Below are 72,089 nucleotides of genomic sequence, written 5' to 3'. Positions count from 1 at the left end.
ATTGGGTTCTCCTCACATTTCATGACACATTTCTTCGTTTTTTGGTCCAAGTGATCCATTTCAAAAATACATTTTTGTATATACATTTTTTTGTTTTCCAATGAAAGAAATTGATATGTTGTCACAATAACATATGTTGATTTTTGTCAACTAAAGTAATTTCAGGCATTTAAGCATACACCTTGAGATCATTTTTTTCTTAAGATCATTAGAAACATTTCAGTCATGCATTTCCAAACTTTTGACTGGTGTTGTACAGTTATTTGTATTTTATTTTTTATTTCTTATAGGAAAATTATTTGCTTTCTTTGCTAGATCTTGTACTTAATATATAATACCATAAATCAGTCAATAAATCAATTCATGCGAGATCAACAGGGGTGACAAAGATGGCTCAGCCTTGCCTGACTCTTCGGCCCAGACCCAGTAAAGACTTTCCCTCTGGACTTCGCAGGCATTGTGCCCAGCGCTGGCGGTCCACCACACAGTAATTAATTCTGTGGCCACCAAGCAAGTTTTTGTTTAATGACTGGAACTTATATAATTACAATAGGGGTGCAAGACCTCGGCAAGGTCACTATCAGTTTCTCATGACATTGTGCTCTGCCAGTGTGGAGCCAACCTGTTCTCTTCTTTCCCATTTCTCCCTCTCTCTTTCGGTCTCTCTTACTTTTTTCCCCATCTCTATCTTTTCTTTCTGTACCGCAAGGGGAAGGTAAGAATATACAAACGCTCACTTATTAATTTCACCATTCTGGCTGGTTGAGCATAGAGTTCTCATCGATCCATACGCTTTGCAATGATTTTCCCAAAATTATGTCTCATTACCTCTTTCTTTGCGGGCGACATAGTGAATGGGTGTCTGTAAAAATTGCAACAAAGGGAGATCGATAAAACGTATGCCTCTTGGATGCGTAATGTAGTCACACACAGGAGAGCTGCTTTTCAAAACCATCACTCCATACCGCTGCTTTGTACCGGTTTTAGTAGAGTGAATCAGGGATCGTCTTGATGCATACGGAGTGGGCAATGTTGTTGTTTTGTTTTCTTATTTATTTGGGTGGAACGGCAGATTTGTGGCTGCGGTTGGACTTGCTTCCAAGGGAGAAAATGAACGCTTTCAGCATCGCTCGAGAGCTGGCATGTGGCAAGAACTCAGTGGGACTTTTTGTTGTCAGTTTAAGTGCCAAATGCATTTCTCTGCTCATCAGATCCACCGCACCTTCCCTACACTGAGACGAGACGTTTAGTGAGTGTCTTACATCATTCCACTCGAGATAAAAACAAAACTTAAGATACCTGTCAACTGTTGTTTCTTATGGCGTATTACTATGAAACAGGGAAAGATTTGTGTTTTGTTGGCTAATAATATAGACCTCAGAGTGAAAGCAGTAAAAATTACTTTTCTGTGCAAATTATTTTAATCGTGACCTCATAGAACCATTAATTTCTATTAGTAATAATCAATACACAAAGTTTCTTCAGTCTTCTTTTTAGTTTTATAACCAAAGTTCAGCTCTCTTGCTTCAGTCTTTGTCTCTTATTAAAAACAAAATGATTAAACGTGATTACGATTTTAAGACACCCGCTGTAATAAAATGTGAATTTGGAATATTTTTATAGCCAGACACCGTTTTCATACTTGATATGTTATACTGCAATGTGGATCACTCCCTTTGTACACCATTTGATAGGTTCTCTAGAGAACATTTTGTCTTCGATCTCATGGCTTGAAGAATAATTTTCTGGCTTCCTTTAATCGCGTTTATTGTCTCTGCTGAGCTGAGCCACAAAAAGACCTTCACTGAAACCACAACATTCTGGACACCTAATCAATAAAACTGTATTTGATGTCAAACATATGAATAAAACAATGGATTCTTTGAAAGTTATAGAGTTTAGCAGATGAGGGTTTCACTTTTAGCCTATTTTAAAGACATGCAGCCGCGGAAACAATTAAGAGACCATTTCAGAGACCCCTTTTCTCGTTTTAAAATTTACTATATACAGTATAGGAAGGCCTATGTGTTTAGGTAAAATTATTATTTTTTGTTTCATTCTGTGAACTACTAACAATATTTCTCCCAAATAAAAAAATATTGTTTCTATTTGCATTTAATTGCAGAAAACGAAAACCGGAGAAACAGGTCAAAATGACAGAAAAGATGCTCTGTATTTTTTCAGACCTCAAATACTGCAAAGAAAACAAGTTCAGATTGACGTTTAGGCAATGCAACAGTAATATTTGTACATTTAGGAAAAGTTCCAAAAAATGTATGTGATTACCTCGATTTTTATTACAGTTTTCATGCGTCTTGTCATAATGTCAGTCTTTGCCATTTGCTGTTGGATGACTTTATGACATTCCTGAGGTTTGATTTTGTTGAAACACTGGACTGGAATGGCCACAAATCTAGAAATGTTTGATTTGAAATAAAAATTTGGAGTGGTCTCTTAAGTTTTTAATAGTGCATGTATTTATTGGTTAAAATAAAGTGTTTTTTGACTCCTCAGTTTGGGGGATTCTGTCAAGATATTTGCAGTTTAAAAAATATATAAATTGGCGTTTATAGGCTTCTTTTTTAATATTCATATAATATACAGTAGTACTAGGAACTATTTAGACAATTGAGTGCATTTAAATATGTATGAATTTCATGGCATTAAAAAAGAAGTGTAATTAATACTTGGAGTGAGATTTGCTCATTTATACCTATATGAAATGCAAATGAGATTTGAGTGTTGTGACATTTAAACCTCATTTTAAATAACCCAGAATTAAATGTGCAATTATGTCTGTTATCTAAATGGCTGCTAATTGCATTCACATATTGACATAGCAACAGTAATTTCCAGAATTATTTATTAACACACATTGCAGTGTGTTGCAATACATTTCTGAACAAACTTCAAGCCATGACCTTTCGGCACATTTGACTAATAGCTTTGTTACTATGACTAAACTGTGCTAATATGATTAAACGCAGAGTAAAACAATGTTAAAATGACTAAAAATAATCCTTTTTGAGTCACCCACACAACAACCTTTTGTTTAAGTCAGATGTTAAAGCTCAAAAACATCACACTTCCAGGAAACCGTCGAAATCAGCATTCAATTCATTAATAACTTTCAACATGCTGTGTTGAAATCTTTTCTTTTTTTCCCCTTTTCTGGCAAATAGATGCCTCATACCTGCCTTATGCCTTACCTGTATAAATTAATCCTCATCTGCCCAACATAAAACATCTGCATAATCACTGTTATTTCTGCAACACAATATGTATCTTGATCTTGGGCAGCCTGTTTGACAAAGTCCCGATGAAAGAAAACAAGACAAAACAAAAACAAATTGTCAGATAAACCTCCCTCCTCTCGCCAACCCTAAAATTACTTGTTTGTGATGAGTTCCGTTTCTTCCAACAGAAACATCTACGTATTTTGCATGTTTTTGATTTCAATTTCACACAGGGGTTAAGGGGTGTTATGATCGCATCAGCGCCGACACAACAAAATCACCGTGTCTTTCTGTAAATGTGATTAAAGCATATTGAAATATTACATCTCTGGGTACAAATACGGAAGAGAGAGACAAGGTTATCCGATACTTGTGTTTTCTGGCTTCAAAAAACTTCTGGTTGTAATTTCAGACTTGGTGCTTGTTACATCATACCTCAATGGCATTGTGGGAAATGGAGCCCAGTGCTCCAGCTGTGCATAACAACATCAATACCGCTGCATGTTTGTGTAAGCTCTGATTGTAAAACAAGCAAACAAGATTTGTAACGTTTAATCAAACCCTGGTTGAGTGTGTGAATTGGTTATGTTGGCTGATTATGGCAATGCATCTACACACTAATTCCACATGGTCAATTAGAAACACAAAGACGTCAATATAACCTTAAGATCCCAGTAAAATTAAAAATTACAATGCCCATTTTTTTCATGAATTATTGCAGCGTTTATTGTAAATAGTTTATCAATGTGGGTCATTCTCTTTTTAAAAATCGTAATCTTTAGTTAAAATCTGAAAATGCACTTCCGTCCTGTAATGACTATCCATCTTAGATCACCTATGTTAGACGGCTTGGGCGGAGCATCTGTTAACTCCTCCCCTTCAACTGTCAGTATGCTGCCAGTTCCATTTCAAACTGCAACAGCTGTTTTTATACATCCAATCAAGTCGCACAGAAAGACGAAAGCCACGCCCACTATTTTTCTCATTCAAAATTCCATTTCACTCTGAAATGCGTCAAAATACAGAAGTTAAAACAATCGCAACTTCCGGTTCACAGGGACTTTAAACTGCATTGATCCATGCTCTAGCCGAGCAATTCACCGTACTTGCATCCAAATATGCCAACTTTTCTACTATAAGGAAGCCAAATGCGATACGTTCAATACGTCTAAGTGTACACAACTGTGCTACTTTGAGACACCTTGAACAGAAGTACTAAAGAATATATTTTAAGTATATTTAAACGTAATGTGTGAAAGTACATCACTTTAAGTAGGTCTACACATATGGAAATGGTATTTTACCCGGGTTATAAAGTTGAATGACAAACAATGGTTAATAGTTACATAAAACAAACAAAAAGTGCAAACAAATCACACGCTCACAGGATTATGGACAAAGATTTACCACAAAGATGTGATAAGACCTGTGTATTGAATAAAAACATAAATAAAAAGTGTAATGTAAGTAACAAAACTTAAGGCTGATAAGAGGAAGCTAGAACAAAACAGAGCTATAAACTACAAGTCCACATAATAAAAGTGCAAAGACTACAGGGCCATTCACCTCATAACGATAACTATAAAGATAACTGTAACTATAACTATATTTGCGTCCACACCAGAGGACGATAACAATAATGTTATATTTATTTTAAGCCTGCGTGCTCCAGTGTTCTGTCACTAAAATGAATGTAGATGACGTGCTGATGCTTTCGTTTTCATTCCTGAATGTCTTTTCTCCAAAATATGACAGCAAAGGCTGGATGCTCTGACTGAAGACTGTGCGCTCATGTCCGGGACGTAAAGCAAATATTTTGCCAGCTTGCTGACTCATAAGCGTTACATATGTAATATCCCGCCGTAAACACACCGCTTTCCGACCACTACAGTCTTTAATTCTGACATAAAAGCCGCCGTTGCGATCACCAATAGTCAAACATTATCTGCCAAAAACAGTCTGACAGTATGTTTTATCGTTCATCAGCTGGAAAAAAATTGTTCTGAAAGTGATCCCAACGATATCGTTCCCTGTATCTTTATTGTTACAGTTATGGTGTGAACCCCGCTATTCTCCTGAATTAAGAATGATTTTTAAAACGTTATTTTTGTAGTTATCGTTATAGTTATCGTTATAATGTGAACGGCCCCTAACAAAGGTGTTATCTGATCCACACTCCGGGAGCAGAAGGTGGCAGTAACGCTCCAATAAGATGGATGCCAACCGCGGTGAAAATGAAAAAGACATGTGACATGTATAGTTGATAAAATTGCGCTGCGTCCAAAATCGCATACTGTGACAGTACGTACTGAATTTGAATAAGTACCTACCCATCGGCCGATAAAACAGTATGTTCTATATAGTATGAGAGGGAGTAGTATGAATACATTTCGGACATACTGCATCCGCCATGTTTTATGGTCATGTGACCCGTTGACCTATGATGTATTAACAACAACATAAAAACATAATTTAGTCACGAGAAATTCATTTATTGGCACTTACATAAAAAACGGACGTCTGCCTTAAAGTTTTCCGCTATACAGTATTTATTTTCAATTAGCTTTTGAAATTTGACCGTTGCTCAGCTCCCGTGGCCTCATGGGATAGAGAAGTGTCACGACCAGGCGTGGTGGTGAAGAGAACCCAAGCGCAGGCAACGGCAGAGAAGGGGTTAACAGATATATTTATTAAACAAAACAGAAAACAGAACAAAAACACCCACAATGGGGAGAAAAACAGAACTAAGAAATATATATGTATAAAACAAAAGACTTCCCACGAGGGGGACAAAATGAAAACATGAACAATAAACTAAACTAAAGGACACGACCAGACATCTTAAATAGTACAAGGCACAAAACAGGACCACGGATGACAACACGAGCATGAACACAAACACCACGCAGTACACTCACATACATAGTACAATCCACGAGCACAAGACAAAGAAACAAGAGGGTATTTAAAGGGAAGACAAACGAGGGATAACGACACGGGGCAGGTGTGGGTAATCAAACACTTAGGGAAGGATAACGAGGAAACGAGATGGCGGGAACAGAGACGAGACACTGGAAAAACACATGAGAGGTAAAAACATAAACATCTCATGGCCTTCCCACATAAAACCCAAGGACTCTGCCCCGATCCCACCACACGACTAGAATTTCATAAACAAGACGGTGGAACCGTGACAGAGCCCCCCCCTTAATGAACACCTCCAGGTGTTCACCAAGGGGTGACTAACAAGACCTGACAGACTGGACCAAAGACAAAAACCAGACAAACATGGTGAACAAGACAAGGGGCAGACATGACAACAAGACCACAGGACTGGGGTGGGACAACAAAAACAACAAACATGGGAGGGGGGGTGGGGCAAAACAAGGGCCCATAGGGGGCAGTCCATGGGGGTGGGGAATAGTCCCAGTCCCCGGCTGCGCTCGAGGGCGCTGAGTCCTGGGGGACTTAGGATAAGTCCTGGGAGGGACAGTCTTTGACCCTGGGAGTCTCCCAGGGACCGGCTGGAAAGCCGGCTGGACAGGGCTTGACGCCGGCTGCAAGGCCGGCTGGACAGGGCTTGACACCGGCTGGTATTGTGCATAATTCTGATCATTTTGTGTCATTCTGATCATTTTGTGTCATTTTGTGCATATTGCACTTTTGGGCTCTGTTGTACACCCCACTTTAAGAAGTATTCATAGGAATGATATTACCATAGATGTGTTAATAATCAGACCAATAACTATTATACAAGTGAATATATGAAGATGATTTAATGATTTAATGACATAATCAGTATACTTAAGCATTGATTGAGTGTTGTTTGAACATATAAGTATATTTTTAATCATTTTAACCAAGTATAGACAGATTTCAGCAATATAAAATTCAGTGATGTCTTTGGATCTGTTTAAGGCCTGACCTAGATAAAGTTCAGAAGGTTGAACATGTTGTTCACTTTGTGGCCTGAAAACTGGTACCAACTGGAAAACTTATTTTTAAAAACCAAGTAAAGGTCGACATTCCACTATTAGATACAAACCTTGTTGCCTAGAAAATAATAGTGGCAGAGAGAATGATTGGATAATAAAAAATAAAAGGTAAAGGGAATTTCTGATTGGTTTAGGAAAGCACCTCCTTTCCTAAGTTTCACTATAACTACAGGCTGGAAAACACTGGTTTTCAGATGACTGGGGACATTCACTTTGTTTGGCCTGATCAAATAAAGTTAACTCCTTGACACCTGAACCTTCTTTGTCTGAGAGATTTTTTGAACTTCAAGATCGACTTTTACCACATCACTGGAAGGCCGGCTGGACAGGGCTTGACGCCGGCTGGAAGGCCGGCTGGACAGGGCTTGACGCCGGCTGGAAGGCCGGCTGGACAGGGCTTGACGCCGGCTGGAAGGCCGGCTGGACAGGGCTTGACGCCGGCTGGAAGGCCGGCTGGACAGGGCTTGACGCCGGCTGGAAGGCGGCTGGACAGGGCTTGACGCCGGCTGGAAGGCCGGCTGGGACAGGGCTGGACGCCGGCTGGAGCCGGCTGGCGCGGCTGGACGCCGGCTGGCGCCGGCTGGACGCCGGCTGGGCGCCGGCTGGACGCCGGCTGGCGCCGGCTGGATCGCCGGACTGGCGCCGGCTGGATCGCCGGACTGGACGCCGGCTGGATCACCGGACTGGACGCCGGCTGGATCACCGGACTGGACGCCGGCTGGATCACCGGACTGGACGCCGGCTGGATCACAGGACTGGACACAGGCTGGGGTGGAGTCCGCGCTGCCCGCCGCTGCCTCTTTTTCTTCAGCCGCGCCACCCGCCTGGAGGTCGGCTGAAGAAAAGAGGCAAAAGGCACGGCTGGCTCTGGCTGGGACTCTTCGGATGTGGACTCCCAGGATGCTCGCCTCCCCCACTTGCCACCGAGGCTGGCTGGTGGTGGAGAGGCTGCAGGAGGTGAGGAGGAGGACGGTGTGGAGTCCCCCAAGGTGAGAGTACCCACCACACGGTCCTCCGGGATGGATGCCAGACCGGGACGAGAGGAGATTGGACTATTGCTGGGAGAGGAGTCTTTGCCACACTCCTCTCGAAGCTGCAACCGTTCCACTAATTGTGGGAACGGCTGGTAAACCAACTCCTCCCGCTCCAGAAAAGATGGTGGGTCGTCCATCCCGGCCATGAGGTAGGCACTCACCAGTACCTCGGGGATGGATGCCTTCCTGGCCTCGACCTCCCGAGCATAGTCCTGTAAGGACCGATGGCACTGGGCCGGGAACGGGCCACCTCCGGCGTGTGACTGGGAGGCTAATGCCTCCCACCATACCGGATTGCCGGTACACGGCCACCGGCTGGTTGGGAGCCTGTCCATGGGGCTACCTGCTGGGTTCAGTATTGGCTGTTGGATTCTGTCGACGGATGTGGGGAAGAACCCAAGCGCAGGCAACGGCAGGAAGGGGTTAACAGATATATTTATTAAAAACAAAACAGAAGAAAAACACCCACGAGGGGGGAAAAAACAGAACTAAGAAAATAAATGTATAAACAAAAGACTTCCCATTAAACAAAACAGAAAACAGAACAAAAACACCCACAATGGGGGGAAAAACAGAACTAAGAAATATATATGTATAAAACAAAAGACTTCCCACGAGGGGGACAAAATGAAAACATGAACAATAAACTAAACTAAAGGACACGACCAGACATCTTAAATAATACAAGGCACAAAACAGGACCACGGATGACAACACGAGCATGAACACAAACACCACGCAGTACACTCACATACATAGTACAATCCACGAGCACAAGACAAAGAAACAAGAGGGTATTTAAAGGGAAGACAAACGAGGGATAACGACACGGGGCAGGTGTGGGTAATCAAACACTTAGGGAAGGATAACGAGGAAACGAGATGGCGGGAACAGAGACGAGACACTGGAAAAACACATGAGAGGTAAAAACATAAACATCTCATGGCCTTCCCACATAAAACCCAAGGACTCTGCCCCGATCCCACCACACGACTAGAATTTCATAAACAAGACGGTGGAACCGTGACAGAGAAGTGTCCATCCGATCCACACTCACGAATCTTGGCGGAAGTAGTAGACCATCCGGGTATTTCTCGCCTATACTGTTTTTTGCATACTGAGGTTTCGTACATACTATTCATGACTCATACTCATTTTCGCCTACTATATACTATGGAAGTAGTCGATTTCGGACACAGCAATGGTTTCACCATTTATTTACCCTAAAAGGAACATTCACACAAACTTGTATTTATTAATTCATTGTTGCATCGTACGCTTATAATGAATCAACACTTAACATCAGGGATTCCCAGGGATTCTTCTTCATCTGGTGAGGCTTGTCGTTGTTTTTGCTGAATGCATTCTACTGTTTTCAATGGGTTGTGTAATGAGAGAACAAACTGCATCTTCTTCACTTTCTTCCTCCTTATTTCTTTTTAACTGCTATATTAAAGCACATGGAATGTACAAAGTATAATACAACTTTCAGGCCTTAGCAGATGTTTTTAAGGCTGACTAGCTTTTGGGCATCTTAACAACTACTTGTGTCAATTTTGGCAAGTGTTTACAATTTATTATGTTATTTCAATTTTCTACATTTTTAGAATACGAGTGTCTGTGGGCCCTTCGTCTCATAATAATCCTGTCAAGTTAAATAATGAATCAAAATATTGTTATAGTTTGTCATCAGTATGGATACTTTAACCCACCACACCTCTGTGATGCAACTCTGATGTGATATTATTTGGAGGTTTGTCGAGCATATTATCTAAAAGCTACACTCTCAATCACAATGAATTGTGGAGGAGAATCATAGTCAGTAAATTAAATCATTATTCTGTACGCTGTGTTCAGAATCCTCATTAACTCCGTCTTATTAAATTGTTGAATGCAAATTTTGTCGAAGCAAATGACTGTACAATTTTAACTTAGCGTGGCATTCCGAATCCTAATGCTCCTCTCTGTAGAAAGCATTTTTTGCCAATGTGTGACAGGCTGTGCCCTCGAGCAGATGAGCTTTGCTAATGAACTACTAATGTGATCAGGATTGAGAAGCACATAATGAGACCTGGCTGCATGCTATTCAAGCCACAACAAAATACACAAAATAGGCATTTTACTGCCTAACAGGGCTCGTTCCACATCCCCTAAAGCTCTTATTATCTAAAAGTTGTGGCTGACCCCTTCAGTGATAAAGATTTGATTTGCCCATTATTTCACAACTCAGTCTGGCAGAGTTAATGAGATTACATCTGTCGTTAGAAACATCCGATTTTTAAACTCAATATTAAAATTAAACCCTCTTTTTTAAACGTAAGTACTTCATTTTATTACGCTTTTGAAGGCTTAGTGGGGAGACACATTTCTTCCCTGGAGAAGTGTTTTAAAACAAACTTGTTCGAGCGCTTTGGCTTGCCATTTCTGATATGAACACTATGTGCTATCAATTTTAATGATGTCATTGTATACAAAGGCAAAAAATGCAAGCGTGACTTTTCACTGCATTTATTCACGCTACTCTGACCTGCTTTGAGTGTGATCACTTGTATATTCATGATATCCACTGATATTATTATTGTGCTGAACGCAGTCATGCCTACACTAAGAGGTTTGAGTACGTTGCAGAATTATATTTTATATATACTGTATGGATATGTTGTTCTCTTAGAATAGTTTATATATATATATACACTCACCTAAAGGATTATTAGGAACACCATACTAATACGGTGTTTGACCCCCTTTCGCCTTCAGAACTGCCTTAATTCTACGTGGCATTGATTCAACAAGGTGCTGAAAGCATTCTTTAGAAATGTTGGCCCATATTGATAGGATAGCATCTTGCAGTTGATGGAGATTTGTGGGATGCACATCCAGGGCACGAAGCTCCCGTTCCACCACATCCCAAAGATGTTCTATCGGGTTGAGATCTGGTGACTGTGGGGGCCATTCTAGTACAGTGAACTCATTGTCATGTTCAAGAAACCAATTTGAAATGATTCGAGCTTTGTGACATGGTGCATTATCCTGCTGGAAGTAGCCATTAGAGGATGGGTACATGGTGGTCATAAAGGGATGGACATGGTCAGAAACAATGCTCAGGTAGGCCGTGGCATTTAAACGATGCCCAATTGGCACTAAGGGGCCTAAAGTGTGCCAAGAAAACATCCCCCACACCATTACACCACCACCACCAGCCTGCACAGTGGTAACAAGGCATGATGGATCCATGTTCTCATTCTGTTTACGCCAAATTCTGACTCTACCATTTGAATGTCTCAACAGAAATCGAGACTCATCAGACCAGGCAACATTTTTCCAGTCTTCAACTGTCCAATTTTGGTGAGCTCGTGCAAATTGTAGCCTCTTTTTCCTATTTGTAGTGGAGATGAGTGGTACCCGGTGGGGTCTTCTGCTGTTGTAGCCCATCTGCCTCAAGGTTGTGCGTGTTGTGGCTTCACAAATGCTTTGCTGCATACCTCGGTTGTAACGAGTGGTTATTTCAGTCAAAGTTGCTCTTCTATCAGCTTGAATCAGTCGGCCCATTCTCCTCTGACCTCTAGCATCAACAAGGCATTTTCGCCCACAGGACTGCCGCATACTGGATGTTTTTCCCTTTTCACACCATTCTTTGTAAACCCTAGAAATGGTTGTGCGTGAAAATCCCAGTAACTGAGCAGATTGTGAAATACTCAGACCGGCCCGTCTGGCACCAACAACCATGCCACGCTCAAAATTGCTTAAATCACCTTTCTTTCCCATTCTGACATTCAGTTTGGAGTTCAGGAGATTGTCTTGACCAGGACCACACCCCTAAATGCATTGAAGCAACTGCCATGTGATTGGTTGATTAGATAATTGCATTAATGAGAAATTGAACAGGTGTTCCTAATAATCCTTTAGGTGAGTGTATATATATCAGTATATTATATTATATTTCTATTTTAAATTCTGAAAAACTTCAACATCCTCAGCTGGTAGTTTGATTGAAATTCATTTTATTCAAGATTGAAATGATCCTAATCCTAAAAAACATAATCAGCCAATGTAATGTTGATTATTTTGGATATTGAATTCGTGGTCATTTTAATACATTTTTATGCTTACTTTGAAACCCCTCTTACAAAGAAGTGAGTTTTGTTTTTCTATCATTTTAAAGCTAATCAGCAGTGAAATATTTCTTGAACTGCAGAGGTCTGTCTGTGAAGTACAATGCAAATATTTGTGTCCAATATTATTATAATATACATTTATGCATTTGGCAGGCGCTTTTATCCAAGTGATTTTTTCATTCTGTTTTTTTATCAGTACGTGGGTTCCATGGGGATCAAACCCATGTACCAAATGTAAAAGTATTATTAAAATAAAGGTTAAAGATTCAAATGGGCCTTAGAAAGACAAAAAGTCTGCCATTTCATTTTAGAAATGTTTTAAATGTTATTTCTGCTATCAAACACAATGCCAGTTTTATGTATGGAAAGATAATGTATGTGTGTATTGGATAGTATTGTAAATAATACATTATATTAAAGAACAAAATTATTTTAACAGTACAGAAATAAGTAATGTCACTAAATAAGGAAAAAATAATTATCCTTTATTTAAAACAAACATATTCATCCTAACCTATCTTTCACATTTCTCTCTCCCTCTCTCTCCAGCTCACGGCACTGTTTGACTTTTCAGGGCTTCCCTTCCCTCATTTGAGTGTTCAGCAAAGTGACATGGAATTTGATTGGTCCTTGGGGACAGGAAATGCTTCTTTGAATTCTTATCTTTTGTCCTCAGTAGTGCTTAAAACGAGCTCAGGTTTTTTTTCCCTCCATCTTATCTGAAAAATGTTCTGTGGCTCTGGAACTAGAGGCGCACTTGTAAGTCACGTTGAATACAAATCCACTTTATCCTTTGAAGAAAACCTGCAGCATTCCCAGACTTATAAATGCCTGAATCAAGTATTCTCAGCGCTAAGAGAAGTACGTTCTAAAAGAAAACATGGCAAAATCTGAGCCCAAAAGATCATTTTAACCTGACAAATCAAAAACCTTTGTCTCTGATGTTCAGGCAATCTAAAACAATGTTGTGGGCAACTTTGTGCCCAAACCTGGCATTTAAAGGGACAATGCTTATTGTTTTATTTTAATATTTTCCTTAAGATCTTTTTAGCTGCTTTTTTTGACCAAAAACAGTAAAAGTCAGTTGTGAGTTAAGTCTCCTGTGTGCTAGTTCTTCGGTGTCTATAAAAATCGCAACGGTGCTTTTAATAATGTTCTGCCCCCAAGATGCAATACATCAAATTTCCTGGTTTGACAATATGGAATATTGCCATACAATGACATTATGGGCATTATAGATGCCTTATGTTGTAAATCTGTGATATTTCGCACAAGCAGTAACAGTAAAGTTAATATCCATATGGCATTTTGCCATAATAGATCAAAAAGTAAATGTATCACTTTAACAAATGTTCCTTTTTACCCAGGGGCCAAAAAGTTATGTTGATAACTAAATACACAACCGATGGATTCACCATGAAAACCATTTTATTGTCATAAAATTAGGTTGTAAATAAATAAATAAAAACATCTTTTGATACATAAAGAGAAAATGTCCTGAAACCATGAAACCATAAAATGAAGCTTCCATTATACTTGTGTAGGCTCTCTGTAGTATTATCAGGTAAATAGGATAAGAAGCAGACAGCATCAGTTACATGGCGATGGATGCAAAGCATCTCTGTGGCAGAACTCACGATAAGCGCATTCAAAAGGTCAAAGTAAAGTTTAGCGATCAATCAAGGAAATCTGGCATTTAGGCAACTTAATTCTCCATATTGTTTATCGCCATGGATAAAGGAATAGCTGCAGATTCAATTGTTCACTTTGACTCCAGATAAATAAAAACCAGCTTTCAGGGTAATCTCATATTCAACCGGGATTTGGATTGGGTTTAGGAAACAGGTGCGTGCATTACTCATTTGTGAGCCGGGATCGGGTGACTTGAAATGCGTTCAGATGTGCATTTCAAACATCTGTGAAGCTTGTTCTAATCAATGCATTGTTAAGACAGTGAAAATTGAATCCAGTTGAAATGTTATTTATTTTTCTGCCTTGTTGTAATGAAAAACAAAACTGACAAGTTAAAAGGGTCAGGAGGGGTAGAAATAACACTCTGTAATCAATAGATGTTGGAATGTGAGGAAGGAACTCTGATGCAGGGTATGTTTTGAACAGCATACTTGTGTTTCTGCAGTTGTTATATTTGGCAAATCTGAGCTCATTCTGTGGCTTTGGTGAGATCTATTTTGAAGCACTTGTGGAGGTACATGTGCAATTTCTGGGTCTTTTTTTCAGGAGAAATATCTGAGATGCAAGAGGGTTTTCATTTGCACTCCATTTAATCTCATTGCAATGAAATATCTTTTTTGTTACTTGTTACTTTCTTTTCGTTCTGTGCAGAGTTATTATAGTTTTGCTTTATTAATTTTAGTAATATTTAAATTAGCGTTTATGTTAATTTTAGCTACATTTTTGCCATTTCGTTATATGCTTTTGTCATTATTTTATTTGTTTATTCTTGTTGCTATATGATTCATTTATTTTATTTTTGGTTTTATAATTTTTTGTTTACACATTTAGTTTTATTATAAATTTGATCATTTTTGTGATCTTATTTCAGTTTATTTCTGAGGCAACATTTCAAATTGATCAAAATGTTATTTTGACATAAACAGTCTTACAACTAGTTTCTTAAAATAGTATTTTTGTCTTAGTTTTCCATTACAAATATCTAAAAATTCTTAAAAGAAGCAAAGTTATTTTAAAGCTCGAGTTGTGAAAAGAAAAAAACTGGGTAAGAAAATAAAAGTTTATTGAATTAAGTTGAATCTTGAATTGATTTAGTTTTCTTACCACATTGGCAGATTGTTTTCTTGCTTTAGATTGCTAATAAATTATATATATGCATTTACACACATAAACACACACACACACACACATAGCAAAAATAGGTTTATTGTACGCACGCACAATTGAACTTTGGCATACGTATTAATCGATGTTGCAACAACGCGTGTTATTTATGCACAATTGATGAGAATGCGTTGATATATGAAACAATATTTTATATTTTAGGTCATTTTGTTTCTCAAGTAAAATTATCTTGATGTATCTTGAAGAACTTTTAGATATTTGTGCCGTGAAAATAAGATGAAAATACTGAGAAATTCATATCTGCACTTGACTTTAACATTCATTTCTAACTGCATACTTTTTCATATTGTGTAAAAAACAGGAAGAACTTTTTCCTAAACACAGCATCCATCTACTGACCTAACTAGTGTTCTTGGTCACAACAGGACATTAATGAGTTGTGCAATGCTTTGTTTGACTGTGTGAGGAAATCGTCTTTCTTCTCAGGGCCTGCTGGAGAAAATAATTAGAGGGTGAGATTGGAAACAGGCTCATCCCGTCGCCGTCCACAGCGTGCAGCTAGACAGAGGTGGTGTAGGGTTGCCATGTCCCCCCTCTCTCTCTCTCTTAGGTAAGTGCTTGTGAAAAATGAACGTTGTCAGCGATTGCCGTTATTGTCTCATGGAAGAGAGCAGGGGGCAACTCTTGGACATTTTGGATGTTTGGCTCCGCTCTGTCCTAACTTTGGCTGGTTAATATCCCACTCCGGCATCAGAGAGGCAGTCTGGCTGGAACTCCCACATGTCAGAATGTAATTTGAACTAGTGTTGCAGCCTCTTTCATTCTTGTTTCTGGGAATCATTTTCCAGAGAGAACAGAAGGTCAAAAGGGGACACGCGTGGCTATCGGCAATACACATTTTGTATCCGGGGATCAATAATTTAGTCTGTAGTCCTGGAGGAAATTGCTGTCTTCATCAAAGCTTCTGCATGCTCTCGTATGCAAACAGCCGGAAGGATCTGTAGTTATTTACATCAAACAAGTTCCACTGACTCAGCAAAGTGAAGTATGATGAAATTCTTATAACAAACAACCATTGTTGTGTTTCACGAAGGGCAGTGGTGTTATTTTAGTGTTATGGCTTTAATTGCACATTTATGGTTTGTTGATGTAATGAGAATAACAAGTGAAGTGAGACGCTTGGTAACCATAGTTATTTTACTATTATTAAATGCTTTTCATTCATTTTGTAAACGGCTCTTGAATGTCTGCATTCTTGCACTGATGTAGACCAAACTCTGTACTTAAATATTTGTTATAGCCAAAAAAGACAGTGTGTCACGAATGGCAGGTAAGAAGAACCCAATTGCAGGCAGGCGTGAAGGGGTTAACACAGCAAGACTTTATTTCACTAATACAAAACAAAACAAACACCCTCAATGGGGAAAACGAAACTAAGAATACAAACAAAACAAAAGACTTCCCACGAGGGGGCAAAACAAAAACAAGACAAACAAACTAAACTCAAGGACACGACCAAACGTCTTAAAATAATACAAGGCACAAAACTCACAAAACACGAACAGGCAAGGAACAGGAACACGGGTAAGCGCAGGAACAGGAACACGGGTAAGCGCAGGAACAGGAACACAGGTAAGCGCAGGAACAGGAACACGGGTAAGCGCAGGAACAGGAACACGGGTAAGCGCAGGAACAGGAACACGGGTAAGCGCAGGAACAGGACCACACCACAATCCAGACCAACGCAACGTAGACACAACGTAATCCAAAGGCACAAGACAAAGAAACATGAGGGTATAAATAGAGAAGACAAACGAGGGATAACGAGCAGGGGCAGGTGTAGAACATAAGACACAAGAGGGAGACAATACAGGAAACGAGAGGGGCGGGGCCAATGACAAGACCTGAGAAAACACATGAGATGTCAAAAAACAAACATCTCATGGTCTTCTCACATAAAACCTAAGGCTTTGCCATGACACAGTGCTACTCAAAATATGTGTAACTGTGGAATATTTTCTGTGTTTTGTACTTAAATTAACCTGGTTGTTAGTTAATGCACATTCAGGTGTTTACGCAAAACTAAAAAAAAATCATTATTGCAATCATTGGAAACCAGAATCAGAATCCACACAATTCCCATTCTTAGATACGGAGGATAATTACATTTTCCCCATCACAGTGACATTTCCTGTGTTGCTGAATGAAAAACATGTTAATTTGTCATTCGGCTGTTAGCTTTCAAGGAAGCATTGTCAAAAATATTCAACCTTCAGCGGGCAGTCCAATATTTTTCCATAGGCTGCAATATTTTTAGCACCAGGGAATGTGCATTTATTTTCCATGTTCTTCTCCTTGGTTGTGCTGTTATGTGTGAGGTTCCCATGTGGCATTTTCCATCATGCACTATTGTTAATGGAAGATGACCTATTTCCTCCCCGCTCTCTGCGCCTTAGATTTCACTGAAACGGGTGCTGGAGTTTCAGGAGCACTTTTACGCTGCCTTTCAGCTTCCTGCATGTGCAAAGGTGATGATGATTTCTGTGCCATATACCTGTACCTGTGAATGTCACTAGAAGAAACGGCTAGGGACCATGTTGAAAAATATGTAAAAATAATATTTTTTGGTAGTGCTAATATTGCCCTTGCAACATAACCTTAAATTATGTCAAAGGTTTGTACAGTAACCAGTCTTTGAAATGTAGTGTATGATGGAATCCCTCAAACTCAAGTGAAACATGTGTTGTTGCAACATTTGTTATAAAGCCCTTTAATATTGTTTAGTTATATAAAGAGATAAATTGCCCATGATTTAATCCAATGCCTATGAATCAGCCCTGAATTTTGGTGTCCATTTGAGGTCAAAAGGGAGGCAAAAATAGCTGCCTCTGAAGGACACAAATAAACAGACAGCAGATGTTCTTGTTTCATCTGTCCCTGACAAATCTGTTTGTTTTCTAGGCAAGCTGGACGGTAAAATCTTTATATAATTAGGATCACGGTCACAAACTTGTAAAAATCAAATGAATATGTGATAAAATGGTTACGGTCTAAATGAAGATGTGAAGGTCATTAGTGCATCTGTATATCTACGGGTTCATCTGATCCAGGGCCAGTGTCATGATGCAGTGCACAGTTGGCACGTCCAGCCCAAATATAATGTAATTAATTTTGTTTGAGCTGGATAAATGGTTTTGAGAGATGACAAGCAGAACACCGTGTTGACATTCATAATGATTAGTCTGAATCTGTCTGTGAATAACGGATGTTTTATAGAGGACAAAAAATAAAATCAACTCTCACGGGAATTCACGGGAACTATTTTACGAGGTATGAATTTGTACGATCTTATTTGTATGTTTTTTTACTGTATGTTTTTTCTTTTGTGCCGTTGTTTTTTTTCCGAATAATTGTATGTTTTGTATTCACATTGTACGAATTCATACAAATTAGTTTCAGATCTGGTTGGAAAGAAAACTTGAAAATAACACCTAAAATCTTTTTTTCGTAGATTCAAATCAAATGGAGATAAAATAGAAGACCAGTGGTTACAATCTCACGTGTCCTCTTGAGTGTCAGAAGAGATCTCACAAATTGGGCTCAGATCTGGCAAGATCAATCTTTCTGAAACTAAAAAAACGAAGATTTCAAACAAAAAAAATACTCAAACATTTTACATTTCTTCCATAACCAAACAATCTAAAATATTCTGCTCTATTGGTGTTCACTTTATTTCATAACTGTACTGTACGTTTGTATCTTTTTTATATTTCATCAGAAACATCTAAAAGAGAGTTAATATAATTGAATCATAACTGAAGGCTTTCTCTAGCCAGCCAGCAAAAATCTTTTCTTTTGGAACTCAAATTCATTGCATTTTTAGTCTGAAAAAAATGACAAGGTTACTTTAAAAAATGCTTGGTTATAAATTAACCTACAGTACGCTGGTTTGTTTTATTTGACCCTTTGTCGGGTCAAATATAAACATTTTCTATGTTAATTTAACCTAACAGCTGAGTTTGTCCCTTTTTTTAGCCAAAACTATAGTTAAAAATAACCTAGCTTTTTTTGAGTGTAGAAACTGGATATCCATGTGGTTTTAAATCAGATGAAAATCTAAGTGTCTCAGTCTGAATAGTTGAATCAGATTACAAATACGTTTTTCTGCATTTTGGGAAATGATGCATGATGCTTTATGCAATGTCACACAAAGAACCTCTTTCTCTCACAAACTGACAGTCAATTCTAAAGATTGGAAAAACAAATCAGATTTGTGTGCAGTGTGAAGAAAGCCTATTTAACATAAACATTTACCTCGGCTTGAGTATTAACACGAACATGCAATACAGCAAGTATGTATTAATTAACAATAATAAAAAAAACGTCATGACACAACAGCACATTTGAATCTGAGTCGAGTTTGTTGCACCCAATGGAGAGTTTAAGCATTGTGAAATGGACATTAAGAGTGAGTATTTGGTTCAGAGACCATTACACATGGTTCTCCAGTGCTGCCTGATAAACCATTACCTGTTTTAATGGGCTAAAAATGAGAGAAAGTCCACACAATATCCGCAGCTCCTAAAGGAATAGAATTACAGCGGCTATAGTGTGACATCTGTGCCAGGCTCATTTAGAAAGGTAGAGGCAATGAAACATAATTATGTAAATTAGTCATCTCTAACACATTGCAGCATTAAAAAACAACTAAATATGGTCATCCTTTAAAACTGAGTGAGGGCCACTTGAGTTAGGAGTCATAGAAATGTTATATGTGTTATATTGCAATGTTATATTTGCTAGGAGATTTATTGGAATGTGAATTCAGGGCATCCAAATTGTGTCATTTTATTCTCAATGTTGTCCACCTAACATTAGCGATTCCCAAACGAATGCTCTACAGGCAGATATCTATTCTGAGTTCATTTTTAACATTTTGTCCGACTGGTCACATTAGAGTGTCAGCGTGAAGCATCTCGATTCATTAGCCACGAGTGAAGTTACACAGTTATCCATCCACTTCTGTCTGAAACGCAACACAAATCAAAGCCTTTCAGATGGGAATGAAATTGTTGAGCTTGTTAGAACCGCAGTGCAGAGGTGGAAATTGTACAGGCACCCAGCAGTCAAAATCATTATAGTTCAAGTCAGAGTAACTTTGCAAACAATGGGAAACTCAGAAAAGCTAAAGCGCTGGTCACTGATCTGTGGGCAATACACATATTTCTGTAAAGACATTCTGTGCTGTTTCTTTCAGCGTATGGTTTTAAATTCACCTATAGAAATCATACATTGTAAACTTATATTGTATTATATTTTACTCATCAATGGGTTGAAACATCCCAGCAATTTTTTACAATGTTTTGCCGATAAACCATGTTTAATTTTCCTACAAGAGTATCTGTGTATGTAACCATCACGCATGTGGTTTAAAGCTGTGAACATAAAGATGGGTTACGCTATGTAAGGGATAATGTACAGGCAGCCGGTTGTTATCGCAGAAATAAGCCCCGGCGGTGTGATCAGGGCTGAAGGGACTTATTTCGCGATAACAGCCGGCTGCTTGTACATTATCCCGCTTATTACATGGCTACTTGGCACATGAGAAAAAACTGGACATGAAATGTGAATTTGAAATATTTTATTAGCTCATTTTTACCGATTGCAGACCTTCCGTGAGGAAAAGCCGTTTACTTTCCGTTTTAAGGTAAGAAACGACGTTCAAATGTCACGAACAAACTTATTTGCTGCATCCGGGTTACTGTGTGTTGTTAGTTTTGAGAGGTTGTTATCTGGGGATAACGAACCTGCAAATGTCGCGACTGGCCAATCAGAATCAAGCATCCCAACGAGCCGTGTAATAATAGATTTTATGACCTCATGCCCTTCCTTTAGCCAGTCTAGTAATTGTGATTACAGAGTAAATTTACTCTCGGCTGTTCTGCCAAAGCGTTGACATCTCGTTGACGTAATTGATTCTTATGACGACTCTCCAGTTGTATATATGACGCTTAATTTCTTAGCGAGGGTGGAACGTGAATTCCCGCACAATCAGTCTAACTCTGAAGCTCTCAGCTTGGGAGCCATTGTTTTCAGGTTTGCAAATTAGTGACCCCTGCTGTTTTATCACCCTTGCTCACTTGCTTATTATGAATTTGCTTTTGAGTGAGGCTCAGATTACAGTCAGTCGTTGCTGGAAAAGAAAAATCGTTCTCGTGAATATTGAAACACAAAATTTTTTTCTTGCTATGTTTTGCTTGGGCTGAGAGAGAGAGAGAGAGAGTAAGTTGTATAAGTACAATCTATTAAAATTCACCATAGCGACACTCTTATCTTGCCTCATATGTCTTCAAGATTATATTTTCTCCCTCATCTCCCTCTTTCTTTACATTCAGGACTACACTTTCTGCATAAAAGATTAGAGGAATATTCTTGGTTACGTTTTATCATGGACTAGCCAGGGTCAATAATTTTGAATCATCCCAATGTATTTGAAGAGGTTATTTGCAAAAACAGAGATGTATGTTTTTAAAAATTTCCCGAAGTTTTTTATTGTGTTATTGTTTTTTATTATGGTAGGCAAAACAACCCAACTGCAGTTTGATTGATATTACTTGGAATGCACGATAAAAAAAACATGATTTTTGTTTAGTTATCTGTTTTTGCAAATGAGTTCTTCATTTAAAAACATAACATTTCCCATTAAAAAAGCAAAACAAATGCTTTAACTATGTATAAAATGAAAGTAAGTCTCAATTTTTAAGTGCAGTGAATTCCATCAAAAGTATCTGCTTCGCAGCGCCTATTAACCAAAAAATCTTTCAATCTTTTCATTGTTCATCACGTCTTTTAACTGTACCACAAACACATTTAGCAGTCTGGAACTGTTACCAGGCCAGCCCAGTGTACGCATGACTTGTGTGTGTGGCCATTACTTCTGCTGTTCTGATTTTCGGAGTGATACGCTGTCAGACGCTCGGCTCACTGTGTCACTGCTTGCTTGAGTAGGTGTCATGGCTCCAGGATGGGAAGATTGTGTGAGTGTGTGTGTTGTGTAGTGTGAAGGTGCTGTTCTGAGTGAATGACTAAGGTGAGATGCTGAGTGGCAGGAGGGGGCATCCGTCATGTTGTCATGGTGACTGTGGATAAAGAACATCTGTATGGGAGAAATAGCATCTCGCACAGCGGTCACATTAACTCAGGTGTGCACGACAGTCGACACGCAGTTTGGAATAATTTTGCAATGGATACTATTGCATTTTAATTTCAGTAGCACTAAGCAAGCCTTGCTTTCTTAAAGGAATAATTTACCAAAATGATAAAAATTCTGTCATGATTTTTTTTACCCTTACGTCATCCCAGATCTTCATTTCTTAACGTGAAAACAAGCAATTCATTTTATATTAAAATGTTGTTATGGTATCATCTTATATGACAGTTAACATGCCAAAAAAACACATCCATCTAACCTTAAGCCAAATGGGAAAACAATTCCAATTTTGAGCTTATTATTATTATTATTATTATTATTACTACAAGCCGATGTGCCGTGTATCTATTGCAATATTGATCTGAGCACTGATCTGTATATGACGGCACATAGATAATGTCTCTAGTCACAAGATCTTTGTACGAAAATAATACGATGCCATTTTAATATAAAATGTGTGTTCAACTGAAGAAAAAAGTAATACATCTAGGATGGCATGAGGATGAGTAAATTATTAGAAAATGTCATATTTGGGTAATTTTTTTCTTTTCTGGCACTGCTTTTAGATACAATTATATATTTTAATAGCTGCTTTTATTCTGTATAAGAAAATAAGCTTCAACATTTGATAAATGACTAAAATCAGACCAATTGTTTCCCTTTGGGAACAATGTTTAATTTGAGCCTCTGATGGTAGCTGCTTTTGCATTATTTCTTGTTGGGTTTCTGTTACTTTTTGTTGTTACTCTTATATTGTAAAAACACGTTTTTTGGATCTTGTTTTCAAATTAAATAATGTAAACATATTATACATAGCCTATATAAAATCAGCGTGACCACCCTAAGCTAGTATGTTTATTTTTTTCAGCAGGGATATGCTTTGCCATGAACTGTGAAGTTATGTGTATTAATGCAAATGATAGATGAAACACGTAGTGTTGACATTGAAATGAGGGCATGTCTTTTTCCATGCACAATTCATAAGTATTGTACTGCTAGAAGGACAGAGGTTAAGAACAGGAGCCAATTAAAGGACTGTTTGTGGGCTTTTATGCAGTACAAACATGGATTCTGTAAGTCATCAAAAAAGGGGAGAGGATTGAACTTGGTAGCTTCCGAGCACCAGCGGATTCACCCATCGCACCCAGCTTCACTCAGGCCTGTGAGGGATCCAAACTGTGTCCGATTTAATGGTCTCAGTGAAGGTCTTACCAAGCCATCTCTAATCAAAGAACCCAGTGAAGTCTCAAAGGGTGAAATTGAGCCTCGGGGAGGGGGTTAATGGAGTCCATTAAAAAAGGAGGACGAACACAGAGAGGTGGAAAACCAGCTTAGTTAGGCTGCTCGGAGATATTTACAGGGTTCTGCAGGCAGAAAGTCTTTAGTGGGTAACCAACCCAGCGATGTCTAATCCGAGTCCTTGTTTGCTGATTAAATGCAAACAAAGAAAAGCGCCCTGAGCGTGTCCTGTCACTTGAGACACAATGGGAGCGTGCGTGAATGCGTGAGAGCATTGTACGTGTGTTTTGAAGAAAGAGATGAAGAGGAAGGCAGTGTGGTGTTAAAAAGAAGCTGACAGAGTGATTAGATGTGCGACACTGAGATATGGAGCTTATAAAGTCAGAAGAGATTTATTTGTCGAAACATCATCAGAGGAATGTCACCGGATGTCAGCTGATAACAGGTACGACGACAGTCGCTCTGTGCAGAAGATATACATGTCTCAACTAACAGTTGTGGGCTTTGGCAGAAGCCTTAGATTAAGTACATGAAAAAGTACACGTTTAAATTGTATTATATACACACTAACACTCAAAAACATACAGAATACATAAACGAATACATTTATACTATATTCCAATATATTTACTAATACTAATAATTTACATATATTGAAGAATATGAGCACTTGCTTCCAATACATGTACATTTATTATTTAATATATTGCATTATATTATCCAGTATATTCTCATATATTTTTTACTCAGCTGTTGATCTTTCATAGGTCATAACTCTTGATTTCATAATTATAAAGTAGAGATGCACCGATACTAAATTTCTCCACCAATACCGATAGAGAGTGATGTCTGCCCATGCCAATACCGATTCTGAAGATTGAATTAATATTTCTATAAATATTTAACTTTATGAATGTTATTCATTCAAATAATGACTATTAATATTGAACACCAAACTGGTGATGTTTCTTAACATTTTCTATATACATAGCACTAAATTATTGCGTTTTTATTGTGTGATACAGTATAGCATCATCTGCCGATAGTATGGAAATTGCTTTTATTGACCGATACCGATTATTGACCGATATATCCGTGCATCTCAAGTATAATGTGTATGAGTATAGCATACTGTAGCACAGATAATTTGGTTTTGAATTAATTATGATAAATATTGACTGTATATGATAAATGGAAAAAAGACTGGCGTCTTGACAAACCTGTGCACAATCTGAGAAATAATTGAGGTTTCTTCTGAAAATGTAAGCGAGACACCTTTGCCTTTTTTAAAGACAAAAATGTAAGATGTTGACAAAATGCATCCATTGTCATTCTATGAGAAACAAGATGTTTAAAGAGATCTCATCTGTGGCTTTGACTTTTTATATGGCGAATGTTTCTTTTCTTTATGAAAGACATTCAGTCAGAGTTTAAACCCTGGAGAACCCTTCAAAGTAATCAATTTTTGTCTTTATCAAAAGAACCTCCGCTTCTTTTCTGCTTAACACTATAAGATGGAGCCACAAGTGAAAGCTGGCGATTTACACAAAATTATACGATAAAATACCTAGAATACTTTGTGTTTAAATGGCCCTTCTCCAGGAAAAAAATGTTTCACAGAAATATTCTTTTTACTGCCATGAACATTGCGCTTCCAACAAACCAGCAAAAATCCACAGCAGTGTTCGGAATTCAGCACAAGTGACTTGTTTTTTTACCCACAATGGCTTCTCTTTTAAATTTAAATTTAATGAAGTGTCAGCCGTTGCTCTTTTACTGTAATGTGCTTGCATTTAAAGTATTCATTTTTTACTGTACTTAAAAAGAGCAGATCTGCTCTATAAAATAAAGAGAGATGCAAGAATTCAAATGGTTTTGTAAACATGTTGAAACGGTTATGTGAGAAAAACGTGACATTTTGCACAGTGTTCTGTTATGTTGAATGTGTCTGATTTGGTATCGGTTAAGGTCTGTAATTCATATCAACAGTAATCTTGACTCATGCATACCGAACGAGGCCTTTTATTCTGAACATGTCTATGCATAATGATGTAATACTGTATCTCCATTAATGCAAAATCAGCACTGTATTATCAAGGACATGATTCATTAACATTGTAATACTGTTACCTCTACAGTATTTCACAACGTACAAGATAAGAACCACAATTTTACCTGCTATCATTTTGGAAAGTAAAACATTTCCGCTCGTTCTCTAGGATGTTATTTTGTCATTGTCAGCCACTCTTGTGACCAGTTTCTGTCTGACTGTGTTCACGATTCAATAAATGGATCTAAAAATCAATTTGACATTCACAGTTGATTCTTTCATTCAAGTGAATATTCCTGATAAATAACTCTGGTACTGGAGGGTCCGCATCCTGCAGAGTTTAGTTCCAGCTCTCATCAAAGGTTCCTCTCTGTTTTCATGTAAATTGTTCAGATGTGTTTAGCTAAACTCTACAGGACACAAGAGTGTCGACGCAGTTCACATTATTTTGTTAATGTGGCATATTATGTAATGGATCACAAATTTTGCGAGTAAGCAGGAGGGTTGCACTAAAACCTCTGAATGCAGTAAAAATAATTTCTTAGTACATCAACTTTTATTCTGTATCGTATGTTGTCCCAGTACTCAAGAATCAATGAACGTTTACTCTTTTACTCTTTTAAAGCGACTATTGAATTCCAATCATGAAGGACCACTTTTCCTGAAATCCTGGAGGCCTTGATCCAGCTTGTTCAGCAGGTCGGGTTAAACTCGAGCTAAACTCTGCAGGGTAGCTGAATAGCAATAATCCTCTCTCTCTGTCGGTGGAAAAAACAACCACAAAGATATTAGCCAGTTGGCTACAGTTCCAGACAACGTAATGGGAATTATAGCTCATAACCTGTGGCACCTGCCACTACATCCAGGAAACATTCGGAACGGAAAAAGCCAATGAGAGCCGTGCAGTTTGCTCATCAAATTCTCTCCGACGCTCTTTATCATGTGGGGTCCAAATCATTACCGAAGGTACAAATGACCGTCTGACGATGATGTGCCTCCAAACCCTTGCATTCTGTCCTTGTCTCGCTCGTGCATCTATGCCAGTCTGCACTTCTTAATTTGCCCATAATTGACATTTAATGTACCCTTCAACGTGTTTATTAATTTCTCATCACCGAAATCAAATTAGTGCTCAGTGGCTGGCTGTAGTGCGCTGAGAGCTGTGACCTGATATGGCACACTTTGCTGGCTTTCTCCATTCTGATGGAGGCTTTAAAATTGCACAAGGCTGCTAAATGAGACAAGGGTGCATGAAATGTTCATTAGCATTGTGTTGCACAAAAACAGGGCGAAATGTATGAGGGGCCGTACAAGCCGAAATTCATTCTAGCACTCTCACACACTCACATTCTCCTCTCACACACTCACATTCTCCTCTCACACACTCACATTCTCCTTTCACACACTCACATTCTCCTCTCACACACTCACATTTTCCTCTCACACACTCACATTCTCCTCTCACACACTCACATTCTCCTTTCACACACTCACATTCTCCTTTCACACACGTACATTTTCCCTCTCACACACGTACATTTTTCCTCTCACACACTTACATTTTTCCTCTCACACACGTACATTTTTCCTCTCGCACACTCACATTCTCCTTTCGCACACTCACATTCTCCTTTCGCACACGTACATTTTCCCTCTCACACACGTACATTTTTCCTCTCGCACACGTACATTTTTCCTCTCGCACACGTACATTCTCCTTTCGCACACTCACATTCTCCTTTCGCACACGTACATTTTTCCTCTCACACACGTACATTTTTCCTCTCACACACGTACATTTTTCCTCTCACACACGTACATTTTTCCTCTCACACAGTACATTTTTCCTCTCACACACTCACATTCTCCTCTCACACACAAACATTTCTCCTCTCACACACTCACATTCTCCCTCTCACACACTCTCAGGTCTCTTGCACATTCGACACCCCTTCACATACTCACATCTCATATCACACACGCACATTTTTCCTCTCGAACACATACATTCATTCTCCTTTCGAACATACATTTTTCCTTTCATACACACGTACATTTTCGCTCTCCACACACATACATTTTTCCTCTCACACATGTACATTTTTCCTCTCACACACGTACATTTTTCCTCTCACACACATACATTCTCCTTTCACACACACTCACATTCTCCTTTCGCACACATACATTTTTCCTCTCGCACACATACATTTTTCTCCTTTCACACTCACATTCTCCTTTCACACACGTACATTTTCCCTCTCACACACGTACATTTTTCCTCTCACACACATACATTTTTCCTCTCACACACTCACATTCTCCTCTCACACACTCACATTCTCCTTTCGAACACATACATTTTTCCTCTCACACACGTACATTTTCCCTCTCACACACATACATTTTTCCTCTCACACATGTACATTTTTCCTCTCACACACGTACATTTTTCCTCTCACACACATACATTCTCCTTTCACACACACTCACATTCTCCTTTCGCACACATACATTTTTCCTCTCGCACACATACATTTTTCTCCTTTCACACTCACATTCTCCTTTCACAACACTCACATTCTCCTTTCACACACATACATTCTCCTTTCACACACTCACATTCTCCTTTCACACACGTACATTTTTCCTCTCACACACATATTTTTCCTCTCACACACGTACATTTTTCCTCTCACACACATACATTTTTCCTCTCACACACATACATTTTTCCTCTCACACACTCACATTCTCCTTTCACACACTCACATTCTCCTTTCGCACACATACATTTTTCCTCTCACACACTTACATTCTCCTTTCGCACACATACATTTTTCCTCTCACACACTCACATTCTCCTTTCGCACACATACATTTTTCCTCTCACACACTCACATTTTCCTTTCGCGCACATACATATCTACTCTCACACTCACACATTTTAACGCTCACATTCATACATTTTTCCTCTCACACACTCACATTCTCCTTTCACACACATACATTTTCCCTCTCACACACTCACATTCTCCTTTCACACACATACATTTTTCCTCTCACACACTCACATTCTCCTTTCACACACATACATTTTCCCTCTCACACACCCACATTCTCCTTTCACACACTCACATTCCCCTCTCACACACTCACATTCTCCTTCTCACACACTCACATTCTCCTCTCTCACACACTCCACATTCTCCTTTCTCACACACATACATTTTCTCTCACACACTTCACATTCTCCTTTCACACACATACATTTTCCCTCTCACACACCCACATTCTCCTTTCACACACATACATTTTCCCTCTCACACACTCACATTCTCCTCTCACACACATACATTTTCCCTCTCACACACTCACATTCTCCTTTCACACACATACATTTTCCCTCTCACACACTCACATTCTCCTCTCACACACATACATTTTTCCTCTCACACACTCACATTCTCCTTTCGCACACATACATATCTATTCTCACATTCACACATTTTAACGCTCACATTTATAAATTTTTTCCTCTCACACACTCACATTTTCCTTTCACACACATACATTTTTCCTCTCACACACTCACATTCTCCTCTCACACACTCACATTTTTCCTCTCACACACTCACATTCTCCTTTCACACACTCACATTCTCCTTTCGCACACACACATTTTTCCTCTCGCACACATACATTTTTCTCCTTTCACACTCACATTCTCCTTTCACACACACTCACATTCTCCTTCCACACACATACATTTTCCTTTCACACACTCACATTCTCCTTTCACACACGTACATTTTTCCTCTCACACACATATTTTTCCTCTCACACACGTACATTTTTCCTCTCACACACATACATTTTTCCTCTCACACACATACATTTTTCCTCTCACACACTCACATTCTCCTTTCACACACTCACATTCTCCTCACACACACTCACATTCTCCTTTCACACACATACATTTTCCCTCTCACACACTCACATTCTCCTTTCACACACATACATTTTCCCTCTCACACACTCACATTCTCCTTTCACACACATACATTTTTCCTCTCACACACATACATTTTCCCTCTCACACACTCACATTCTCCTTTCACACACATACATTCTCCTTTCACACACTCACATTCTCCTCTCACACACTCACATTCTCCTCTCACACACTCACATTCTCCTTTCACACACGTACATTTTCCCTCTCACACACTCACATTCTCCTTTCACACACGTACATTTTCCCTCTCACACACGTACATTTTCCCTCTCACACACGTACATTTTCCCTCTCACACACGTACATTTTCCCTCTCACACACGTACATTTTCCCTCTCACACACTTAACATTTTCCCTCTCACACGGTCACTACATTTTCCCTGTCAGCAACACGTACATTTTCCCCTCTCACACACATACACTTTACCATTTCACACACATACATTTTTTCCTCTCACACACGTACATTTTCCCTCTCACACACGTACATTTTCCCTCTCACACACGTACATTTTCCCTCTCACACACGTACATTTTCCCTCTCACACACGTACATTTTCCCTCTCACACACGTACATTTTCCCTCTCACACACGTACATTTTCCCTCTCACACACGTACATTTTCCCTCTCACACACGTACATTTTCCCTCTCACACAATACATTTTCCCTCTCACACACTCACATTCTCCTTTCACACACATACATTCTCCTTTCACACACTCACATTCTCCTTTCACACACGTACATTTTTCCTCTCACACACATATTTTTCCTCTCACACACGTACATTTTTCCTCTCACACACATACATTTTTCCTCTCACACACATACATTTTTCCTCTCAACAAACTCACATTTTCCTTTCACACACATACATTTTCCCTCTCACACACTCACATTCTCCTTTCACACACATACATTCTCCTTTCACACACTCACATTCTCCTTTCACACACGTACATTTTTCCTCTCACACACATATTTTTCCTCTCACACACGTACATTTTTCCTCTCACACACATACATTTTTCCTCTCACCACACATACATTTTTCCTTTCAAACACATCACATTCTCTCTTTCACACATCTCACATTCTCCTTTCACACACATACATTCTCCTTTCACACACTCACATTCTCCTTTCACACACGTACATTTTTCCTCTCACACACATATTTTTCCTCTCACACACGTACATTTTTCCTCTCACACACATACATTTTTCCTCTCACACACATACATTTTTCCTCTCACACACTCACATTCTCCTTTCACACACTCACATTCTCTCACACACTCACATTCTCCTCTCACACACTCACATTCTCCTTTCACACACATACATTTTCCCTCTCACACACTCACATTCTCCTTTCACACACATACATTTTTCCTCTCACACACTCACATTCTCCTTTCACACACATACATTTTCCCTCTCACACACCCACATTCTCCTTTCACACACATACATTTTCCCTCTCACACACTCACATTCTCCTCTCACACACATACATTTTCCCTCTCACACACTCACATTCTCCTTTCACACACATACATTTTCCCTCTCACACACTCACATTCTCCTCTCACACACTCACATTCTCCTTTCACACACGTACATTTTCCCTCTCACACACTCACATTCTCCTTTCACACACGTACATTTTCCCTCTCACACACGTACATTTTCCCTCTCACACACGTACATTTTCCCTCTCACACACGTACATTTTCCCTCTCACACACGTACATTTTCCCTCTCACACACGTACATTTTCCCTCTCACACACGTACATTTTCCCTCTCACACACGTACATTTTCCCTCTCACACACGTACATTTTCCCTCTCACACACGTACATTTTCCCTCTCACACACGTACATTCTCCTTTCACACACGTACATTTTTCCTCTCACACACATATTTTTCCTCTCACACACGTACATTTTTCCTCTCACACACATACATTTTTCCTCTCACACACATACATTTTTCCTCTCACACACTCACATTCTCCTCTCACACACTCACATTCTCCTTTCACACACATACATTTTCCCTCTCACACACTCACATTCTCCTTTCACACACATACATTTTTCCTCTCACACACTCACATTCTCCTTTCACACACATACATTTTCCCTCTCACACACCCACATTCTCCTTTCACACACACTCACATTCTCCTCTCACACACTCACATTCTCCTTTCACACACGTACATTTTCCCTCTCACACACTCACATTCTCCTTTCACACACGTACATTTTCCCTCTCACACACGTACATTTTCCCTCTCACACACGTACATTTTCCCTCTCACACACGTACATTTTCCCTCTCACACACGTACATTTTCCCTCTCACACACGTACATTTTCCCTCTCACACACGTACATTTTCCCTCTCACACACGTACATTTTCCCTCTCACACACGTACATTTTCCCTCTCACACACGTACATTTTCCCTCTCACACACGTACATTCTCCTTTCACACACATACATTTTCCCTCTCACACACTCACATTCTCCTTTCACACACATACATTTTTCCCTCTCACACACTCACATTCTCCTTTCACACACTCACATTCTCCTCTCACACACGTACATTTTTCCTCTCACACACTCACATTCTCCTTTCACACACTCACATTCTCCTTCTCACACACTCACATTCTCCTTTCACACACTCACATTCTCCTCTCACACACGTACATTTTTCCTCTCACACACTCACATTCTCCTCTCACACACATACATTTTTCCTCTCACACACTCACATTCTCCTCTCACACACTCACATTCTCCTCTCACACACATACATTTTCCCTCTCACACACTCACATTCTCCTCTCACACACGTACATTTTTCCTCTCACACACGTACATTTTTCCTCTCACACACTCACATTCTCCTCTCACACACGTACATTCTCCCTCTCACACACGTACATTTTTCCTCTCACACACTCACATTCTCCTCTCACACACGTACATTTTTCCTCTCACACACGTACATTTTTCCTCTCACACACTCACATTCTCCTTTCACACACATACATTCTCCTTTCACACACTCACATTCTCCATTCACACACTCACATTCTCCTTTCACACACATACATTCTCCTTTCGCACACGTACATTTTTCCTCTCGCACACATACATTTTTCTCCTTTCACACTCACATTCTCCTTTCACACACACTCACATTCTCCTTCCACACACATACATTTTTCCTTCGCACACATACATTTTTCTCCTTTCACACTCACATTCTCCTTTCACACACACTCACATTCTCCTTCCACACACATACATTTTCCCTCTCACACACTCACATTCTCCTTTCACACACTCACATTCTCCTCTCACACACTCACATTCTCCTTTCACACACGTACATTTTCCCTCTCACACACTCACATTCTCCTTTCACACACTCACATTCTCCTTTCACACACGTACATTTTCCCTCTCACACACTCACATTCTCCTTTCACACACTCACATTTTCCTCTCACACACTCACATTCTCCTTTCACACACTCACATTCTCCTTTCACACACGTACATTTTCCCTCTCACACACGTACATTTTTCCTCTCACACACGTACATTCTCCTTTCACACACACTCACATTCTCCTTTCGCACACATACATTTTTCCTCTCGCACACATACATTTTTCTCCTTTCACACTCACATTCTCCTTTCACACACACTCACATTCTCCTTCCACACACATACATTTTTCCTCTCACACACATACATTTTCCCTCTCACAACACTCACATTCTCCTCTCACACACTCACATTCTCCTTTCACACACATACATTTTCCCTCTCACACACTCACATTCTCCTTTCACACACATACATTTTCCCTCTCACACACTCACATTCTCCTTTCACACACTCACATTCTCCTCTCACACACTCACATTCTCCTTTCACACACGTACATTTTCCCTCTCACACACTCACATTCTCCTTTCACACACTCACATTCTCCTTTCACACACGTACATTTTCCCTCTCACACACTCACATTCTCCTTTCACACACTCACATTTTCCTCTCACACACTCACATTCTCCTTTCACACACTCACATTCTCCTTTCACACACGTACATTTTCCCTCTCACACACGTACATTTTTCNGCAGACCACAGATACCTAAGAAAACATACAGACAACCCTATTGTATTGAACATGATCAATATTTGGTTTGATTCTTCTAAATATTTGAATATAAATTCCTCCTGGTCACGTTTCAGTCCTATCTGGGGTAATGTTAATTTTAAACCAGGGAAATGTGATGCAGGATTTCGGATATGGGCCGAAAAAGGGTTAGGAAAAGTGCAAGACATGTACAATGAGGATGGAGTATTTATGTCCTTTACAGCAATATCAAACGAATACGACATTCCGAAGACCCATTTTTTCAAATATCTTCAAATTAGAAGATATTTCTTATTAAATTAGAAGACATGATAAAGGTTCAATCTCCTCTTTGTATGAATTGTTTGTATCTGGGTCTAACGAATCCTCAGGAACAAAACTAAGATTATGGAAAGAAGACATAGCTGATGAAATATCTCTAGAAGATTGGAATGAGGCATGTAAGAAAGCTCAGATGCAAACGGTCAACAGCAGCCTGAAACTCATAAAGTACAAATGGCTGATGCGAACATATATAACTCCTGCTATATTACATAAGTTTAATGATAATATTCCGGATACCTGTATAAAGTGTAATGAGACAAGAGGTACACTGTACCACTGTATATGGGAATGTGAGAAAGTGAAACCCTTTTGGCTAGATATTATCGATATGATTGACCAAATGTTATCAAAGAAATTACCACTGGATCCTAAGCTTTTTATCCTGGGTATATATCCTATCAGCCCTCCTCTAAAAAGCAGAGAGGTCAGACTTATAGACATGTGTATTTTACAAGCTAAACGTATAATTGCTCTTAATTGGAAAAATATTAATGAGCCAAGAATTGAAAAGTGGTTTACAGAAATGGCGTCAAACATGTCAATGGAAAAGATCACGTATATTGTCAAAAAGAAACAAAATGCTTTTGAAATTGTCTGGAAACCTTTTATTAACCTATTAAGGTACAATACAAATGTTGGTTACATGCTACAACAAGAACGAGGTCTGGGGGAGTAGGGTAGTAACATGATGTATACATAGACTTGGGAAATACTCTTTACCTGATCTGGATTTCTCTCTTTATTAATTCTATGTAATTCTATTTAATTTTCCCTTTTTTTATTATTATTATTATTTTTTGTTTTGTTTTGTTTTGTGTTTTGTTTCGTTTTTTGGGAATGGGCTGATGGGAGGGGAAATGGGATATAAATTGTTTGCTATGTTTACATGATTATTACCTGTTATGAGGGGCCGTACAAGCCGGAATTCATTCTAGCACTCTCACACACTCACATTCTCCTCTCACACACTCACATTCTCCTCTCACACACTCACATTCTCCTTTCACACACTCACATTCTCCTCTCACACACATACATTTTTCCTCTCACACACTCACATTCTCCTCTCACACACTCACATTCTCCTTTCGCACACATACATTTTTCCTCTCACACACGTACATTTTCCCTCTCACACACATACATTTTTCCTCTCACACACTCACATTCTCCTCTCACACACTCACATTCTCCTTTCGAACACATACATTTTTCCTCTCACACACGTACATTTTCCCTCTCACACACATACATTTTTCCTCTCACACATGTACATTTTTCCTCTCACACACGTACATTTTTCCTCTCACACACATACATTCTCCTTTCACACACACTCACATTCTCCTTTCGCACACATACATTTTTCCTCTCGCACACATACATTTTTCTCCTTTCACACTCACATTCTCCTTTCACACACAATGACCCCTAAAAGCGCCTTGGTGGATCTTTACTGAGACACAAACCACTGTGCATTACATAAACTGTGTATAAAACAAAGCCACAATTAAAAATCAACCTGTTTATTATGCGTGTCATTGTGGAATAACTCCCTGAAAAATTACCGATGACATGATGAGCCAACTGCTGCAACAGCTAAGGATCCAGGAAGGTGTTTCAACCTCGATGTTAGCCGATGCAAGCTGCCAGTCCTCCTCCTGCTGATCTTGGTCACGTTGGTCTTTTAACCTTTGTATTTTCCGTTTTTGTGCTCCACTATTGTACATTCTTTCGGACATTTTGTCGCTATGCCGGGTAGCAATAGCAGTGACGTAAATGAAAAGGATTGACATGATTTTACCAGCAGCTGATTGGATAGATGTAACCCAAATGTCACATCTATCCAATCACCGGCTTATTTTTTGTTATATTTCTTATTGGCCAGCGAGGGCCTTTTTTGTTTACGCTGAAGTAAGTTTAAAAGACAATTTTTAAAGAAAAATGTAAAAGACAAATTTAAAACGCAAGCCTGTGCGTTAATCCGTGCCTGTCTGTAGTGCTTCAAAAGGGTGGGGGGAGGGGTGAAGTGAGCCTCAATTCTAGATTCCGCTAGATTTTACTGACTGGTCCTTTAATGATAATTTTTGCTTTCACACCATAGGACACCAGGAATGTTTTATTTGTCAACTACCCATATACAGGTTTTGAACGACATGAGGATTAATATCTTTATTTCTTTAAGTAATTGTTCACTGGGAATTGAAAATTACCTTATAACTTACTCACACTTATGCCATTCTTGGTGTGTATGACTTCCTTTCTTCAGTAGTCAATTTTAGTAGTCAATTTTCATGTTCATTTTCCAGTGAACAGTTCCTTGGACATGCATCAGCGACTGCAACTAACAATGCAGATTTGGCTGCAATCTAGGTGTTTTGTTGTAGTTCTTGGAAATCTGACTAAATGTTAAATTTAATAAGTGATGATAAAATTAAAAAGTGATTAAAATTATTATCACAGAAATTGGATGTAAATATGACAAAAAGATGCAGACGCTGCGTCAGGAGGAAGAACAGAAACGCAAGACTGAAGTTCATGAGATTGAGGAACGAAAGAACAGCCACATTAACACAATGATGGAGAACCACGAGAAAGCTTTCAGAGACATGAGAAACTACTTCAGTGACAACATCCACAAGAATCTGAACCTCATCACTTCACTCAAGGTGTGATCAAAACACATTTCACACTACTGGACACTTAAAAACATGATCAGCAACAGGCCCGGCTCCAGATATAAGATGATAGGTGGGCCAAGTGATTTTCCAGGTGGGCGGATGGGGGTAACTATATATATATATATATATATTAGTATTTACACAATAACTTTTTAGCTTTTTCTTATTCTTACGTCTAGTATTAATATTGCATTTTTTTACATTCTTATTACATTTATTCATTTGGCATACGTATATATTAAAAAAAAAAAGTATAACATATCGCTTTATTGTTCCCTGAACTCTCTGTAAGTCGCTTTGGATAAAAGCGTCTGCTAAATTACTAAATGTATATGTACATTTATTTTACATTTTTAATATTTTATTTTTTACCCATGACCATTGCAAATACATACAATTTATGAAGACTTGCAAATGCATCTTTGTATTTCTACAAGAGTTTGCAAACAGCAGAACATTCAGCACAGATGCAGAGTTTGATAAACTCGCACCCGCAGTAATTAAAAGAACACCCGACCCAACATCCGAAAGCAGCACTAATTTAATTCCGTACCCGACCCTACCCGTTTGACAAAAATGCTGCGACCCGACACGCATTACATCTACATGATATGAACAAAATCATTTATTTTCTCAAACAACAAAATATTAGGAATTCCTGGTTAATGTATTTTTAAATATATGTAGTAACTTAATATGGCAGAGTTTCGGGAGAGACAACCAAAAGTGATCCGCTAAAATATTGTTAGTTAATAGTAGCTATTCTATATTTCATTAATGATTTATGAAATGTGTTTTGATTTATGCCAAATTTGTTAAAAATAGACTATATTATTCATGTGATATTAACAATAGTTTCCCTTATTTTTTTCTGTAAAATTATACCAAAGCCACTAAAGGCTAAGCTGCCATCAAGACTAAATAAAGCTTAATGCAGGAAATGGACCTGTAGCATGATTAGCTAAAACGTTTATTTAAATTGTGATAAGAGTATCGAGTCCTCACTATAGCTGATCGGTGTTGTCGATCGGTGGAAGACTCTCTAAAATCACGGGTTAAAATAAAAAAATAAAAAAAATGTCCACGGTTGCATGAAAATCCTTAAAGGGATACTCCACCTAAAAATTCTGTCATGAATGGGCTCTGTGCACAAGCGTAGTGACGAACTTCCGATGTTGTCAGATGTCGGGATATCAATTTACGGTTTACTCTCTAAAATGACTTAACATACCTAAACAACAACTGGGGAAGCCACATCTCTGACAAATTTTACTTGTAATAAACACTAGCTGTTGTCAAAAGAACAAGCCGTTATTTTACTGATTAGATTAATCACGTTAGGTGTTTTCTCCTCCATAGAAGTCCATTATAAGGAAACAGCGTCCATTACTATCCCCCCAAACCTGTATACATTTATTTATTATTATACATATATATATATATATTATATATAAATATATTTGGAAAAATGTTAGCGACTGTCCTTTCTGGGACATCATTTACTACAATTGTAGTAAAAATTAAAATGGCAGTGAAAGAGACCCCAGAACTGTTTGCTTTCCTAAATTCTTCAAAATATCAAATTTTGTGTTCAACAACAGAACAATAAAAAGATACAATATTTTTTCTACTATGGTAGTCAGTAATGTCCCAGAAATGTCACTTTCCAACATTTTTACCAAATGTCTTTCTCTGTGTTCATCAGAACCAAGAAATTTTTACAGGTTTGGAACAACTTGAGGATGAGTAAATTTTCATTTTTGGGTGGAGTATCCATTTAAGTAAATGTCCTCCTGTGGTTAAAATCAAGTTTTATGTTGTTTATATGTCTATGTGGTGTTTTTAATATTCTTTAAGACAATGGTTCTCAAACGGGGGCGGGGGGGGGATTGGTGGCGAGGTTCCCTGAAACCCCAACCCATGCAGGGAGGAACACGATTGCAAATACGCCCTTTTCACATGACGTCACGCATCTTCCGTTCTGCCGCGAAGCAGTGTATCGTTAATTCCGCTAGCACTCCAGTTCATAAGGTGGCGGTAATGCACCTATAAGCTGGTTTGCCAACCGCCAGTAAAACTCAAGAAGAAGAAGTTACTTCCGCTAGCGCCTCAGAATGGAGTTTACCAAGTCCCTTGCACATCTGCCACAAATACGGCTAGACGATGTACAACGTTGTGACAAGCAGAGTGGGACAAGAGAGATGCTCGTTATCACTCGCGTCACCGGCCTTGCGCAGTTCCCTCACGGCCCTCGTCCTGCTCTGCTTGTCACAAACGTCTTGCAGACAAATTTTCGCTAACGACAAGATCAAAGCTAGAAAAAGGATAACAATTCTTCATTGAACAGTACCTGTTTGATTATGAAGGTAAGTGTTTTCTTTTCTTTTTGTGTTAGCGAAGGTGCTAGGATAAGTACTTGAATACGTGTTCTGTCAGTTTTTTTATTTTTTACTGTTTTACTGTAAATTCCATTCTTCTTCTTCTTGTTTGTTGCAAGACGGATGTTATGATACACTGCTTTGCGAAAAGGCGGAAGTTAAGTGACGTCATTGTGAAAAGGGCCTATTGACGGAGGGCAATGTTCCGTCTGAAGCTGCGCACATGAGCGGCCGCGCAGACTCATTGTAGGTCCTGCGCAGTGCAATTTTAGGCTGCGCACAAAAGATTAATATCTACAAAGTAGACAAACGTCCACTCAGGAAGCAGCAGCAATTACCTCTACATCATCTTAAGAAACAGGTAGATCATGTTTGTCTTTCAGACTGTAATTTTAGAATAAGCGCAAGTCTCTAGTGCATGTGAAGGGAGTGGCGTGTAAATAAAGTGCCTTTTCATATATGAAAACGAACAAAACAAGACAGTAATCCACAAGGAAACGTAATCCAGGTCGGCTGCAAACAGGATTGAGGGGGATGAAACAACAGGTTTGACCCGGGAGACATGAAACACCGGGTGGACCCGACCAAGGGAAGGGGGAAGTCTGGGGCTGACGGCCACCGGATTAACCACCTTGGTGATGCGGAAAGGCCCTATGAACCTGGGTGCCAGCTTGCGGGAAGGCGCCCGGAGAGGCAGGTCCTTGGTAGTGAGCCACACTCGTTGACCACACACATAGGTAGGAGGAGAGGACCGGTGACGGTCGGCCGCTGCTTTGGTACGTCTTAAGGTTCGGGCCAACCCCTCTCTGGCTCTCCGCCAGGTGTGCCGACAACGCTGGACGAAAGCAAGAGCCGACGGTACCGCAGTGTCGGGTTCCTGTGAAGGAAAGATGGGAGGGTTATAACCAATAGAACACTCGAATGGAGACAAACCTGAGGCAGCCGACGGAAGGGAGTTGTGGGCGTATTCTACCCACGAGAGCTGTTGGCTCCAGGAACTCTGATTAGACGATGTCAGACAGCGGAGCATTCTTCCGAGATCCTGATTGGCCCGCTCACACTGCCCATTGGTCTGCGGGTGGAAACCGGAGGACAGACTCGCTGAGGCCCCGATCTGTCTACAAAATTCTTTCCAAAAGCGGGAGGTGAACTGCGGGCCCCTATCAGAGACCACATCGACCGGCAAGCCATGGAGCCGGAAAACGTGGTCAATGAGCAGTTGCGCCATCTCCCATGAGGAGGGAAGTTTGCGTAGGGGAATGAAATGAACTGCCTTGGATAAGCGATCCACCACCGTGAGAACCACAGTGTTACCGCTAGAGGAGAGAAGCCCAGTGACAAAATTGAGGGCAATGTGTGACCATGGGCGGGAGGGAATGGGAAGGGGCGGAGCAGACCAGTGGGAGGGCGTTACTGGGTTTAGACTGAGCGCACGTCGGGCAGGCCAACACAAAATGTCTGACATCGTTGGACCATGACGGCCACCAGAAGCGCTGACGAACTGACACCCTCGTTCCCCGAGTACCTGGATGGCAAACCAGCCTGGACGAATGCCCCCACTGAAGGACTTCAGGATGCAGCCAGCACGAATAGTCTACCCGCCAGACACTCGGTTGGGACTTGCACCCCTCGACCGGCCTCCTTTACCCGCTGTTCGATTCCCCAGGAGATAGCCCCGACCACCACCCCCATGGGGAGGATGGTGTCGGTCGTGGTACTATCCCCCGGGGCCAGCAAACAAGCGGGAAAGGGCATCGGGCTTGGTGTTCTTGGACCCGGGCCGTAACGAGAGGGTGAAGTTGAAACGCCCAAAGAAGAGTGCCCAATGGGCCTGACGAGAGCTTAACCTCCTGGCCGAACGGATGTACTCCAGGTTTTTATGGTCCGTCCAGACCAGGAAGGGCTGCGCTGCTCCCTCCAACCAGTGACGCCACTCGCCCAATGCTAGCTTGACCGCCAGCAGCTCCCTGTTACCGATGTCATAGTTACGTTCTGCCGGGCTGAGGCGATGGGAGAGATAGGCACAGGGGTGAACCTTCTCATCGTGCATCGACCGCTGAAACAAGACTGCGCCTACTCCGACGTCGGAAGCGTCAACCTCGACGATAAACTGGCCAGCAGGATCTGGAATAGACAAGACAGGAGCAGAGATAAAACGGGACTTTAACTTATCAAAGGCAGCCTGAGCTTGCTGATTCCACCTGAAGGGAGCCTTGGTGGAGGTCAACGCAGTAAGGGGTGCAGCAATCTGACCAAAGTTTCTGATGCAACGCCGGTAGAAGTTGGCGAATCCCAGGAAACGCTGCAGTCCCTTACGGGAGTTGGGTAAAGGCCACTTGGCGACAGCCTCTGTCTTGGCGGGATCAGCCTGGATACCCGAAGTGGATAATATGTGGCCAAGGAACGTCACAGACTCAGAATGGAACTCGCACTTCTCCGCTTTGACAAAGAGTCGATTCTCGAGCAGGCGCTGGAGGACCCGTCTTACGTGCTGGATGTGCGCCTGGAGAGAGGGGGAGAAAATAAGAATGTCATCCAGGTACACGAGCCAAACTGATTAATCATGTCACCCAAGACGCTATTGACCAGGTCCTGGAAGACAGCCGGAGCATTGGTGAGACCGAAGGGAAGCACCAAATACTCGTAGTGTCCCGTGGGGGTGTTAAACGCTGACTTCCACTCCTCTCCCTCCCGAATGCGGACAAGGTGATAGGCGTTGCGGAGGTCTAATTTGGTGAAGACCTTGGCTCCCTGCAATAACTCAAAGGTAGACGACATGAGAGGTAGGGGATACCTGTTCTTAACTGTAATGTCGATCAAACCTCGATAATCAATACAGGGGCAAAGGGAGCCATCCTTCTTTTGGACAAAGAAGAAGCCGGCGCCAGCGGGAGAGGAAGAGCGGCGGATGAGTCCAGCCTGAAGAGAATCGCGAATATATTGGTCCATGGCCTCTCTCTTTGGACCGGACAGGGAAAATAAGCGTCCCCTGGAAGGAGAAGTGCCGGGAAGGAGGTCGATGGCGCAGTCGTAGGGGCGATGAGGAGGAAGTGAGGCCGCCCGGGACTTGCTGAACACCGCACCGAGATCGCGATACTCCACCGGAACGGAGCTCAGGTCAGCCGGTTCCCCCTGGGGAGCACAAGAGACAGAAACAGGAGACAACGCAGGACCAAGACAAGACACATGACAAGACGGTTTCCAAGCAAGAATAGTTCTGTTTACCCAATCAACGTGAGGACTGTGCTGTAGCAACCATGGGTGCCCGAGGACAATAACATTGTTGGGGGACTCGAGTATGTATAGCAAGATGTTCTCACGATGATTCCCAGAAATAAATAAACTTACGCTAGGTGTGTAGTGAGTGACAGTGAAGAGGAGTATCCCACCCAAACGACCACACCGACACTGGATTGGAGAGTGAGATCGAAGGAAGTTGCCAACGCCGGGCCGTCTCACGGTCAATGAAGTTTCCTTCAGCTCCGGAGTCTAATAAGGCTAGTCCAGAGTGCGTGACTCCCTGGTGTTCTAGGGTGAAAGCCAGCTGGGTGCGGGACATGTCTGGGAGGGTGCAACGAAGCTTACCCACCAGTACCCTCCGTACTACTGGTGGGCATTGGCTTTTAGCGGGCATCTAATGGCGAAGTGCCCCGGCTTCCCGCAGTAGAGACAGAGTCCCTGGGACAGTCGTTGCTGTTTCTGGAGCGGGGAAAGGCGGAGCCGCCCCAGCTGCATGGGCTCCGAATCCGAGGGAGCCGAAAGATGTGACTCGGGAACCGTGAGATCTAGAGGCTCCACCCTGCGCCAGGAATTGGTCGTCGAGCGTCGTCTGCGACGTAAATCCAGCCGAGCCTCTACTCGCAGGGCGATGGAGATTAGGTTTTCGAGTTCCGAAGGAACCTCCATGACGGCCAGCTCATCCGCAATGGTGTCGTTTAGCCCTTCCATGAATCGTGCCCGCAGCGCCGCTCCATTCCACTCGCAAGCGGCACTGAGTGTCTGGAACTGGATGGCATAATCTGTAATGGACGCCCTTCCTTGTGTCAGACGCGAGAGCTTGGCGGCGGCCTCATCCCCCCGAACCGAGCGATTGAAGAGCCTCTCCATCTCTTTACGGAACTCCTCAAACGAGGCTCAACAGGGACTCTGGGCGTCCCAAACGGCCATTCCCCATTCCTGAGCCGGACCGGAGAGAAGCGTGAGGACGAAGCTCACCTTAGAAGCCTCAGCGGAGTAGCGCCGAGGCTGGGGGCTGAACACCAGAGAGCACTGGGATAGAAAGGCCCGGCAAGAGTTCAGTTGGCCAAGAAATCTTGGCCAACTGAAAAGTATGAACATAAAAAGTATGAGCATGTACAGCACTCAATACTTAGTTGAGGCTCCTTTTGCCTGAATTACTGCAGCAATGTGGCGTGGCATGGAGTCGATCAGTCTGTGGCACTGCTCAGGTGTTATAGATGGAATTGTTCAAAAGGTTTCAGAATGCATTCCTGCTGGAAAGTTCCGGGCCTCGTGACCAGCCGTGTGGCTCATCAATGTGTGCGAGGCAGCAGAAGTCCATTGTTCCTTCTTCCTCCCCAGTGGGGGGGAAAGGGGCAGTCTCTGAAGAGACGCCACAAACCAGTTTCTGATGAGGGCAGGTATAGAGCAAAAAGGCCAAGCTACGTTTACAGAGCAAGCTTGATATTTAACTTCATGAGAGGGCATGCCCTCCTGAGTATGAATAGACCAGTCAGAGTTGAGCAGGGAAGAGGTTCTTTGTCCACTCAACAGCTAATTTGCATCTTTATGACCTCCTATCAATTTTACAAAATACCAGTCCAACTTTTAACATAATGAATATAAAGTGTTCTATGGTCACACAATATATATATAAACAAGGAGGAATTGTAAAGACAAACATTTAGATTTCAAATATGTCAGGTTTGAAATGCATCAAGTCATGATTCATTCGGATGTACGAATACAAACAAAGCCTGAATTAAACTTGCCTATTTAACAGTTACAGATTATTTAAAATGGCAAGAGCGTCAACATATAACCTAGATATTTACATATATTTATAGAAAATGACAGTTTTAGTGTAGTTTTGTCAGAGAAGTTTCTCTGGATAAACTACAGGTGAGACAAAACAGAGAGACTTCTCACATCTCCTTTTGCTTGCTTTGAAGCTTAGGAGTCGTAAATATCCCATGGAGAAACAAAAGGGTTATCAACACTTTCGGTGAGAGCACCAACCTAAATCCAGTCCCCTGGAGCCAGGTCTGACTCTGATCTTTTGATGTTGATATCAAGAAACCAGGACAAAAGAGAGTGGAGGGGGGTTTATGGCTCTTCTTTTAATGATTCCGACCATTTGGCTTATGCCAAAGTCTCTACAGGCATTAAATATTTTTTACGTGTTAATCTGAAAAAATGAATTGCATGCGTTAAGGCATTAACGTTGACAGCCCTAGTTAAAACATAAACATTTAGCTACTTACATCACTCTCTTTCACAGTTAAAACTGACCTCGGCTTCTGTCAATAGCAACTCCCTTTTTCATTTAATTCATGTAATCCTCGCCTTCCTTCATTTGATTGGCCAACTCAGTCTGATTGACACTGAAAAGCGCTTTTAAAAAGCTGAGTTAGACCAGATCTGAAATCAATTCGACGTTTTCTACAATATTGTGACTAAATAGTTTTTAGTTTGTCCTATTAGGCAATTTTTCAAGACTTTTATCAGTGCTTGAAGTGGGCCGGTGCTTGAAACTGGCACTTCTCACATGTTGCCGGTACTTTTTCCCAGTCCACACTAATCTTTTTTATCGCTATTTTGGCCTTCCGTCCACACTGAGAATGCGTTTTTGTCTACGAATACTGAGCTTTTTGGAAACGCAGTCCAAAGTGGATACATTTGAAAATCAGTTTTCGCATTATAGTGTAGATGAGATAAACGGAGGCGTTTAAAAATGATGATGCGTTTTTCGTCATGTGATGCAGTTGTTTTGGCTGCTCTACAGTTTGATAGTGTTAATGTTAGTTTGTGCATACTTTAGATTGCATTTTACGAGACTGAATATTTAGTTACTCACAGTTATTGCTTGGCAGTGGAGTGGGAGGATAGTTTCACTTTCGCTTTTGCGGCCTTATAGTCTTGTATTACACGCAGCAAAATCCCTACCTCATTGTCCATCCATTTAAAAATAACTCTGTGTATTAAACATTAAACATAATAAGGCAGAAAGTAAATAAACGCCTGACAGAAGTGACACAGATTGAGGTGTGTCAGGTTTTACTCATGCTTACATCTATTACATAGATGTAAGCGTTTTTTTCTGTACGTTTTAGTGTGGATTTGCAGCACTTGGGAAAAGGCTTGAAAACGGAAGTGTTGACGAAAAACGTTTTTTAAAAATGAAAACGTATTAATGTGGAAGTATAGTCTTTGCCACTCCGAGTCAAAGCGTAATTGTATGGATGATTATTAGTAATAACCAGAGGTGGACGAAGTACACAACTTCCTTACTTGCGTGAAAATACAGATATTACTGGTCAAATATTACTCCGCTAAAAGTTGTAAAGACAGATTCTTACTTAAGTAAAAGTACAGAAGTACATGCTTTTAAAAGTACTGAAGTATTAAAAGTAAAAAAAAATTATGTCAGATGTGCATTGTTTTATTGTCGTATACCTTATGCCCCTGAAGCAACCTACTGAATACACTGAGTAGCTCACAGTATCAGTTGTATTAACACTTACATTTAGTCATTTAGCAGACGCTTTTATCCAAAGCAACTTACAGATGAGGGAAACAATGGAAGCAATTGGAACCACATAAGGACAACAAAAAGCATAAGTGCCACGAAAGAAAATTGGTCTCACATAGCCTATCACAGTGTACAGAGCTAAGTATTAAAGCAGTAGTTCACTTCAAAATTTCCCCCCTTTGACTTTCCATAGTCATTTTTATTCCTACTATGGAAAGTCAATGGGGGCAAATTTTGCAGTGAGCAACTCCTTTAAGAGCTTTATATGTTTAGCACATATATGTTTAGTTTAGATATAATCCATTTAGCCTAATTACCCTCATTAGTCCCCTAGGCCTATATGCATTTATGAGCAGTGTTCTTTTATTTTGTATATTCCTTTTACCAGTTTTAGCAGCAATTTACCAGTAAGTAGTAAGGTTCTTGTAAATAGTAAAGTGTAGAAGCCATGTGTTTGTTGGATTTACTACTATTTGTATTTCCATAATTTAAATACAAACATTAACTATAGCTAGTATAATGAAACTATGGTATTTTTAGTTGCTGTGTGTAACAAAGTTCAATGTAGGGAAGGAAGGAGGCGGGAACCGGCGAACATTCATAAAACTTTAATTCAAAAATAAATAAACAATAAACAGCAAATAACAGGCCGGCAGCCACCTCACGGTCAACTGCCGGCCACACGAACACATAAACAAACTTAACCTATTTCCGGGCCCGGTCCTCTCTCGTCGGCAGTCCCGTCGCTCGTCCTCTTATGCTCCCTAGCTCCCCGTGAGGCATGCGGGACCGGTGCGCGTACAGCTGATACTCATTATCACTCACGCCACCGGCCCCGCCTTCCTGCCCCACGGCTCTCGTCCCGCCTTCCTCGCTACATACCCCCATCGCCCCTCACAGGCCGGGGGGTACCACCGCGCCTGTGCTTACTCCCCCCGGGGGGCCCCCCCTTGAGAGCCCCAGCGCCTGGGGGTACGCACCGACGAGACGAGAGAACGGAGCCGGGAGCACCCCGAGCGACAGGGACGAGAGAGGAGAGAGAGGGAAAAAAAAAATAGTCCGGTTCCCCGACACGCCGTCGCTCGGTCCTCAGCCAGCCGAGAGGCTCTTCCTCGCGGTGCTATGCTGTGGTGCTGGACGTTCGGTGGACGGCCCGATCCTCCTCCGCCTCCTGGCGGCCGGCGATGGCTTCTGGCTGAGGGCAGCCGGCAACAAGTTCCCCGTTTCCTGTTCCTCACCATCATGGCTGTTGGTAACAGGATTCCGGCTCACGGCCAACGGCGGCAACTCCTCCGCTCCCTCTATGGCCGCCATCCCACCTCGTCCCAGGAGCACGGCCGCGAGCTCTCCGTCCCCACCGATTCCTCTCGCTCCAGCACCACTGCCTCGGGCAGCCGTTGGCAGACGTCCCTCGTCCGCGCTGCCCGAACTCCTCAGCACCGCGAGGCCGCTCAGCGGCGAGGGCTCTTCGACAGCATGTCCCTCCTTCCTCCCGGGTTTCGGCACCAATGTAACAAAGTTCAATGTAGGGAAAGAAGGAGGCGGGAACCGGCAAACATTCATAAAACTTTAATTCAAAAATGAATAAACAATAAACAGCAAATAACAGGCCGGCAGCCACCTCACGGTCGACTGCCGGCCACACGAACACATAAACAAACTTAACCTATTTCCGGGCCCGGTCCTCTCTCGTCGGCAGTCCCGTCGCTCGTCCTCTTATGCTCCCTAGCTCCCCGTGAGGCATGCGGGACCGGTGCGCATACAGCTGATACTCATTATCACTCACGCCACCGGCCCCGCCTTCCTGCCCCATGGCTCTCGTCCCGCCTTCCTCGCTACACTGTGGTTTTACTAAAGATTATTCATTGGAGTATGGTTCCTATATATAGAAAATGGTAAATTTGTGGATACTGTGGTTTTACTGCAAATACCATCCCTGTTGAAAAAAAACAATGAATTTTTGAATTAGAATGAGATTTTTTTAAATTAAATTCCTCTTTGTAGTGTGTTTTGGGTTTTACTCCAATATCCATCACATACAAGTAGACAACAAGTATCCATAGTACAATTCCTATTATAACCATTAATGTTAAATCCATTACATTTTATGTTGTATTTTGGGCAGGATTCTATTGTTTTTATACAGATATACAGGAATACTTCAACTATAGTTACTTCAGTAAAAACATCATTCATTTTCCAAATCGCTTTAAATGATATAGCAGCAGATCAGAAGTTAACACACACACGTAGCTCAAGGTGTATGTGATGCTTATTTACCGTTTAGCCATTGTGTCGATCATTTTCATAACAATGTTTCTACGATCTTTGACTGATCGTAACCCACAGATGATTACACCACACTTTAACATGTGCCTTTTTCGTCTTTTATTGTTCTGTTTGCCTTTTTAGAGAGCTATCAATGGTGTAGCAGTGCCTACGTTTACATTAGTTTAGCGGGGAAGATCCCAGAGTTGCCAGATTTGCGTAAAAAAATCTGCCAAATGGCCATTCAAAGTGTAGTGTATTTCGGGGAAACTATGAGTTTAAACACAGTAACCTACAAATAATTAATGGTGATTAACCATTAATTATTTTATACACTTTACCTGATGCAGCAGAGCTAATAACAGCGACAAAAGTATATCAACTCTAAGAAATATTACTCCCCTGGCCTGGAAAAACAATATACTTACTGTACTTACTTACTGTAGTACAGTACCATTTCAGAAATCTTAACGAAATCAAGCAGTTTAAGTGACGTTGATATGTGATAAATAAACACAGAAACAATTAGAGCGTGGATACACATGCGGTTTATTTATCTACACTACGGGGGAACTAAAATCAACTAGCTAACACAAACCAAACATTAACAAACAAACATAAAAACGTAAAACAGTAGAGAATGAAAGAAATAGATAAAGCAAAGAAAATGGCAGTATTAAATCAGCTATTCACATCTGCGCGAACCATCAAGGACAAATCTCCTTATTTAAAATGGGCAAAGCTTATACGCAACTGGTTAGCAATAGTTCAGATACTTGCATTGGCTTCTTTGTTTCTCGGCACATGTGCTGGCGCGCGTATCAAAGGGTCCTGATGTGTTCAGAGCAGGCCGTGAGTCTGTTGATTTAGCAGAAGCAAACTGCCGTTAGAAACTGTCTCTGAGGAGAGGCAGGTCTCGAGAGGTTGAAAGAAGACGAGCGAGCGAACGCGCACGAGCGCGAATGCACACGAGCGAATGAACATACACAAAAGAGCGAGCTTTCCTGCATGTTCAGATGTTTTAACACAGAGGGCGTCACGCCCCTCCAAGGTGGGCGATCCAATGTGATGAGATAGTTTTGGGCGCGAAAACATGTTTCTTTGTCCGGCACACTCACTCATTTGCATTTATGGTCGCCTGGGAGTTTGGAGCAGGAATAGACTTAGAATAGAATAAAATGAGTATGGTATAAAATACATTACTGTGCTATACACCATATTCTAAGACATGAAAAGGGAAACACGTAGATATGAAACATGAAGGGATTACAATTACATTGACCTGTAGTTTGGACAAGAATGTAAATATACACAGAATACCACTAAGCACATATGCCTTTGAGGTTATAGGTGAAGGAGAATAACATAGAGACAAGAATACAATGTGGAGATTCATGTGTATACACTTTAAACCAGTCTTTTGTGGCTAAGGAAAGAGAAGGAGACATTCTGTTGGAAGAATTTGAGGCTCTCATCACATGGCTTTTCTCACTTTGGTGAACAGTCCTGTCCTCCCCCAAGAACCTCCTTTGAAGTCTAGGGGAGAGTATCCGAATCTGACCTGGTCAGTGATGAAGGTGTTGAGAATAGGACATTTGGCCAGACTTGTTGGTGCCTGGTCGTAGTCCTGCGGAGAGGTTACTGTGTTTTACGATCACAGATGGTAAACTTTGATCTGACCATACCCTACAAAAGCTTGCCGGAAAACCGCAAGCTTAGAAAAACTGAAATACTTGGCAACAGTAAAAGGTCCTGGCAGATCGCAAGCCAGATAAATTGCGCACACAGGAAAACCCGCTGCATGGAAACCATTTTCTTCTTTTGGACCTTTTTATAAATGTAGTGGAGTAAAAAGTACGATATTTGTCTTTCAAATGTAGTGAAGTTAAAGTCATAAGTACTCAGAAAAAATAATACTCAAGTAAAGTACAGATACTCAAAAAGTGTACTTAAGTACAGTACTCAGGTAAATTTACGTCGTTACTGTCCACCTCTGGTAATAACATCACACTACAGGAAGGGAGCACTTATGTTGTGTTCCAGACAACTAGGATTTTGTATATTTCCACCTCAAACCCATAAATAAATGTCTGGAATGGCACTTTCAGTCGGACATGGGTCCTCTGAACTCTCAGAGAGTTTTGGACCAGTTGGAGTTTTTGTAATAAGCCTGCAGGGCAACCACCTAACAGTGAATTACAGTAATCTAGTCTCGATGTCATGAATGCATGAATTAACTTCTCTGCATCTGACATTGACAGCATATGACGTAGTTTAGATATATTCTTAAGATGGAAAAGCACAATTTTACAGTGTTGGCGACATGGCTCTCAAATGACAGATTACTATCGAATAGAACGCCAAGATTCTTTGCTGACGACAAGGGTTTTATGGAACATCCGTCAATAGTTAAGCAGTATTCTTGGTTGTTACTTATAGCAGTTTTCGGTCCAATAAGTAACACTTCCGTTTTGTCCGAGTTCAGTAATAAAAAGTTGTTACTCATCCAGTTTTTTATATCGACTATGCATTCCATTATTCGATGGAACTGCTGTGTTTCATGAGGCTTCGAGGAAATATAAAGTTGAGTATCATCAGCATAACAGTGAAAGCTAACTCCGTGTCGCTTTATTATATCTCCTAGAGGTAGCATGTATAATGCGAAGAGCAGAGGCCCTAAGACTGAGCCCTGTGGTACACCGTACTGGACTTGCGATTTGCGTGACACCTCATTGTTTATTGCTACAAATTGAAAACGGTCGGATAAATAAGATTTAAACCATTTCAAAGCTATTCCCTTAATGCCGACATAATTTTCGAGTCTATGTAGGAGTGTGCTGTGGTCAATGGTATCGAATGCAGCACTAAGGTCTAGCAGCACCAATAACGAGATACAACCTCGGTCAGACGCCAATAGCAGATCATTTGTAACTCTGATCAAAGCAGTCTCTGTACTGTGACATGCTCTAAATCCAGACTGGAATTCTTCATTGATGTCATTCCTTTGGAGGAAGGAGCATAATTGAGTTGAAACTACTTTTTCCAGAACTTTAGATATGAAAGGTAGATTCGATATAGGCCTGTAGTTCCCTAGTTCTCTAGGGTCGAGTTGGAGTTTTTTGACAAGGGGCCTTATAACAGCCACCTTATATGCTTTAGGCACATGTCCTAATGTCAGAGATGAGTTAATAATACCAAGAATAGGATCTATCATTTCTGGGAACATCTCTTTCAGTAGATTTGTAGGTATAGGGTCTAGCATGCATGTTGTTGATTTAGATGATCTAATGATTTTAGACAGCTCATCATGATCTACGGTATAAAATAATTACAATTATCTCCTTAGGGGCGCTGTAGTTAGTTTGTTCAGCGGGTTTCACTACTGATTGCATTGTTATAATTTTTTCTCTAATATCTTGGATTTTATATGTGAAGTCGTTCATAAATTCATCACTGCTATGCTGATATACAGGATCAGAAGTCACTGACGATTTATTTTTTGTTAATTTAGCCACTGTGTTGAATAAAAACCTAGGGTTGTGCTGGTTTTCTTCTATTAGTGATGAAAAGTAGGCTTTCCTGTATTTTCGAATACCATCCTTCCATGCTGTGCGAAATACCTCTAATTTAGTTTTCTTAAAGTTGCGCTCCATTTTTCGGGCTGCTTTCTTTAGAGCCTGAGTGTGTTCATTATACCACGGTGTGGGACTGCCATTTTTAATCTTCTTTAAACGTAGAGGAGCAACTGTGTCTAGCGTTTCAGAGAAGGTGGAATTAAAATTTTCAGTGGTAGTGTCAAGATCTTCAACGTTATTTCTCATGCTAGCGATTTGAGACAATTCGGGCAGATTATCGAGAAATGCATCTTTGGTAGTTGAAGTTATTGTTGTACCATATTTGTAACAATGAGTTTTATTTGCAGCCGTAGGCCAGTGAAGCAAACTTAATACCAGATAATGATCCGAAATGTCTTCACTCTGCTGAAGGATTTTAATGTCGTCCACATTTATACCGTAAAACAGTATTAAATCTAAAGTACAAAGTATGATTACGAAGGTGAGTGGGTCCTGACACATGTTGACTAACGCCCATGGAGTTAAGAGTGTCTTTGAAAGCCATTCCTAAGGCATCTGTATCGTTATCTACATGGATGTTAAAGTCACCAACGACAAGGAGTCTATCTGCGGCCAGTACTAGTTCTGATAAGAACCCACCAAATTCTTTAATAAAATCTGTGTGGTTCCCTGGAGGCCTACATACAATATCTAAAATAAATTTTAAAAATGTTTTATCTTTAGTATTAGGTGTTGAAACATGAAGTACCATGACTTCAAAAGAATTATATTTAGAGTTCGACTTCTGGGAAATGCTAAGAGAGTTATTGTAAAGTGCTGCGACACCTCCCCCTCTGCCTTTTAGACGAGGTGTCATGTTTATAATAATAATCTTGGGGGACAGATTCATTTAAAGTAATATAATCATCTGGTTTTAGCCATGTTTCTGTCAAACAGAGCATGTCTATTTTATGATCTGTTATCATATCGTTAACAAAAAGTGCTTTATTAGAGAGAGATCTAATATTTAGCAATCCGAGTCGTAATAGTTGATTATCTGTATTTTGTTCATTTTTAATTTGTTTAACATTTATTAAATTACTTTCAAGAGATTTATGCATTATTTTATGTTTGCTAATCCAAGGGACAGACACAGTCTCTATTTTGTGATGTTTGGGAGAACGGATTATTACATGTTGTACATTTTGTGTATTCTGCAACGTGAGACGGCAAGCAGACAGTTGGTTAAGCCATTCTGTCTGCTCCCTGACCTGGGCCCCAGCGAGTCAAGCTTTAGCAGTAGCATTATTAAGACTTTTTGCCATATTTCTAGACAGGATGGAAGCCCCAGCCCAGGAGGGATGGAGACCATCTTGTTTCAACAGGTCAGGTCTGCCCTCAAAACTCTTCCAGTTATTTATAAAAACTATATCATTCTGCAGGCACCACTCAGACAACCAGCCATTTAGTGATGATAATCTGCTATAAATCTCATCACCACGATAAGCAGTGAGGGGGCCAGAGAATATTACAGTGTCTGACATCGTGCTTGCGAGCTCACACACCTCTTTATCTACTTTATCTTTATGTTATCTTTTGTGATCTCCGATTGACGGAGTCGAACATCATTTGTGCCGACATGAATAACAATCTTACTGAATTTCAGAGATGCAAACTTCTTATCTATTGCGATTTCTGCTGTTTTAAATTAAACTTAGGTGGTTTATGACATAATGTAAGACTTAACGTGTGTTCGACTTGACATTCCTAAAAACATAACAGATAAGTTTATAGCATGTAAGATATGACTAATGTATACATACATACACAACATTCCCAACTGGTAGAGCATGGCAAGATAATGGGTTGGGTTGCTGTGAATTGCACATACTTTGATATTTTGAACCCATGATGCTGTGTTGCTATTATCATGCTCTACCAGTTGAGCAACAGTGACCAAAGATTTACCAGTCCTTTCTCTTTTCTTGTGCATTCAGGAAGATTTGAAGGAGATGAAAAAGAAGGAAGAGAGGAGATCTAAAGAGATGGCGATAGGGCTTCAGCAAAATAAAGAACTTATTGAGTCTCAAGAGAGAGCCAAAGAGGAAGTTACAGAGCTCCAGAAACAACTTACCAACTATGATAGGGACAAAAGCACTCTGGCTGTATGTCTCATCTCATTAGAGTGCCTTGTATTGTAAAACTGAACTCTTGCATAATATGAAATAACAATGTAACAAACAGATGTTGATTAATTGTCTTGATACTTTTTGTTCTTTGTGTTTTGCTGTCAGAGAATGAGAGCTTATGTCAAAGTGTCCGACAAAGAAATGAAGGCACTAAAATGGGAGCATGAGGTGTTGGAGCAGAGATTTACCACGGTGATTGGAAGAACATTTCTAGACATCAAGAAACCATCATGAGACCTTTCAGACTAAATCTGTGTTTACACCTGATTTGGAATAATATCAAACATGACAAATCTTGACAAAAAAGTCATCACATTACTGTTATTCAGATATTTTATTATTGTATCCCTCTAATGCTACATTTAAAATCATTGGGTTATAATGAGTTTATAATATTTGAAGAATATATTTGAAAGAATAAGTAATAAAATAATGGGTTCTTTAAGGGTGCTATAATGTGTTTTACACATGTGTTACTCTCAGCGCTCTCAGAGATGTAAAACATGTGAAAAGTTAATTTCACCAGAACCTGTTTATGCTTGATCTTCCTGATCTATTACGAGAACTAAAGTCAATTTATTGTCTGTGTAGGTTCAGTTGGAGCGAGATGACTTGTACACAAAGTTCACTAAAGCCATTCTGGAGGTTCAGCAGAAGACTGGCTTTAAAAACCTCCTGCTGGAGTGCAAACTGAGTGCACTCAATGACACACTGGAGAAGAAGGAAGCTCAGCTTAGCGAGGTGTTGGCTGCCTCCAACCTGGACCCAACTGCCCTCAATGTGGTCACAAGCAAGCTAGAGGTACATATATGAGCACTTAATATGAAGTATGGATCTATTATTATAAAGGAATATAAAAGAATTAGACAGAAAAATCATTATTTATTTAGGAAGTTTTGGACTCCAAGAACCAGACTATCAAAGACTTACAGTATGAAGTGGAACGTGTTTGCAAGGTAAGAAGCTGTTTCTGCTGTCTAAAGATCTGATACTATCTTCATCCATGATAGGGAATCATCAGATCTATACAAAGGAAACTAAAAATCTAAACAACACTGTAAATGTTTAAATTCTGGTAAAATCTGAATAAAATAAATGCAGTGAGGGCAACTCATTTGTGTTTGTAAATTAACATTGAACCAAAACTGTAGTTTGATCTCCACTTTAATATTTTTGGTGTTTACATTCACTGACAAAATATAATTAATTCAGATTTAGGACACTTCAGTATTTTATCATTGTTTATAATCAAAATAGATGCATCCAGAGTACATTCAGTTATTATAAATTAAGTTATAAATGCAAATTAAAAATAAAATATATTATAATTAAAGCAGTATTAAAGTTAGCCACGTAAAATAAATAGAAATAGTTGTTTTTTATGATATGATTGATAGTTTAACATAAAGGGTAGCTAAATTTGAATGTAAAAATGCAAATACCATTCATATTACTTTTACGAGTTCATATTCCTGTATTTAAGGGAGTTTCAGTAGGAAAATGAAACGAACCGTGAAATGTTCATCTGTTGAGTTGTTAACTTGTTTTTTTGTTTCAGTTAAAGGCAAGAGTTGTCGTTTTCATTTGAGTTTGATCTAACATTCATAGGTTGTGTTATTTTTATTTAGTCAAAATAATGTTTTTAATTAATTTTATTTTTCGTTATAAACCATAACACTTCCAATATATGCTATGACAGAACACTCCGCCCCCTTCTTGCTCGAATGTCAAGCTATGCCTATGATGGTATACTTGTTTACAAAAAGCATGCACAAAACATTATATACTAGTATATGGATTAAAGCGTAATTTTCCCTCTTCTTAAACAGACATATAATGACCTGCTGAGGACTTCTGAAGCAAAGCTGCGGGCATTTGGATTCCCTGTGAAAGAGCTCGGCTTTAAGCCACTGGAAAGCAGCATTTCTGGACGGACTCTCGGGCAGGTCCCTGCTGGCCGTTTTCTGCCTCAAATTAGCTAAAAGGGGACAAAATGCTAAGCCTTGAAATGTTAAGCATAAATTAAATAAAAAGATACTTACTGAAATAGCAGACATATTGTTCAGAAATTTTAACTTGTTTGTGCTTGTGTGAGTTTTCTCATAAAGATCAAGAAATGCTCTTAAAGCAACATTAGATAACTTTTGCTTAATGTTCCCCCATGTGGTTGATAAGCGCCGTTGCCTGTTATCATCAGTGTAATAAATACTGTCGCTGACTGTATAAGCTTCCCCATGGGCAGAGCAATACACGTGAATTTGTTGACTAAGCGGAAACCGCTGTTACATCATATCACTTCATAAACTGTGCATGTACTAAAGCACTATTTTGGCTCCCGCGGGGTATACTACTGGGATATACTAATAGCTCAAACTAGATTCTAAGGTAGCAGCTTGTTGTTAGCGCATAGCGTGCTAGCTACATAGCAGCTAACGTTCTAACCAAACACCCAAAACACAACGCATGGACGTGAATGTGTTTAGTTACCAACAAAAATAATTTTCTGTAGTTATATTTTCGGAAAGACACTTGCAGGCGTTGTGCTTTGTGTAATAAGTGCAATCACTAACTTACACTCAACTCGCTAGCGGAATAGTGCCTAGCATAGTAACTATTGATACCAATACAACATTTATTGTCCATACAACATTTATTGTGGTTTGGTATTCATCGTTTACAAGCATTACACTAAATTTGTGACAAGGCACGATCATGCTACGTAAGCTATTGAGACCCGGCAACATTACATTATCTCTAGTCTTTCTTACGGTTATAAATTGTGAACCAGTAACGTTAGTGCGCAAATAAACAACCTGAGCACAGCCTAATATCTAATAAGCTTTAGGGTGGTAGGGAGAGGGGAGGGAGGGGAAGGGAGGTAGGGAGAGAGAGAGGGAGATGCAGACCTGGAGGAGGATGTGGACAAAGAAGACAGGGACCAAATTTATCAGATGCGATTTGAGCAACCTTGGTTGACCATGTTTTAAACCATGGGTTGACACTGAGAGAGGCTGGACAGAAAGTTCAGCCCAACCTTAGCAGGTATGCTGTTGCTACAGTAATTCGGACATTTCGACAAGAGCACAGATAAAACAAATCTACAGTTCAATATAGCCTACTATATGACATCCATAAGTAATATTTGGTACCATTCACTGTGTTCCGTGTTTGAAACGATGTCTTGTTTGCTGTCCTGTGACATTTACCATAAAATGTATTTTGACTGATCTAAATATATTCATGTACTTTCCTGTAACAATATCTCTAAAAAAATGAAATCTAGATTATATCAATAGAAGTTTTACAAGTGTTTAAAATTAAGCACAGCAGTGTGTAAGTGGTTCAAACAGAATCCGACTGTATGAACCATGTGTGTACCATACGATACCAAAACTGTGTTTTGTAAAATTAATGTAAAGTTTTAAAGGAAGTGATTCATTTTGCAAAAGATCTGAGATGTTCTGCTAATTGTGTGTGTAGATGTATAAACTGTGTGTAGTGTTTTGAGAAAATGAGCCTTGTTTCTAAAATCGTGCCTAAGCAGTCATAAAAAAACTCTGTCGAGTCAGCTGTGTAGGAGGTCAAACATATAGCCACTGATCTCGTTTATCAGCCTTTTTGTGCTCATTCTACTTTTTAGCCCCTTGCACAATCAAATTCAAGTGAGCACACAGTATTTAACTTCTATTTTACTGTGATTCCTGAGGCCACAGGCAACAAATGCTGGATAAACAGTGTTGTGTCCTGGGTGCCGACAATTGAAAAGTACAAAAGGTGCTGCTGGGACTAGGACTGGTTAGGAGATGTCTCAACAATGTCTTGACGTTTTTAACCTCACCTCTACATTTAAAAAATCTTCTATATCCAAAATGCACAATCATGTGGGTACAAAAAGATTCTTCTGATTTGCAACAGAACCTCGGTGAACAACTAACTAGCAGCAGTCAGTCAAGCCAGTGTGCGACAGAAGCCACAAGGTGTTGTTAACAAACCTTACAGGCACAAAGAACCATTGACCCCGCGTGATTTGAACACGCAGCCTTCTGAGCTGGAGTCAGATATGCTAACATTGCACCACGAGGCCTCTCGCTGGGTGGTCACCAGCCCGATGCGTACAGTAAGGATCTGTCGAACAGCCTCGTGACATGACTTTGCATCCAGATGGCCAAACAGATGTGCGTCAGCTGTGCTGTATGTGGCAACCAAAAGCTTAGCCCATCCCTGGGTGGGCTCGAAACACCAACCTGTCGATTAACAACCGTACGTACTAGACGATGGTGCAACAGAGACAGACAACAGCAGGAAGCCAGCGAGGGACGCCGGTAGAACAAGACGTGGAATCGAACTCCGGTCTTCCGCATGACAGGCGGAGATACTGTCCACTATACTAATGAGGATTAGCCCTCAGTTATGGCGAAGTTGGGCCAAACTGCAACCTAGCTCATAGCATTCTCATTTGAAGAGAAATGCTTGAGGTTTTTTGTTATCACATTTTAAAAAATCAAATAAACGTAAGTGCCAAGCAGGCAAAACGATCCAATGAATCGCTATTCAGGATTTTGGATTTGTTCAGGAGCAAGGCTGAAAGCTGGTCTCAATTAGAGTGTTGCGCAGACTTTCCTAATCCTCCTCTGGTGGGATTTGTGGATGATATTTAAATGTGGTGTTGTGCCTCAAGTGTTGTGCATTATGAGTAGAATAATGAACTAGTGAATTATATTGTTTGTGTTAACATTATATTGTTTGTGTAAACATAACCATGATCCTATATTATTAAGGAAACTCAGTGTCTTTTGGCTAGAATAAAGAGACCTACACAACCTACAGATAAACTTAGCTGTGTGACCTTTACAAGGATGCAATGTGTGCAAAGTTAAATGTGTGAACATCCAAATATGGTATAGAGAACAGTGTAGTAAAAATACTTATGTTGCTGAGAATGCAACAACAACACCTGTCAGGTTACAGGCATGCTAAAAGTAACATATGGGAGGTAACAACGAAGTGTATTTATGCATGGGTTTTGAGACAAGGCTCTTTAGTTACTCTATAGACCAACTCGGCTTGTTGTCGATGATAATAAAATCTATCTTTTGGCAACAGAACCCACAGTTTTGAGACTGATTCTTCATAGCTGACAGGAAATCCACGACAAATGTGGCGCCCGAACAGGGACCGGATGAGAGCACAGTAAGAGACCACAGCAGGCTGACTAGATGAGCAACACAAGCCAAGGTGGCCACCTAAAAACTGGGTAAGCATCTTTGCTTATATACTCAGTTTTGTGTTGTTCATCTAAGAAAAGCTTGTGGTGGTAAGAATTATCACAGCGCTCTTCCGGTTTTACAAAAAAATACAAAATATAAATAATAAAAGGTTAATAAGAATTAAAGGGTTCCGCTTCCAAGGGATATAAGTGCATGCACTAATCTGTTTGATTACTAAGAAGGCCTATTTCTATATTATTGTATATATATTTTTTTTTTTATCATTTGTGTTCTGTCCTGTTGCTGTCTTTCTGTTGCACTGTGGAGCTTCTGTCACTATAACAAATTCCTTGTATGTGGAAACATACATGGCCAATAAAGCTCATTCTATTCTATTTTTGAGTTGGAAAGTGATAAAACAGATAACCTATATGTTGTATATGATAGCAATCTGTGTTTGTTGATAAGCTGTAACAGAAAAGCTATGTATATAGCAATCTGTATTTATAAATTAGCCGTAACAGTAATGAGCTGTGAATGAGAGGACCTTGAAGTGCAGGTGAAATTCCTGGTAGGTGCAAACTGCCTGTGCAGGTGGAAATTCCTGGAAAGATGAAAGGTCTTCTATGAGATGTATATAAAAAAATCCTTCCAGGTGAAAATTCCTGCAACGGGTGAAAATTCCTGTACTATAAAGTGTGTGTGTGTGGTGAATGAATAAAATATATCAATCTGTGTTTAGTGATAAGCTGTCACAGTTATTATGATGGTAATAAGCTGGTATGAATAACAAAGTGTATCAATAATGTTCTGGTGTGCATAATGCATTTAAAAATATAGGTGAACAAACTATCTGGGATACAGTTGAAAGCTGAACACAGGAAAGTATAGCCTGACAGACAGAAATAGGTTTAGTCTACTTTACAGAGTGAGTGAAGGAGAGTGAGTGAGTGTGTGTGTGTGAGTGCAGAGTGAGTGCAGAGAGAGTAAATGAAAAACCTACTTGAAAAAAGAGGGTATACAAAGGTATTGAATAAAAAAAATAAAAAAAAGGAATATACAAATAAATAATAATAGTAAAAAGTAATAATAAAATAATATTTAAATAATTTACTAATAAATTAATTAAATACAAAATAATACTTAAAATAGTGTAAACATAATAAAATAAGAAAATAATAGAAGTACATGTTTGACATTTGTAAGGGCAATTTGAAAGTGAATAGTATGATACACTAAAGAATAAAAAAGTAGTTCTAAATAAAAAGGTATACTAAAGTGAAGTCATGGCAGCCACTCCTGTTGAAATATTGGGATTAAAATATCCATTGTGTAAAGATGTTGGGTCTCGAGTCTAGCACTCAGCAGTTTTTTTTCTGGCTTGTCCTGTCTTTGTTGTGTCGGGCACGTGACTCTGTTTTAACAGTTCGCCACATGCTCGGAGTCCGCGTGCTTTACCCCACCCCTCTCGTTACCTTGTTAATCTACTCATTTGGTTTTCCCCGTTTCACCTGGGTCTCCGCACGATTCCCCTCACACGGCTGGTTCCTTATTTTCTGCTCAATCTTACTCTCTTTATTTTCCGCGTGTTTTCACTTGTCTCGTGTCAGACCTTTAGAGTTTATACCCTTCCGGATTGACCGTTTAAATAATTATTGCCTTGCCTTGCCTAGCCTAGTCTAGTCTAGTCTTGTTAAAATGTTTTGGTCTTGTAGCTCACCTTGTCATGTCTTGTCTTGGCTCCAGAGTATTAGTACACTCCCGGGTGTCTGCCTCTCTTTACCGTTGTCTACCCAGAGACCGCCTCCCCAGCTTCGGGTGGTTCCGGCCAAGTGGATTAGTTCCAGTTTCGAGTGTTTCCTGCCAAGTGGAATTACTCTGGTTTCGGGAGCTTTCTGCAAAGTGGATTTTTCCAGTTTCGAGTGGTTCCTACCAATTGGATCTATTCTCGTTTCAAGTGCTTTCCCTGCCGAGTGGATTTACTCCGGTTTCGAGTGGTACCTGCCTGTGGATTATTCTTGCTTCAAGTGGATTTTGATATTGGACTCTCCCCTCTGGGGGTTTGTGAACTGTCAGAACGACGGACTGCCTCTTACATCTGCTGGTCTCTGGTGCCTGGTTGTGGCGCTCAGTTTAGACAGGCCATAAGACTCTTAAGGACTGTGGATTACTTCCCGTCTGTCACATCAGGGTTTATTTGTCCCTCAAGGACCAATGGACTCTGCTGCTTTCTTATCCCTGGGTCATCCCTCACTACCGGCCGAGCACTCGGGCCCTTTATCTTGTAGCTTTCCCTTTGGACATTGCTCTGTTTCCGCTGCGGCGGTTGTAGTCATTATTCTCCGCTCCGGCGGGCTGATTTTGGGTTTGTCTGTGACCTTCAATAAATCTGTCTGAACCCTGCACTTGACTCTTGAGTAATTCGTGACAAAATTTATTGATAAATAAGTGTCAAATAAATGGAAAAAGAGAACTAAAAATAAGATGACTAAATGGCCAAAGGAGGGAACATTTGATGTGGCATTATGTGAGGAAATGGACATTTTAATCAAGAATTATAAAACTAAACAACGGAAAAGTAAAACAAAAGAGAGAGAAAAAAGGGACTTAGAGAAAAGAATACTATTTTTTTTTTAAAACATTTATATAAAAAATATCCAGTATAGAAGGAAATTAATAAAGGAACAAAGGAAAAAGAAGGGAAGTGCACTAACCAATTTCTGTCAAATTTCGAAGGTCAATTTCCAATACTCAAGGGCATTGTGGAGGTTACTGGTGAAATGCAAATGGAAGGACAGGTAGATTTAGAACAAGAAAAACAAATAAGTATTGGGGCAAAACCAAAAAAGAGAGAAGGGAAGAAAAGTAAAAAAGAAGGGCTCTTAGATTGTTATCAAGAGGCATGGGCAGCATTAGGGGATTTACACGCACAGTATGAAAGTGGGGTAAAAAGCCAAAAAGAGGGTATAACACGAAAAGAGATGGAAGACGAAGAGGTACAAGGAGAGTGAAATGAATGTACAATTTCTAGAAGGAGACATGGTTAAAGAATTAAGAGAAACCAAAAAAAAAACTCAGAAGATACATATAAATTATTAAGAATTAAAAGTAAAGTAATAGATAGTAGGGAGAGAGAAAGTGAAGAGTTGTCATCTGGTGGAGGAAGGTGGACACGGGACAAAAATAAAGGAAGGCATAGGTCATTGTTACAATTTCCTATATTAATAAAGGGTATGAAAAGGCAATATGTTCCAAGGGCCTCACAGGACCTCACAAGGGACCGTTTGGCAGTACTGACATACTAGGACCGAATGGCTCAGTCTCAGTCGGTAGAGCATGCGACTCTTAATCTCAGGGTCATGGGTGCGAGCCCCAAGTTGGGCGCCTGCGCTGCTCCTGTCAGGGGGCCTCTTTATCGGGGCCCTGGCTAGCAGGCCTAGTGCTGGGATCTTCTTGAGACGAATACAACTTCCTCACACTTCTATTTCTGAAGGGGTTCTCTGAAAAGAAGCGAGACGATGCTTCGCTGCTACGTGTTTGGTCATTAAGTTTTGCCACAATTTTGCACTTTAATTCCGAGTCAAACGGAGTGACGTGTCCGAGGAACATTTCACAGCAGGATGTGCCGCAATCCCATGCTGCACCAACATCCGTCTTTGTTGTGCAATTGGTTAGAGCGTTCGGCTGTTAACCGAAAGGTTGGTGGTTCGAGCCCACCCAGTGATCAAGGCTTTGTGGAGTGCAACAACCTGCTGTTTTCTGACCTCATCATGCTTTGGCCGCCAGCAAAGTGTACTGGGGTTAACTGTTTGAAGGTGCTCGCCACCAACACAGGGCCAAAGTGAGCGGGAAGCAGATTCCTCAAAAACCCAGAATATGTTACTGTGACCCCGATTCGAACCGGACTGCTGCGGCCACAACGCAGAGTACTAACCACTACACGATCACAGCGAGCTACCAGACAGGCGGGCAGGGGCATCTGCAAAGTGCTCGTCTCAAGGTGAAGCTTGGGTTTTTCGCTCCTAGAGAGAAAAATAAGCAGCTGCGCTCAATGCACTGCAAACGTAGTCAGCAGGTTTCAAAGCTGCGCGGGGAGAGCCCAATTGATTTCTAGTCCATCGCCTTAACCACTCGGCCACAACTACACGAGGGTGTTCAACTTCTTACGGTCGTTGCGACGCTGCTAATGCTACTGCTGTTCAGCAAGCTGGATAGCCAAAGCAGCAAAATTAGGAGGTGGGCCCTAAAGATGGCAGCCAATGCCCGAACAGGGACTTGAACCCTCAGATTAAAAATCTGATGCTCTACCGTTTGAGCTATCCGGGCTCGTTTAAGGGCTCGTGTGCATTCTTCTGGCATGCCTCCTCCAAAATGATGGCACCCAACAACAAGGGAGTCTCCACTTGACCGTTTGGCAGTACTGACAGACTAGGACTGAATGGGGGCGTGATGCCCGCCTAGCTCAATTGATAGAGCAAGAGACTCTTAATCTCAGGGTCGTGGGTGCAAGCCCCACATTGGGCGCCTGCGCTGCTCCTGTCAGGGGGCCTTTTTAACGGGGCCCTGGCTAGCAGGCCTAGTGCTGGGATCTTCTTGAGACAAATACAACTTCCTCACACTTCTATTTCCGAAGGGGTTCTCTGAAAAGAAGCGAGACGATGCTTCGCTGCTACGTGTTTGGTCATTAAATTTTGCCACAATTTTGCACTTTAATTCCGAGTCAAACGGAGCGACGTGTCCGAGGAAAATTTCACAGCAGTATGTGCCGCAATCCCATGCTGCGCCGACGTCCGTCTTTGTTGTGCAATAGGTTAGCGCGTTTGGCTGTTAACCGAAAGGTTGGTGGTTCGAGCCCACCCAGGAATCAAGGCTTTGTGGAGTGCAACAACCTGCTGTTTTCTGACCTCATCATGCTTTGGCCGCCAGCGAAGCTGACTCAACAGAGTTTTACTCTAAAACAATACGGGATTGCAAACACATGGAAGGAAAAGAAGCCATTGGCTTCCCACACTGGAAGTTAAACCCATGCCGCTTGCGTGAAACCAGTGATCCCAACTGTTTCCCAGAGCTAAAGAAACGGGGTAGCAACCCCACATTTTTAAGGCAACTCGGCAAGACTTTCCATTTCTCTGCACGTGTACTAGCTGTGAACAACAGAAAGAAGAACTAATATTTGTGAAGTATAATCCTTGTCAGTATAGTGGACAGTTTCTCCGCCTGTCACGCTTTTAAACCGTGCTGAGAGGGAGGTCCTCCCAGACCGAGCTGAGCTCTCCGGGCTTGTGTCGGTGCGTGCCAAGTTCTTCTGCCATGCCTCCTCCAAAAGGATTCCCCGGCGGGGAGGAAAGCCTTTCCTTTGCCGCTGTCCAATAGCTTAGAAGAGCTGGGCCTAAACATTCTAAAGAACAGCTAAAGAAGTGGGTGGCGTGGCTCTTTTTTAACAAATTGCAGTGCATTGGCTGCAATCGAACTGGGGTTAACTGTTGAAAGGTGCTCGCCACCAACACAGGGCCAAAGTGAGCGGGAAGCAGTTTCCTCAAAAACCCAGAATATGTTACTTTGACCCAGATTCGAATCGGAATGCTGCGGCCACAACGCAGAGTACTAACCACTACACGATCACAGCAAACTACCAGACAGGCGGGCAGGGGCATTTGCAAAGTGTTCGTTTCAAGGTGAAGCTTGGGTTTTTCGCTCCTAGAGAGAAAAATAATCAGCTGAGCTCAATGCACCGCAAACGTAGTCAGCAGGATTCGAACCTGCGCAGGGAGACCCCAATGGATTTCTAGTCCATCGCCTTAACCACTCGGCCAAAAACAGGGCAAAATGGACTGCTACAAGGGGGAAAGAAAGGGAAAAGAGAGGGGGAAGGGGGAAAGAAAGAAAGAAACAAAATGACTATATTATAGTTCTTGAATGCTCACAAAGGATTTAAGTAAAGGGTTTGATTGATTTTTGACTATACAATTTATAATAAAAACTTAAAATAAAAAATACTGATCTGACAAACACACCACACACTCTTGCCAGGACTTGCACCTGGATTCTTCCACCCAAAGGATGGATGTGTTACTATTACACCACAAGAGTTATGTCTTTCTTTTTTACAAACACTGCAAATTAACAAATTAACACGGCAAGTAAAAACAAAATGTTCACAGCACAACACACATAGCACAATATACATAACTGCAATATATAAAACGAAAAAAAATCAAAGAGCTTGTACATTCTCCCTCCACTGTGCAATCGAGAGGCCTGAGGCTGGACAATACCACCGGCCCTTCAGCTGAGTGTGGCCAGTTGTCTTATTTTTTGCCAGCCCACACTGCTTGCAGATATAGTGATAAATATCCTTTGCAAGTCGATTCCGTTGTGGTTCACCCCTAGCCACTCGCTCCTCATCCTCTTGGGCAGATTTCTGCCTTCTCCATGTGCGCTGCCTGGGTTGAGTAGAGAGACAAGTTTGTGGTGGCAGGTTATCAGGCGCCTGGAACTGGGGAAGTGGCCGGAACTGGGGAGGGGTCTGGAATTGGGGCGGGGATGGAATTGGGGTGGGGGATGGAATTGAGGATTGGGCATAAATTGGGTAGAATGAGGCACTGGAAGATCTGGTGGGTAGCTGGGAAAGGGTGGGTAGTACCCAGGGGGGAATGCAAAGTGTGGTGGGTATATGGGACATGCTGTGTAAGATCCAGGAGGAGAGGTGGGCAGTGGGCACCTATTGGAGACACGCTTACGAATAAAGGCCTCTCCCTCCTGATTTGCTGGCTCCACAAATACCATGGCCTCATGCCCATGCTGTGCAGGTACAGCTGGAAGTGTGCGCACTTCAGGAAGTGACTCTTTTGCCAAATATAATTATTTGGGCAGTTCAGTACCCTGCAGCAGCATGTCTATGTCCACACGTTTCTGTCTTCTTAGTAGCCTGCAAGAGAAACATTTATCATCTTAAGTTATACATTTTAATGGATTATAGCCCATTGTCTTTACCTAGTAAGCAAGAAGCATGTACATGAAGTACAATCTTGATATACTACTGTGATTAGTGGTGTAACGGTACGCATATTCGTACCGATCCGTCACGAGGAAAATTCCAAATGAAGTCATCATTCCTATGCCCTACTCCCTTCGAAGGGCAGAGCCCTTGGAGTTTACACTTTGGAGTAAACAGGGCATTTACGTGCCATTATGTAGACGTTTGGTATGCACTTGGCAAAGGAAGCGACGTAATTACCTCATTATCTTCAGCTGGCATGTTCCCGTGAGAATGAAGCATTGTGTCCGTCAGCAGATGTCGTTGTTTTAATGGCATAACTTAAGCATAAAAGCTAACTCTTTGCAAATAAACAATACATTTTTAAAATGTTTATATATATATTAGTGTTTATATTTTATTATAGAATATTTTAAATACTTTTTAAAATATAAAATGTATGTTTAATTGCAAATGCGTAAGTTATGCCATTAAAATAGCGACATCTGCTGACGGACACAATGCTTCGTTTTCACGTGAACATGCCAGCTGAAGATAATGAGGAAATTATGTCGCTTCCTTTGCCAAGTGCATACCAAACGTCTACATAATGGGACGCAAATGCCCTGTTCACTCCAAAATCTAAATTCCATGGCTCTGCCCTTCGAAGGGAGTAGGCCATAGGAATGATGACTATATTTGGAATGTTGCCTGTGACGGTTCGGTATGAATACACGTACCGTTACACCCCTAACTGTGATTGTATAAAAGTACTGCATAAAAGAAAACTCACCACGAGGAGACAGTAGTGGTGCTTATTGGGACCATAACCAGGTTAGTCTGTCCTAGAACCGCTCTGCTGTCCTCCAGCAGCTGTTTTAAGTGGCTGTACACCACCACAATAGATTGTGGTATTGGCAGAGTTTTTCCTTGTGTGTCCTTGGGCCTGTTTCGTGCTTGCTGACACTCTTTTAATAGCCGTAGGCAAACACATTCACATACCCTGTGCACTTCAGGGTTCTGAGCTGCCTGCCCATGAGTCATGAACAGTCTATGGAAAAGAAGGATGATATAATCTGGACTGTATACTGGGTTATAAACTAGTGAAGATCCAAATAGTCAAATTACCTCTCTGCGGCCTGCTGTCCTGGAGCAGAGCCACTCCGCTTCCTGGACGCTCTCCAAGGTCCTGGCAAAGTCTTCTTCTTAACTCTCTGGCTATATTTTGATGGCATCTTGTCCATGGCATGCAGAGCCATGTACAGCTGGACTATGTTGGCCTCCTCTTGTGATGACAAGGCAGTGATAGTTCTGTTTAGGCCAACCAGGTAGGCTGCCAGGGCATCAACTGCCTCCCAGCCAGAGACACCTCTGGAATCACGCTGTTTACTCTGAAAATTGAGAAAAAATGCCAACCACAGTCCAATAAATATATAGTGTTGTAGTAATTATTTTGCATTCTACTTTCATGTATTTTAATTTTACAAACAGTTGAGAATAGGTGTTTTGCACTGCACCAGATACATTTTTTTAAGTAAAAGATAGAACAGGATAGCAACATTACCTGGCCTGATGTGCTAGGACTTGCAGTGTCATTCTCCTCTTCCTCAGTGACCTCCTCATCAGGGGAATTTGGTTCCAGTGTCACCCACCTGACAGCTGGCCTCCACGACAGCTACTTGAGGGTCAGAGTCATCAGCCCTAAGGTCAGCTGCATGGCACACAGTCGTTTCAATTTCATCTTCGGGCTCCTCTGGGGAGACTTCAGGCATGTCATGGTGGTGTGCAATCAACTGGTCGCCTCTATTGGACTGGGCCAACAGGTACTCCACTGCAATGTGCTCCCCTGAAATAATTTAGTAAATAGTATATTAATAATAATAATCATAATAAAGACATTGCTAATGGGGAGAGGACACACACACAGGAGATAGAGAAGAATATTCCAATGCTCAGCATTGCTGAGAGATATCTTACCAGTGGGTTTTCCCGGAGGGGTGAATTCTGGCATCAAAGCCTGACCAAGGACCCATTGGCTCATGTTGTTTAAATGAGACATTAAACAGACATCGAATGTCCTGAGTGTTGAGGCCCCCACCACAGATACAGCTTCTTTTGCCCGGCTCATGTTCCACCTTGAGGCCCCCTCTAACATGTACATTTGTGTGTGCATGGCATTGCATCTCCATCCTAAGAATGAAAATGCACAAATTCAGTCAGCAATTATTTTAAACTGAGGACATACAAATTTAATGACAGTTATAGAACAGTAAAAGTAAATTTCATGAAAACAAGCCAAATCCAGTTAGTACCCAGGGTTCTACTTCTATAATGCTGACAACAATAGCAATCTTTTGAACTAAAATATCTATAGAACACACTGCAATTTAACATTTAGAATTTACCAGGAATGAAGGCACACTGGTGGCGGTGAAAACTCTCCAGCGAGGATGACCCCCTGCCACACCTAAGCACGTTTAGGACTTTGCCACCTTTCTGGAGTGTCCCCGTCTTTGTGTACAACTCTACATGTGGAGGGTCCTGGATGCACTCAAGGTGTTTTTGTTGCATCTACCAGACATGGTGCATGCTGTCAGGGTTAACCAGGCGAAGCCCTGTAGTGTCAGTTAGCTCCCACACTGATTCCAGCAGCCCTGAAATCATGGTCCGGACCTCCTCAGCCTTGCGCGTCCGTCTCCTACAGTGCTTTGCCAGTTCACCTGGGCTGATGCTGGCTATGAGCTGTACCTCAGTGGGAGCCTGTCCACCATGGCTGCTCTTCCACTCCCCTCTTTTGGCTGCCTTAAATTCTTCCAAATCCTCTTGATCCCACTCAAAGATACAGGAGGAAAGTTTTGAACAAAAGGCACCATAGAGAGGGTGGTGCTCTGTAGTAAGACCACAGTTGAATCTTCTCGTAAAATGGAAGATATCTAGCCTTACAATGAACTTCCATGGTCGAAAAAGATTTAGCACCGCAGGTGCACCTGGCAATCAAAAAGCATGCATTTGATTTAATTTCAACAAAGTTTCCAGTCATTATAGTTTAATTATTGCAATTACATTCCAATGACTGTAATAATAATAATTACCATCATCAATAGGAAAAGGGAAACTTTTATATTAACTTTTGTAAAATATATTGCAATGCATGTTTGATAAAGTAGTCATTTGAAAATCCCACCTGACTGACTACAGCAATCCCGGTCAACATAGATGACCTCAGGCTCTGGCTCGCCAGCATTCTGGTAGCTTCTGACGACGCCCTGGCACAGCTCCTCCAGTCCTGCGCCTTCACCTGTTGTCAAAACACTGTTCAAAACCTGGCCGAGTTCATTGCCAATATTGGTCATCCATGAAGCTGTGTCCCCAATGCCACCAGCCAGCTTTTTGGTGATCTGAAAAACAAACACAAGGAAACAAAGACATTCTGACAGGGTTAATTTTACATTTTCTTCTTATTGCTATGGTGCATTACAACATATATAACACAAATGCACAGTTTTTCATCATTATGATGAAATTATGTCTATTCCAATTACTTAACATGGATGGTTGAAAATAAACTTCATGCTCAGCCTCTCAGTACAACTTTCATGTATTGTACCTTCTTAGTAGAATCCATCTTTAGAATTCTGCCATAGGTGGAGGTTATCACCCCCTTCATCTCGTCAAGATGGCTGAGGATGTTGTTGGAGTGGACAGTCTCAAACCACTGGACAAGTGGAAGTGGCCTGAATGGTGCAGGTGAAGAAAAGGCAGGTGCCGTTGCAGATTGGACCAGGGCAAACTTTCTCAAATGATGCTCACAGTCAGAGAGGTACTGGATGGTTCGTCGTGCCCACTCCTCACTGTGGACTTCCTCTACTGCTGACTGGAGATAGGAGGAACTGTTGCCACTGGTCCTTGGCCTGAGGAAGGTCACACATTTCCTGTCCAGGGCTAGCTGAGTGGTCAGCATTGCTGGAAACAGGGCCCTGTGTGCCACATCCAGTTGTGAAAGGATGTCCTGGCTCCATGGGCATACTGGCAACTTGCATGCACTGCAGCGTGGATAGTCCCCACCAACCAGATAGTAGCGGTTATCCATGTCTATCACCTCCCTGACCTTCGGGTAGATCCCTGAATGGTGCATCTTCTGGCCACACTGTGGACATTTAAGAGGAATGCCCCACATCCTCATTGGTGCCCAGTAGAACATCCTCTGTCGGAAGTACCACCCGGGCTCAGGTGGAGATGGCTTGGGCTGCATAGGTGGATAAAACCAGTTTGCCGGGATCTTCTGCCTCAGCTGCCCTGTGGACTCATAGAGGCACTTGGCAATCCACACCCAATCTGCTGGCTGGAGGACTCTCTTGAACTGACTGGGAAGAAAGCTCTCCCAATCAGTAACAGCCTGAGGTAGAGATGGTATGGGATGCTGTGAGGGTGCTGGACGTGAGGATGGAGTGGGCTGTGGAGATGGAGAGCGCTGTGGAGGTGGTGGTGAGGGCCGTGGAGCTGCAGAGTGGCATGGGGATGGAGATGGCCACAGGGATGGAGTGCTGAGCACGGCAAGTGCTGAGGAGGTGGCAGCAGCTGTGGAGATGGTGTGGGATTTTTTGAAGGGTGGACACGTGGAGCCAATAGGGCCCCATAATGGCTGGACTCAATGTGTTGGAGGAGTCCAACAACACCCTGGACCCGGGCCCCACAGCTGTCACAGCTCTCTTCAACGTGGTGGTCAGAGAGGTGCTCTGAGAACTTCTCTGCCTCCACAAACACTCTACACAAAGAACACTTCACCCCCTGTTCTCCCTGTGATGTCCCTGCCTCCTCTGAGCTGCTGCCTGCCTCTACGTTGGGCCCTGCCTCAATCAAGGCCTTATCTGTTGACTGGGAGAAAATGAATATTAGGAACAAAAGAAGATCATATTCATATTAAATAAATTCACCAATTATTCAGCAGAACTGTACGAGAATAGATCAGGGGATGGTCCATAAAATAGTCTATTACATGATACATGGACTTATAATTCCTTTGATATATATATAATACCTACCTTATGGAACCCACAAGTGCACGCTATGTGCCTGCCAAACAGGTCCACCTTATTCCCCCTTTGCAGGGGAAAGGCATCAATCCGCTCCAGTGCCTCCTTCCATTTTCTGCTTCCAGGTCTTTTGCCTGTACTGAATTGGAAAGTGCCCTGGGCGTACCTATGGCAGATGTCATTCCAATAGGCAGAGGATTTGCCTGTTTTGGTCATATCTAGAAAAAAAATTGTGGAACGAAGTAATATATTTATACTGCATTCTATAGTGCATTTCTTGGCATCAACGGTGTTATAATATAGCAACAGTAAAAGTAAAATGAACAAAAAGAAAGTTTTTTGGGATTAAACATCTGTTTACTGACAACATGCAGTTTAAACTCATAAACAATATAGTTAGTTAGCTTTTGATGTAAAATTGAACAAAATGATTTGTGATATCAAAAACGAGATATTTAACGAATATCTAGAATAATACATAACTCGGGTCACTTTAGTTATTCATCGAGGGGTTAACTAAAGTTAGTTAGCGAAAACTGATACACGTCAATGTAAAGTTAGCTTGCCTTGCAACGCAAACGTAGACCTCTTAAGTGTACCGAAACGAATAATCTTTATTCCAAATCACGAATTAATGTTTGAACAAATAGGTTAACACCAGTGTCACGTATTTGTAATTTGATTACCTTGAATGTCCGAATAGCAGATGTTCCGTAGCAGTAAGTTGTAGCAAACAGCATGAACGTCATGAAAAACTCAATCAACGGCGAGATTGGCGTGTCAACTCGATTGCTGATTGCCTCTTA

The 72,089-nt window shown here is 40.9% G+C and overlaps 1 protein-coding gene and 1 non-coding gene across 2 annotated transcripts; one reads left to right on the top strand and one right to left on the bottom strand.

The window, feature by feature from the left end:
• Nucleotides 1-36,673: 36,673 nt before the first annotated feature.
• On the top strand, nt 36,674-56,114 carry LOC130549929 (dynein regulatory complex subunit 4-like). Its single transcript, XM_057327280.1, has 6 exons — nt 36,674-36,915; nt 53,876-54,043; nt 54,173-54,259; nt 54,659-54,868; nt 54,958-55,023; nt 55,897-56,114. The coding sequence occupies exons 1-6, from the start codon at nt 36,736-36,738 to the stop codon at nt 56,047-56,049; spliced, it is 864 nt and encodes a 287-aa protein (XP_057183263.1). The 5' UTR covers nt 36,674-36,735; the 3' UTR covers nt 56,050-56,114.
• An 8,898-nt stretch (nt 56,115-65,012) lies between these two features.
• trnas-aga (transfer RNA serine (anticodon AGA)) lies at nt 65,013-65,092 on the bottom strand. Its single transcript has one exon. It is a non-coding gene; the product is annotated as a tRNA-Ser (tRNA).
• Between the last annotated feature and the right edge of the window lie 6,997 nt (nt 65,093-72,089).

Source organism: Triplophysa rosa, unplaced genomic scaffold (genome assembly GCF_024868665.1).
Source record: "Triplophysa rosa unplaced genomic scaffold, Trosa_1v2 scaffold1_ERROPOS769263, whole genome shotgun sequence".
In the NCBI taxonomy this organism is placed as follows: domain Eukaryota; kingdom Metazoa; phylum Chordata; class Actinopteri; order Cypriniformes; family Nemacheilidae; genus Triplophysa; species Triplophysa rosa.
This window is presented reverse-complemented; position numbering and strand designations above follow the sequence as displayed.

What these genes read in the sequence shown, in the direction of transcription:
- LOC130549929 (XM_057327280.1), top strand. Translation starts at nt 36,736, where the DNA reads ATGCAGACGCTGCGTCAGGAGGAAGAACAGAAACGCAAGACTGAAGTT. An exon ending in GGGACAAAAGCACTCTGGCT is followed by an intron (nt 54,044 to 54,172) that starts GTATGTCTCATC and finishes TTTTGCTGTCAG; the next exon opens with AGAATGAGAGCTTATGTCAA. An exon ending in AAGTGGAACGTGTTTGCAAG is followed by an intron (nt 55,024 to 55,896) that starts GTAAGAAGCTGT and finishes CTTCTTAAACAG; the next exon opens with ACATATAATGACCTGCTGAG.